Source organism: Gorilla gorilla, chromosome 8 (assembly GCF_029281585.2).
Source record: "Gorilla gorilla gorilla isolate KB3781 chromosome 8, NHGRI_mGorGor1-v2.1_pri, whole genome shotgun sequence".
Classification (NCBI taxonomy): domain Eukaryota; kingdom Metazoa; phylum Chordata; class Mammalia; order Primates; family Hominidae; genus Gorilla; species Gorilla gorilla.
In genome coordinates this window covers 74052050-74124138 of record NC_073232.2, presented here as the reverse complement: position 1 = coordinate 74124138, position 72089 = coordinate 74052050, and positions in this window count along the sequence as shown.

Below are 72089 nucleotides of genomic sequence, written 5' to 3'. Positions count from 1 at the left end.
AAGTAAGAATGCTCAGAAAATTCTTTGATATGCGTGTGTTCAACTAACAGCTTTGAACCTTCCTTTAGAAAGTGGAGATTGGAAACCCTCTTTTTGAGGAATTTGCATGTGGAGATTTCAAGCGTTTTCGGGCCAACGGTAGAAAAGGAAATGTCCTTGTATAAAAAATAGAGAGAATCATTCTCAGAAACCACTTTGGGATGTGTGCGTTCCACTCACAGAGTTTAACCTTTCTTTTCATAGAGCAGTTTGGAAACACTCTGTTTGTAAAGTCTGCAAGTGGATATTTGGACCTCTTAGAGGATTTCGTTGGAAGCGGCATTTCTTCATCTAATGCTACTCAGAAGATTTCTCAGTAACTTGGTTGATTTGTGAGTGTTCAGCTAAGAGAGTTTAACCTTCCTTTAGACATAGCAGATTGGAAACCCTCTTTTTGGGGAATTTTCAAGTGGAGATTTCAAGCGCTTTGGGGCCAACGGTAGAAAAGGAACTATCCTCATATAAAAACTAGAGAGAATCATTCTCAGAAACCACTTTGTGATGTGTGCGTTCCAGTCACAGAGTTTAACCTTTCTTTTCATAGAGCAGTTTGGAAACCCTCAGTTTGTAAAGTCTGCAGGTGGATATTTGGACCTCTTTGAGGATTTTGTTGGAAGCAGGATTTCTTCATCAAATGCTACACCAAAGAATTCTCAGAAAACTCTTTGATTTGTGAGTGTTCAACTAACAGCGTTGAACCTTCCTTTAGAAAGAGAAGATTGAAAACCCTCTTTTTGAGGAATTTGCATGAGGAGATTTCAAGCGTTTTCGGGCCAACGGTAGAAAAGGAAATGTCCATGTATAAAAACTAGAGAGAATCATTCTCAGAAACCACTTTGTGATGCGTGCATTCCACTCACAGAGTTTAACCTTTCCTTTCATAGAGTAGTTTGGAAACACTCTGTTTGTGAAGTCTGCAAGTGGATATTTGGACCTCTTTGAGGATTTCGTTGGAAGCGGGATTTCTTCATCTAATGCTACACCGAAGAATTCTCAGAAACTTCTTTGATTTGCGTGTGTTCAACTAACAGAGTACAACCTTCCTTTAGACAGATCAGATGGGAAACCCTCTTTTTTAGGAATTTGCATGTGGAGATTTCAAGCGTTTGGGAGCCAACAGTAGAAAAGGAAATATCCTCGTATAAAAACTAGAGAGAATCATTCTCAGAAACCACTTTGTGATGTGTGCGTTCCACATACAGAGTTAACCTTTCTTTTCATAGAGCAGTTTGGAAACACTCTGTTTGTAAAGTCTGCAAGTGGATATTTGGACCTCTTTGAGGATTTCGTTGGAAGCGGGATTTGTTCATCTAATGCTAGAAGGAAGACTTCTCAGAAACTTCTTTGATTTGTGTGTGTTCAACTAACAGCGTTGAACCTTCCTTTAGACAGAGCAGATTGGAAACCCTCTTTTTGAGGAATTTGCATGTGGAGATTTCAAGCGTTTTGGGGACAACGGCAGAAAAGGACATATCCTCGTATAAAAACTAGAGAGAATCATTCTCAGAAACCACTTTGTGATGTGTGCATTCCACTCACAGAGTTTAACCTTTCTTTTCATAGAGCAGTTTAGAAACACTCTGTTTGTAAAGTCTGCAAGTGGATATTTGGACCTCTTTGAGGATTTCATTGGAAGCCGGATTTATTAATCTAATGCAAGAAGGAAGAATTCTCAGAGAGTTCTTTGATTTGTGTGTGGCAACTAACAGAGTTGAACCTTCCTTTAGACAGAGCAGATTGGAAACCCTCTTTTTGAGGAATTTGCATGTGGAGATTTCAAGCGTTTTGGGGCGAACGGTAGAAAAGGAAATATCCTCGTATAAAAACTAGAGAGAATCATTCTCTGAAACGACTTTGTGATGTGTGCGTTCCACTCACAGAGTTTAACCTTTCTTTTCATAGAGCAGTTTGGAAACACTCTGTTTGTAAGGTCTGCAAGTGGATATTTGGACCTCTTTGAGGATTTCGTTGGAAGACGGATTTCTTCATCTAATGCTACACAGAAGATTTCTCAGTAACTTCGTTGATTTGTGTGTGTTCAACTAACATAATTGAACCTGCCTTAAGACAGAGCAGATTTGAAACCCTCCATTTGTGGAATTTGCAAGTGGAGATTTCAAGCGCATTGGGGCCAACTTTAGAATAGGAAATATCTTCATAAAAAAACAAGGGAGAATCATTCTCAGAAACCACTTTGTGATGTGTGCGTTCCACTCACAGAGTTTAACATTTCTTTTCATAGAGCAGTTTGGAAACACTCTGTTTGTGAAGTCTGCAAGTGGATATTTGGACCTCTTTGTGGATTTCATTGGAAGAGGGATTTCTTCATCTAATGATGCACAGAAGAATTCTCAGAAACTCCTTCGATTTGTGTGTGTTCAACTAACAGAGTTGAACGTTCCTTAAGACAGAGCAGATTTGAAACCCTCTTTTTGTGGAATTTGCAAGTGGAGATTTCAAGCGCTTTGGGGCCTACTGTAGAAAAGGAAATATCCTCGTATAAAAACTACAGAGAATCATTCTCAGAAACTAGTTTGTTATGTGTGCATTCCCCTCACAGAGTTTAACCTTTCCTTTCATAGAGCAGTTTGGAAACACTCTGTTTGTGAAGTCTGCAGGCGGATATTTGGACCTCTTTGAGGATTTTGTTGGAAGCGGGATTTCTTCATCTAATGCTACACCGAAGAATTCTCAGAAACTTCTTTGATTTGTATGTGTTCAACTAACAGAGTTGAACTTTCCTTTAGGCAGATCAGATTGGAAACCCTCTTTTTGTGGAATTTGCATGTGGAGATTTCAAGCGTTTTGGGTCCAAAGGTAGAAAAGGAAATATCCTCGTATAAAGAATAAGCGAATCATTCTCAGAAACCACTTTGTGATGTGTGAGTTCCACTCACAGAGTTTAACCTTTCTTTTCATAGAGCAGTTTGGAAACACTCTGTTTGTAAAGTCTACAAGTATATATTTTCACCTCTTTGAGGATTTCGTTTGAAGCGGGATTTCTTCACCTAATGCTGCTCAGAAGAATTCTCAGTAACTTCTTCGATTTGCTTGTGTTCAACTAACAGAGTTGAACCCTCCTTAAGACAGAGCAGATTTGAAACCCTCTTTTTGTGGAATTTGCAAGTGGAGATTTCAAGCGCTTTGGGGCCAACAGAAGAAAAGGAAATATCTTCGTATAAAAACTAGAGAGAATCATTCTCAGAAACCACTTTGTGATGCGTGCGTTTCGCTCACAGAGTTTAACTTTTCTTTTCGTAGAGCAGTTGGGAAACACTCTGTTTCAAAAGTCTGCTGGTGGATATTTGAACCTCCTTGAGGATTTGGATGGTAGCGGGATTTCTTCATCTAACGCTAGACAGAAGAATTCTCAGTAAATTCTTTGGGTTGCTTGTGTTCATCTCACACACTTGAACCTTACTTTAGACAGAGCAGATGGGAAACCCTCTTTTTGAGGAATTTCCATGTGGAGATTTCAAGCGTTTTGGGGCCAATGGTAGAAAAGGCAATATCCTCGTATAAAAACTAGAGAGAATCATTCTCAGAAACCACTTTGTGATGTGTGCGTTACACTCACAGAGTTTAACCTTTCTTTTCACAGAGCAGTTTGGAAACACTCTGTTTGTAAAGTCTGCAAGTGGATATTTGGACCTCTTTGAGGATTTCGTTGGAAGCAGCATTTCTTCATCTAATGCTACTCAGAAGATTTCTCAGTAACTTGGTTGATTTGTGAGTGTTCAGCTAACAGAGTTGAACCTTCCTTTAGATATAGCAGATTGGAAACCCTCTTTTTGTGGAATTTGCGAGTGGAGATTTCAAGGGTTTTGGGGCCAACGGTAGAAAATGAAATATCCTCGTATAAAAACTAGAGAGAAGCATTCTCAGAAACCACTTTGTGATGTGTGCGTTCCACTCACAGAGTTTAACCTTTCCTTTCATAGAGTAGTTTGGAAACACTCTGTTTGTGAAGTCTGCAAGTGGATATTTGGACCTCTTTGAGGATTTCGTTGGAAGCGGGATTTCTTCATCTAATGCTACACCGAAGAATTCTCAGAAACTTCTTTGATTTGCGTGTGTTCAACTAACAGAGTACAACCTTCCTTTAGACAGATCAGATGGGAAACCCTCTTTTTTAGGAATTTGCATGTGGAGATTTCAAGCGTTTGGGAGCCAACAGTAGAAAAGGAAATATCCTCGTATAAAAACTAGAGAGAATCATTCTCAGAAACCACTTTGTGATGTGTGCGTTCCACATACAGAGTTAACCTTTCTTTTCATAGAGCAGTTTGGAAACACTCTGTTTGTAAAGTCTGCAAGTGGATATTTGGACCTCTTTGAGGATTTCGTTGGAAGCGGGATTTGTTCATCTAATGCTAGAGGGAAGAATTCTCAGAAACTTCTTTGATTTGTGTGTGTTCAACTAACAGCGTTGAACCTTCCTTTAGACAGAGCAGATTGGAAACCCTCTTTTTGAGGAATTTGCATGTGGAGATTTCAAGCGTTTTGGGGCCAACGTCAGAAAAGGACATATCCTCGTATAAAAACTAGAGAGAATCATTCTCAGAAACCACTTTGTGATGTGTGCATTCCACTCACAGAGTTTAACCTTTCTTTTCATAGAGCAGTTTGGAAACACTCTGTTTGTAAAGTCTGCAAGTGGATATTTGGACCTCTTTGAGGATTTCATTGGAAGCCGGATTTATTAATCTAATGCAAGAAGGAAGAATTCTCAGAGAGTTCTTTGATTTGTGTGTTCAACTAACAGAGTTGAACCTTCCTTTAGACAGAGCAGATTGGAAACCCTCTTTTTGAGGAATTTGCATGTGGAGATTTCAAGCGTTTTGGGGCGAACGGTAGAAAAGGAAATATCCTCGTATAAAAACTAGAGAGAATCATTCTCTGAAACGACTTTGTGATGTGTGCGTTCCACTCACAGAGTTTAACCTTTCTTTTCATAGAGCAGTTTGGAAACACTCTGTTTGTAAGCTCTGCAAGTGGATATTTGGACCTCTTAGAGGATTTCGTTGGAAGACGGATTTCTTCATCTAATGCTAGAAGGAAGAATTTTCAGAAACTGCTTTGATTTGTGTGTGTTCAACTAACAGAGTTGAACCTTACTTTAGACAGAGCAGATTGGAAACCCTCTTTTTGAGGAATTTGCAAGAGGAGATTTCAAGCGTTTTCCGGCCAACGGTAGAAAAGGAAATATCCTTGTATAAAAACTAGAATCATTCTCAGAAACCACTTTGTGATGAGTGCGTTCCACTCACAGAGTTAACCTTTCTTTTCATAGAGGAGTTTGGAAACACTCTGTTTGTAAAGGGTGCAAGTGGATATTTGGACCTCTTTGAGGATTTCGTTGGAAGCAGGATTTCTTCATCTAATGCTACACAGAAGATTTCTCAGTAACTTCGTTGATTTGTGTGTGTTCAACTAACATAATTGAACCTGCCTTAAGACAGAGCAGATTTGAAACCCTCCATTTGTGGAATTTGCAAGTGGAGATTTCAAGCGCTTTGGTGCCAACTTTAGAATAGGAAATATCTTTATAAAAAAACAAGGGAGAATCATTCTCAGAAACCACTTTGTGATGTGTGCGTTCCACTCACAGACTTTAACATTTCTTTTCATAGAGCAGTTTGGAAACACTGTGTTTGTGAAGTCTGCAAGTGGATATTTGGACCTCTTTGTGGATTTCATTGGAAGAGGGATTTCTTCATCTAGTGATGCCCAGAAGAATTCTCAGAAACTCCTTCGATTTGTGTGTGTTCAACTAACAGAGTTGAACGTTCCTTAAGACAGAGCAGATTTGAAACCCTCTTTTTTTGGAATTTGCAAGTGGAGATTTCAAGCGCTTTGGGGCCAACGGTAGAAAAGGAAATATCCTCGTATAAAAACTACAGAGAATCATTCTCAGAAACTACTTTGTGATGTGTGCATTCCACTCACAGAGTTTAACCTTTCCTTTCATAGAGCAGTTTGGAAACACTCTGTTTGTAAAGTCTGCAGGCGGATATTTGGACCTCTTTGAGGATTTTGTTGGAAGAGGGATTTCTTCATCTGATGCTACACCGAAGAATTCTCAGAAACTTCTTTGATTTATATGTGTTCAACTAACAGAGTTGAACTTTCCTTTAGGCAGATCAGATTGGAAACCCTCTTTTTGTGGAATTTGCATGTGGAGATTTCAAGCATTTTGGGTCCAAAGGTAGAAAAGGAAATATCCTCGTATAAAACATAAGCGAATCATTCTCAGAAACCACTTTGTGATGTGTGAGTTCCACTCAGAGAGTTTAACCTTTCTTTTCATAAAGCAGTTTGGAAACACTCTGTTTGTAATGTCTACAAGTGGATATTTTCACCTCTTTGAGGATTTCGTTCAAAGCGGGATTTCTTCACCTAATGCTGCACAGAAGAATTCTCAGTAACTTCTTCGATTTGCTTGTGTTCAACTAACAGAGTTGAACCCTCCTTAAGACAGAGCAGATTTGAAACCATATTTGTGGAATTTGCATGTGGAGATTTCAAGCGCTTTGGGTCCAACAGAAGAAAAGGTAATATCTTCGTATAAAAACTAGAGAGAATCATTCTCAGAAACCACTTTGTGATGCATGCGTTCCGCTCACAGAGTTTAACTTTTCTTTTCATAGAGCAGTTGGGAAACACTCTGTTTCTAAAGTCTGCAGGTGGATATTTGAACCTCCTTGAGGATTTGGATGGTAGCGGGATTTCTTCATCTAACGCTAGACAGAAGAATTCTCTGTAAATTCTTTGTGTTGCTTGTGTTCATCTCACACATTTGAACCTTACTTTAGACAGAGCACATTTGAAACCCTCTTTTTGTGGAATTTGCAAGTGGAGATTTCAAGCGCTTTGGGGCCAACGGTAGAAAAGGAAATATCTTCATATAAAAACTAGAGACAATCATTCTCAGAAACCACTTTGGGATGTGTGCGTTCCACTCACAGAGTTTAACCTTTCCTTTCACAGAGCAGTTTGGAAAGACTCTTTTTGTGAAGTCTGCAAGCGGATATTTGGACCTCTTTGAGGATTTCGTTGGAAGCGCGATTTCTTCATCTAATGCTACACAGAAGAATTCTCAGTAACTTCGTTGATTTGTGTGTGTTCAACTAACAGAATTGAACCTTCCTTAAGACAGAGCAAATTTGAAACCCTCCATTTGTGGAATTTGCAAGTGGAGATTTCAAGCGCTTTGGGGCCAACGGTAGAATAGGAAATATCTTCATAAAAAAACAAGAGAGAATCATTCTCAGAAACCACTTTGAGATGTGTGCGTTCCACTCACAGAGTTTAACATTTCTTTTCATAGAGCAGTTAGGAAACACTCTGTTTGTAAAGTCTGCAAGTGGATATTTGGGCATCTTTGTGGATTTCATTGGAAGAGGGATTTCTTCATCTAATGATGCACAGAAGAATTCTCAGTAACTTCTTCGATTTGCGTGTGTTCAACTAACAGAGTTGAACGTTCCTTAAGACAGAGCAGATTTGAAACCCTCTTTTTGTGGAATTTGCAATTGGAGATTTCAAGCGCTTTGGGGCCAAAGGTAGAAAAGGAAATATCTTCATATAAAAACTAGAGAGAATCATTCTCAGAAACCACTTTGTGATGTGTGCATTCCACTCACAGAGTTTAACCTTTCTTTTCATAGAGCAGTTTGGAAACACTATGTTTGTAAAGTCTGAAAGTGGATATTTTGACCTCCTTGAAGATTTCGTTGGTAGCGGGGTTTCTTCATCTAATGCTACACAGAAGACGTCTCAATAAATTCTCTGTGTTGCGTGTGTTCAACTCACAGAGTTGAACCTTGCTTTAGACAGAACACATTTGAAAACCTCTTTTTGTGGAATTTGCAAGTGGAGATTTCAAGCGCTTTGGGGCCAACGGTAGAAAAGGAAATATCTTCATATAAAAACTAGAGAGAATCATTCTCAGAAACCACTTTGTGATGTGTGCATTCCACTCACAGAGTTTAATCTTTCCTTTCATAGAGCAGTTTGGAAATACTCTGTTTGTGAAGTCTGAGAGCGGATATTTGGACCTCTTTGAGGATTTCGTTGGAAGCGGGATTTCTTCATCTAATGCTACACTGAAGAACTCTCAGAAACTTCTTTGATTTGTGTGTGTTCATCTAACAGAGTTGAACCTTCCTTTAGACAGAGCAGATTGGAAACCCTCCTTTGAGGAATTTGCATGTGGAGATTTCAAGCGTTTTGGGGCCAACGGTAGAAAAGGAGTTATCCTCGAATAAAAACTAGAGAGAATCATTCTCAGAAACCACTTTGGGATGTGTGCATTCCACTCACAGAGTTTAACCTTTCTTTTCATAGAGCAGTTAGGAAACACTCTGTTTGTAAAGTCTGCAAGGCGACATTTGGACCTCTTTGAGGATTTCGTTGGAAGCGGGAGTTCTTCATCTAATGCTACACAGAAGATTTCTCAGTAACTTCGTTGATTTGTGTGTGTTCAACTAACAGAGTTCAGCCTTCCTTTAGACATAGCAGATTGGAACCCCTCTTTTTGTGGAATTTGCAAGTCGAGATTTCAAGCGCTTTGGGGCCAACGGTAGAAAAGGAAATATCCTCGTATAAAAACTACAGAGAATAATTCTCAGAAACTACTTTGCCATGTGTGCGTTCCACTCACAGAGATTAACCTTTCCTTTCATAGTGCAGTTTGGAAACACTCTGTTTGTGAAGTCTGCAAGCGGATATTTGGACCTCTTTGAGGATTTCGTTGGAAGTGGGATTTCTACAACTACTGCTAGAAGGAAGAATTCTCAGAAACTTCTTTGATTTGTGTGTGTTCAACTAACAGAGTTGAACCTTCCTTTAGACAGAGCAGATTGGAAACCCTCTTTTTGAGGAATTTTCATGTGGAGATTTCAAGCGTTTTTGGGCCAACGGTAGAAAAGGAAATATCCTCGTATAAAAACTAGAGAGAATCCTTCTCAGAAACCACTTTGTGATGTGTGCGTTCCGCTCACAGAGTTTAACCTTTCTTTTCATAGAGCAGTTTGGAAACACTCTGTTTGTAAAGTCTACAAGTGGATATTTGGACCTTTTTGAGGATTTCGTTGGAAGCGCGATTTCTTCATCTAATGCTACACAGAAGAATTCTCAGTAACTTCGTTAATTTGTGTGTGTTCATCTAACAGAACTGAACATTCCTTAAGACAGAGCAGATTTGAAACCCTCCATTTGTGGAATTTGCAAGTGGAGATTTCAAGGGCTTTGGGGCCAAAGGAAGAAAAGGAAATATCTTCATATAAAAACTAGAGAGAATCATTCTCAGAAACCACTTTGTGATGTGTGCGTTCCACTCACAGAGGTTAACCTTTCTTTTCATAGAGCAGTTTGGAAACACTCTGTTTGTAAAGTCTGCAAGTGGATATTTGGACCTCTTTGTGGATTTCACTGGAAGAGGATTTCTTCAGCTAATGATGCACAGAAGAATTCTCAGTAACTTCTTCGATTTGCGTGTGTTCAACTAACAGAGTTGAACGTTCCTTAGGACAGAGCAGATTGGAAACCCTCTTTTTGTGGAATTTGCAAGTGGAGATTTCAAGCGCTTTGGGGCCAAAGGAAGAAAAGGAAATATCTTCATATAAAAACTAGAGAGAATCATTCTCAGAAACCACTTTGAGATGTGTGCGTTCCACTCACAGAGGTTAACCTTTCTTTTTATAGAGCAGTTTGGAATCACTCTGTTTGTAAATTCTGCAAGTGGATATTTGGTCCTTTTTGAGGATTTCTTTGGAAGCGGGATTTCTTCATCTAATGCTACACAGAAGATTTCTCTGTAACTTCGTTGATTTGTGTGTGTTCAACTAACAGTGTTCAACTTTCCTTTAGACATAGCAGATTGGAAACCCTCTTTTTGTGGAATTTGCAAGTGGAGATTTCAAGCGCTTTGGGGCCAACGGTAGAAAAGGAAATATCCTCGTATAAAAACTACAGAGAATCATTCTCAGAAACTACTTTGCCATGTGTGCGTTCAACTCACAGAGTTTAACCTTTCCTTTCATAGAGCAGTTTGGAAACACTCTGTTTGTGAAGTCTGCAAGCGGATATTTGGACCTCTTTGAGGATTTCGTTGGAAGCGGGATTTCTTCATCTAATGCAAGAAGGAAGAATTCTCAGAAATTTCTTTGATTTGTGTGTGTTCAACTAACCGCGTTAAACCTTCCTTTAGAAAGAGCAGATTGGAAACCCTCTTTTTGAGGAATTTGCATGTGGAGATTTCAAGAGTTTTGGGGCCAACGGTAGAAAAGGAAATATCCTCGTATAAAAACTAAAGAGAATCATTCTCAGAAACCACTTTGTGATGTTTGCGATCCACTCAGAGAGTTTAACCTTTCTTTTCATAGAGCAGTTTGGAAACACTCTGTTTGTGAAGTCTGCAAGTGGATATTTGCACCTCTTTGTGGATTTCATTGGAATAGGGATTTCTTCAGCTAATGATGCACAGAAGAAATCTCAGTAACTTCTTCGATTTGCGTGTGTTCAACTAACAGATTTGAACGTTCCTTAGGACAGAGCAGATTTGAAACCCTCTTTTTGTGGAATTTGCAAGTGGAGATTTCAAGCGCTTTGGGGCCAAAGGAAGAAAAGGAAATATCCCCATATAAAAACTGGAGAGAATCATTCTCAGAAACCACTTTGTGATGTGCGCGTTCCAGTCACAGAGTTTAACCTTTCTTTTCATAGAACGGTTTGGAAACACTCTGTTTGTAAAGTCTGCAAGTGGATATTTGGACTTCTTTGAGGATTTCATTGGAAACCGGATTTCTACATCTAATACTAGAAGGAAGAATTTTCAGAAACTTCTTTGATTTGTGGGTGTTCAACTAACGGAGTACAACCTTCCTTTAGAAAGAGCAGATGGGAAACCCTCTTTTTGAGGAACTTGCATGTGGAGATTTCAAGCGCGTTGGGGGCAACGGTAGAAAAGTAAATATCCTCGTATAAAAACTAGAGAGAATCGTTCTCAGAAACCACTTTGTGATGTGTGCGTTCCACTCACAGAGTTAACCTTTCTTTTCATATTGCAGTTTGGAAACACTCTGTTTGTAAAGTCTGCAAGTGGATATTTTGACTTCTTTGAGGATATCGTTGGAAGCGAGATTTCTTCATCTAATGCTACACTGAAGATTTCTCAGTAACTCCGTTGATTTGTGTGTGTTCAACTAACATAGTTCAACCTTCCTTTAGACATAGCAGATTGGAAACCCTCTTTTTGGGGAATTTGCAAGTGGAGATTTCAAGCGCTTTGGGGCCAACGGTAGAAAAGGAAATATCCTCGTATAAAAACTAGAGAGAATCATTCTCGGAAACCACTTTGTGATGGGTGCGTTCCACTCACAGAGTTTAACTTTTCCTTTCATAGAGCAGTTTGGAAAAACTCTGTTTGTAAAGTCTGGAGTGCATATTTGGACCTCTTTGAGGATTTCGTTGGAAGCGGGATTTCTTCATCTAATGCTACACCGAAGAATTCTCAGAAACTTCCTTGATTTGTGTGTGTTCACGTAACAGAGTACAACTTTCCTTTAGACAGAGCAGATGGGAAACCCTCTGTTAGAGGAATTTCCATGTGGAGATTTCAAGCGTTTTGGGGCCAACTCTAGAAAAGGAAATATCCTCTTTTAAAAAGTAGAGAGAATCATTCTCAGAAACGACTTTGTGATGTGTGCTTTCCACTCACAGAGTTTAACCGTTCTTTTCATAGAGCAGTTTGGAAGCAATCTGTTTGTAAAGTCTGCAAGTGGATATTTGGACCTCTTTGAGGATTTCGTTGGAAGCGGGTTTTCTTCATCTAATGCTACACAGAAGATTTCTCAGTATCTTCGTTGATTTGTGTGTGTTCAACTAACAGAGTTCAACCTTCCTTTAGACATAGCAGATTGGAAACCCTCTTTTTGTGAAATTTGCAAGTGGAGATTTCAAGCGCTTTGGGGCCAACGGTAGAAAAGGAAATATCCTCGTATAAAAACTAGAGAGAATCATTCTCAGAAACCACATTGTGATGTGAGCGTTCCACTCACAGAGTTTAACCTTTCCTTTCATAGAGCATTTTGGAAACATTCTGTTTGTGAAGTCTGCAAGCGGATATTTGGACCTCCTTGAGGATTTCGTTGCAAGCGGGACTTCTTCATCTAATGCTAGAAGGAAGAATTCTCACAAACTTCTGTGATTTGTGTGTGTTCAACTAACAGATTTGAACCTTCCTTTAGACAGAGCGGATGGGAAACCCTCTGTTTGAGGAATTTACATGTGGAGATTTCAAGCGTTTTGGGGCCAAAGTTAGAAAAGGAAATATCCTCGTATAAAAAGAAGAGAGAATCATTCTCAGAAACCACTTTGTGATTTGTGAGTTACACTCACAGAGTTTAACCTTTCTTTTCATAGAGGGTTTTGGAAACACTCTGTTTGTAAAGTCTGCAATTGGATATTTGGACCTCTTTGAGGATTTCGTTGGAAGCGGCATTTCTTCATCTAATGCTACTCAGAAGATTTCTCAGTAACTTGGTTGATTTGTGAGTGTTCAGCTAACAGAGTTGAACCTTCCTTTAGATATAGCAGATTGGAAACCCTCTTTTTGTGGAATTTGCGAGTGGAGATTTCAAGGGTTTTGGGGCCAACGGTAGAAAATGAAATATCCTCGTATAAAAACTAGAGAGAAGCATTCTCAGAAACCACTTTGTGATGTGTGCGTTCCACTCACAGAGTTTAACCTTTCCTTTCATAGAGTAGTTTGGAAACACTCTGTTTGTGAAGTCTGCAAGTGGATATTTGGACCTCTTTGAGGATTTCGTTGGAAGCGGGATTTCTTCATCTAATGCTACACCGAAGAATTCTCAGAAACTTCTTTGATTTGCGTGTGTTCAACTAACAGAGTACAACCTTCCTTTAGACAGATCAGATGGGAAACCCTCTTTTTTAGGAATTTGCATGTGGAGATTTCAAGCGTTTGGGAGCCAACAGTAGAAAAGGAAATATCCTCGTATAAAAACTAGAGAGAATCATTCTCAGAAACCACTTTGTGATGTGTGCGTTCCACATACAGAGTTAACCTTTCTTTTCATAGAGCAGTTTGGAAACACTCTGTTTGTAAAGTCTGCAAGTGGATATTTGGACCTCTTTGAGGATTTCGTTGGAAGCGGGATTTGTTCATCTAATGCTAGAGGGAAGAATTCTCAGAAACTTCTTTGATTTGTGTGTGTTCAACTAACAGCGTTGAACCTTCCTTTAGACAGAGCAGATTGGAAACCCTCTTTTTGAGGAATTTGCATGTGGAGATTTCAAGCGTTTTGGGGCCAACGTCAGAAAAGGACATATCCTCGTATAAAAACTAGAGAGAATCATTCTCACAAACCACTTTGTGATGTGTGCATTCCACTCACAGAGTTTAACCTTTCTTTTCATAGAGCAGTTTGGAAACACTCTGTTTGTAAAGTCTGCAAGTGGATATTTGGACCTCTTTGAGGATTTCATTGGAAGCCGGATTTATTAATCTAATGCAAGAAGGAAGAATTCTCAGAGAGTTCTTTGATTTGTGTGTTCAACTAACAGAGTTGAACCTTCCTTTAGACAGAGCAGATTGGAAACCCTCTTTTTGAGGAATTTGCATGTGGAGATTTCAAGCGTTTTGGGGCGAACGGTAGAAAAGGAAATATCCTCGTATAAAAACTAGAGAGAATCATTCTCTGAAACGACTTTGTGATGTGTGCGTTCCACTCACAGAGTTTAACCTTTCTTTTCATAGAGCAGTTTGGAAACACTCTGTTTGTAAGCTCTGCAAGTGGATATTTGGACCTCTTAGAGGATTTCGTTGGAAGACGGATTTCTTCATCTAATGCTAGAAGGAAGAATTTTCAGAAACTGCTTTGATTTGTGTGTGTTCAACTAACAGAGTTGAACCTTACTTTAGACAGAGCAGATTGGAAACCCTCTTTTTGAGGAATTTGCAAGAGGAGATTTCAAGCGTTTTCCGGCCAACGGTAGAAAAGGAAATATCCTTGTATAAAAACTAGAATCATTCTCAGAAACCACTTTGTGATGAGTGCGTTCCACTCACAGAGTTAACCTTTCTTTTCATAGAGGAGTTTGGAAACACTCTGTTTGTAAAGGGTGCAAGTGGATATTTGGACCTCTTTGAGGATTTCGTTGGAAGCAGGATTTCTTCATCTAATGCTACACAGAAGATTTCTCAGTAACTTCGTTGATTTGTGTGTGTTCAACTAACATAATTGAACCTGCCTTAAGACAGAGCAGATTTGAAACCCTCCATTTGTGGAATTTGCAAGTGGAGATTTCAAGCGCTTTGGTGCCAACTTTAGAATAGGAAATATCTTTATAAAAAAACAAGGGAGAATCATTCTCAGAAACCACTTTGTGATGTGTGCGTTCCACTCACAGACTTTAACATTTCTTTTCATAGAGCAGTTTGGAAACACTGTGTTTGTGAAGTCTGCAAGTGGATATTTGGACCTCTTTGTGGATTTCATTGGAAGAGGGATTTCTTCATCTAGTGATGCACAGAAGAATTCTCAGAAACTCCTTCGATTTGCGTGTGTTCAACTAACAGAGTTGAACGTTCCTTAAGACAGAGCAGATTTGAAACACTCTTTTTTTGGAATTTGCAAGTGGAGATTTCAAGCGCTTTGGGGCCAACGGTAGAAAAGGAAATATCCTCGTATAAAAACTACAGAGAATCATTCTCAGAAACTACTTTGTGATGTGTGCATTCCACTCACAGAGTTTAACCTTTCCTTTCATAGAGCAGTTTGGAAACACTCTGTTTGTAAAGTCTGCAGGCGGATATTTGGACCTCTTTGAGGATTTTGTTGGAAGAGGGATTTCTTCATCTGATGCTACACCGAAGAATTCTCAGAAACTTCTTTGATTTATATGTGTTCAACTAACAGAGTTGAACTTTCCTTTAGGCAGATCAGATTGGAAACCCTCTTTTTGTGGAATTTGCATGTGGAGATTTCAAGCATTTTGGGTCCAAAGGTAGAAAAGGAAATATCCTCGTATAAAACATAAGCGAATCATTCTCAGAAACCACTTTGTGATGTGTGAGTTCCACTCAGAGAGTTTAACCTTTCTTTTCATAAAGCAGTTTGGAAACACTCTGTTTGTAATGTCTACAAGTGGATATTTTCACCTCTTTGAGGATTTCGTTCAAAGCGGGATTTCTTCACCTAATGCTGCACAGAAGAATTCTCAGTAACTTCTTCGATTTGCTTGTGTTCAACTAACAGAGTTGAACCCTCCTTAAGACAGAGCAGATTTGAAACCATATTTGTGGAATTTGCATGTGGAGATTTCAAGCGCTTTGGGTCCAACAGAAGAAAAGGTAATATCTTCGTATAAAAACTAGAGAGAATCATTCTCAGAAACCACTTTGTGATGCATGCGTTCCGCTCACAGAGTTTAACTTTTCTTTTCATAGAGCAGTTGGGAAACACTCTGTTTCTAAAGTCTGCAGGTGGATATTTGAACCTCCTTGAGGATTTGGATGGTAGCGGGATTTCTTCATCTAACGCTAGACAGAAGAATTCTCTGTAAATTCTTTGTGTTGCTTGTGTTCATCTCACACATTTGAACCTTACTTTAGACAGAGCACATTTGAAACCCTCTTTTTGTGGAATTTGCAAGTGGAGATTTCAAGCGCTTTGGGGCCAACGGTAGAAAAGGAAATATCTTCATATAAAAACTAGAGACAATCATTCTCAGAAACCACTTTGGGATGTGTGCGTTCCACTCACAGAGTTTAACCTTTCCTTTCACAGAGCAGTTTGGAAAGACTCTTTTTGTGAAGTCTGCAAGCGGATATTTGGACCTCTTTGAGGATTTCGTTGGAAGCGCGATTTCTTCATCTAATGCTACACAGAAGAATTCTCAGTAACTTCGTTGATTTGTGTGTGTTCAACTAACAGAATTGAACCTTCCTTAAGACAGAGCAAATTTGAAACCCTCCATTTGTGGAATTTGCAAGTGGAGATTTCAAGCGCTTTGGGGCCAACGGTAGAATAGGAAATATCTTCATAAAAAAACAAGAGAGAATCATTCTCAGAAACCACTTTGAGATGTGTGCGTTCCACTCACAGAGTTTAACATTTCTTTTCATAGAGCAGTTAGGAAACACTCTGTTTGTAAAGTCTGCAAGTGGATATTTGGGCATCTTTGTGGATTTCATTGGAAGAGGGATTTCTTCATCTAATGATGCACAGAAGAATTCTCAGTAACTTCTTCGATTTGCGTGTGTTCAACTAACAGAGTTGAACGTTCCTTAAGACAGAGCAGATTTGAAACCCTCTTTTTGTGGAATTTGCAATTGGAGATTTCAAGCGCTTTGGGGCCAAAGGTAGAAAAGGAAATATCTTCATATAAAAACTAGAGAGAATCATTCTCAGAAACCACTTTGTGATGTGTGCATTCCACTCACAGAGTTTAACCTTTCTTTTCATAGAGCAGTTTGGAAACACTATGTTTGTAAAGTCTGAAAGTGGATATTTTGACCTCCTTGAAGATTTCGTTGGTAGCGGGGTTTCTTCATCTAATGCTACACAGAAGACGTCTCAATAAATTCTCTGTGTTGCGTGTGTTCAACTCACAGAGTTGAACCTTGCTTTAGACAGAACACATTTGAAAACCTCTTTTTGTGGAATTTGCAAGTGGAGATTTCAAGCGCTTTGGGGCCAACGGTAGAAAAGGAAATATCTTCATATAAAAACTAGAGAGAATCATTCTCAGAAACCACTTTGTGATGTGTGCGTTCCACTCACAGAGTTTAATCTTTCCTTTCATAGAGCAGTTTGGAAATACTCTGTTTGTGAAGTCTGAGAGCGGATATTTGGACCTCTTTGAGGATTTCGTTGGAAGCGGGATTTCTTCATCTAATGCTACACTGAAGAACTCTCAGAAACTTCTTTGATTTGTGTGTGTTCATCTAACAGAGTTGAACCTTCCTTTAGACAGAGCAGATTGGAAACCCTCCTTTGAGGAATTTGCATGTGGAGATTTCAAGCGTTTTGGGGCCAACGGTAGAAAAGGAGTTATCCTCGAATAAAAACTAGAGAGAATCATTCTCAGAAACCACTTTGGGATGTGTGCATTCCACTCACAGAGTTTAACCTTTCTTTTCATAGAGCAGTTAGGAAACACTCTGTTTGTAAAGTCTGCAAGGCGACATTTGGACCTCTTTGAGGATTTCGTTGGAAGCGGGAGTTCTTCATCTAATGCTACACAGAAGATTTCTCAGTAACTTCGTTGATTTGTGTGTGTTCAACTAACAGAGTTCAGCCTTCCTTTAGACATAGCAGATTGGAACCCCTCTTTTTGTGGAATTTGCAAGTCGAGATTTCAAGCGCTTTGGGGCCAACGGTAGAAAAGGAAATATCCTCGTATAAAAACTACAGAGAATAATTCTCAGAAACTACTTTGCCATGTGTGCGTTCCACTCACAGAGATTAACCTTTCCTTTCATAGTGCAGTTTGGAAACACTCTGTTTGTGAAGTCTGCAAGCGGATATTTGGACCTCTTTGAGGATTTCGTTGGAAGTGGGATTTCTACAACTACTGCTAGAAGGAAGAATTCTCAGAAACTTCTTTGATTTGTGTGTGTTCAACTAACAGAGTTGAACCTTCCTTTAGACAGAGCAGATTGGAAACCCTCTTTTTGAGGAATTTTCATGTGGAGATTTCAAGCGTTTTTGGGCCAACGGTAGAAAAGGAAATATCCTCGTATAAAAACTAGAGAGAATCCTTCTCAGAAACCACTTTGTGATGTGTGCGTTCCGCTCACAGAGTTTAAACTTTCTTTTCATAGAGCAGTTTGGAAACACTCTGTTTGTAAAGTCTACAAGTGGATATTTGGACCTTTTTGAGGATTTCGTTGGAAGCGCGATTTCTTCATCTAATGCTACACAGAAGAATTCTCAGTAACTTCGTTAATTTGTGTGTGTTCATCTAACAGAACTGAACATTCCTTAAGACAGAGCAGATTTGAAACCCTCCATTTGTGGAATTTGCAAGTGGAGATTTCAAGGGCTTTGGGGCCAAAGGAAGAAAAGGAAATATCTTCATATAAAAACTAGAGAGAATCATTCTCAGAAACCACTTTGTGATGTGTGCGTTCCACTCACAGAGGTTAACCTTTCTTTTCATAGAGCAGTTTGGAAACACTCTGTTTGTAAAGTCTGCAAGTGGATATTTGGACCTCTTTGTGGATTTCACTGGAAGAGGATTTCTTCAGCTAATGATGCACAGAAGAATTCTCAGTAACTTCTTCGATTTGCGTGTGTTCAACTAACAGAGTTGAACGTTCCTTAGGACAGAGCAGATTGGAAACCCTCTTTTTGTGGAATTTGCAAGTGGAGATTTCAAGCGCTTTGGGGCCAAAGGAAGAAAAGGAAATATCTTCATATAAAAACTAGAGAGAATCATTCTCAGAAACCACTTTGAGATGTGTGCGTTCCACTCACAGAGGTTAACCTTTCTTTTTATAGAGCAGTTTGGAATCACTCTGTTTGTAAATTCTGCAAGTGGATATTTGGTCCTTTTTGAGGATTTCTTTGGAAGCGGGATTTCTTCATCTAATGCTACACAGAAGATTTCTCTGTAACTTCGTTGATTTGTGTGTGTTCAACTAACAGTGTTCAACTTTCCTTTAGACATAGCAGATTGGAAACCCTCTTTTTGTGGAATTTGCAAGTGGAGATTTCAAGCGCTTTGGGGCCAACGGTAGAAAAGGAAATATCCTCGTATAAAAACTACAGAGAATCATTCTCAGAAACTACTTTGCCATGTGTGCGTTCAACTCACAGAGTTTAACCTTTCCTTTCATAGAGCAGTTTGGAAACACTCTGTTTGTGAAGTCTGCAAGCGGATATTTGGACCTCTTTGAGGATTTCGTTGGAAGCGGGATTTCTTCATCTAATGCAAGAAGGAAGAATTCTCAGAAATTTCTTTGATTTGTGTGTGTTCAACTAACCGCGTTAAACCTTCCTTTAGAAAGAGCAGATTGGAAACCCTCTTTTTGAGGAATTTGCATGTGGAGATTTCAAGAGTTTTGGGGCCAACGGTAGAAAAGGAAATATCCTCGTATAAAAACTAAAGAGAATCATTCTCAGAAACCACTTTGTGATGTTTGCGATCCACTCAGAGAGTTTAACCTTTCTTTTCATAGAGCAGTTTGGAAACACTCTGTTTGTGAAGTCTGCAAGTGGATATTTGCACCTCTTTGTGGATTTCATTGGAATAGGGATTTCTTCAGCTAATGATGCACAGAAGAAATCTCAGTAACTTCTTCGATTTGCGTGTGTTCAACTAACAGATTTGAACGTTCCTTAGGACAGAGCAGATTTGAAACCCTCTTTTTGTGGAATTTGCAAGTGGAGATTTCAAGCGCTTTGGGGCCAAAGGAAGAAAAGGAAATATCCCCATATAAAAACTGGAGAGAATCATTCTCAGAAACCACTTTGTGATGTGCGCGTTCCAGTCACAGAGTTTAACCTTTCTTTTCATAGAACGGTTTGGAAACACTCTGTTTGTAAAGTCTGCAAGTGGATATTTGGACTTCTTTGAGGATTTCATTGGAAACCGGATTTCTACATCTAATAGTAGAAGGAAGAATTTTCAGAAACTTCTTTGATTTGTGGGTGTTCAACTAACGGAGTACAACCTTCCTTTAGAAAGAGCAGATGGGAAACCCTCTTTTTGAGGAACTTGCATGTGGAGATTTCAAGCGCGTTGGGGGCAACGGTAGAAAAGTAAATATCCTCGTATAAAAACTAGAGAGAATCGTTCTCAGAAACCACTTTGTGATGTGTGCGTTCCACTCACAGAGTTAACCTTTCTTTTCATATTGCAGTTTGGAAACACTCTGTTTGTAAAGTCTGCAAGTGGATATTTTGACTTCTTTGAGGATATCGTTGGAAGCGAGATTTCTTCATCTAATGCTACACTGAAGATTTCTCAGTAACTCCGTTGATTTGTGTGTGTTCAACTAACATAGTTCAACCTTCCTTTAGACATAGCAGATTGGAAACCCTCTTTTTGGGGAATTTGCAAGTGGAGATTTCAAGCGCTTTGGGGCCAACGGTAGAAAAGGAAATATCCTCGTATAAAAACTAGAGAGAATCATTCTCGGAAACCACTTTGTGATGGGTGCGTTCCACTCACAGAGTTTAACTTTTCCTTTCATAGAGCAGTTTGGAAAAACTCTGTTTGTAAAGTCTGGAGTGCATATTTGGACCTCTTTGAGGATTTCGTTGGAAGCGGGATTTCTTCATCTAATGCTACACCGAAGAATTCTCAGAAACTTCCTTGATTTGTGTGTGTTCACGTAACAGAGTACAACTTTCCTTTAGACAGAGCAGATGGGAAACCCTCTGTTAGAGGAATTTCCATGTGGAGATTTCAAGCGTTTTGGGGCCAACTCTAGAAAAGGAAATATCCTCTTTTAAAAAGTAGAGAGAATCATTCTCAGAAACGACTTTGTGATGTGTGCTTTCCACTCACAGAGTTTAACCGTTCTTTTCATAGAGCAGTTTGGAAGCAATCTGTTTGTAAAGTCTGCAAGTGGATATTTGGACCTCTTTGAGGATTTCGTTGGAAGCGGGTTTTCTTCATCTAATGCTACACAGAAGATTTCTCAGTATCTTCGTTGATTTGTGTGTGTTCAACTAACAGAGTTCAACCTTCCTTTAGACATAGCAGATTGGAAACCCTCTTTTTGTGAAATTTGCAAGTGGAGATTTCAAGCGCTTTGGGGCCAACGGTAGAAAAGGAAATATCCTCGTATAAAAACTAGAGAGAATCATTCTCAGAAACCACATTGTGATGTGAGCGTTCCACTCACAGAGTTTAACCTTTCCTTTCATAGAGCATTTTGGAAACATTCTGTTTGTGAAGTCTGCAAGCGGATATTTGGACCTCCTTGAGGATTTCGTTGCAAGCGGGACTTCTTCATCTAATGCTAGAAGGAAGAATTCTCACAAACTTCTGTGATTTGTGTGTGTTCAACTAACAGATTTGAACCTTCCTTTAGACAGAGCGGATGGGAAACCCTCTGTTTGAGGAATTTACATGTGGAGATTTCAAGCGTTTTGGGGCCAAAGTTAGAAAAGGAAATATCCTCGTATAAAAAGAAGAGAGAATCATTCTCAGAAACCACTTTGTGATTTGTGAGTTACACTCACAGAGTTTAACCTTTCTTTTCATAGAGGGGTTTGGAAACACTCTGTTTGTAAAGTCTGCAATTGGATATTTGGACCTCTTTGAGGATTTCGTTGGAAGCGGGATTTCTTCATCTAATGCTAGAAGGTAGAATTCTCAGAAACTTCTTTGATTTGTGTGTGTTCAACTAACAGAGTTGAAACTTCCTTTAGACAGAGCAGATTGGAAACCCTCTTTTTGAGGAATTGGCAAGTGGAGATTTCAAGCGTTTTGGGGCCAACGGTGGAAAAGGAAATATCCTCGAATAAAAACTAGAGAGAATCATTCTCAGAAACCACTTTGTGATGTGTGCATTCCAGTCACGGAGTTTAACCTTTCTTTTCATAGAGTAGTTTGGAATCACTCTGTTTGTAAAGTCTGCAAGTGGATATTTGGACCTCTTTGAGGATTTTCTTGGAAACAGGATTTCTTCATCTAATGCTAGAAGGAAGAATTCTCAGAAAATTCTCTGATATGTGTGTGTTCAACTAACAGCGTTGAACCTTCCTTTAGACAGAGCAGATTGGAAACCCTCTTTTTGAGGAATTTGCATTTGGAGATTTCAAGCGCATTGGGGCCAACGGTAGAACAGGAAATATCCTCGCATAAAAACTAGAGAGAATCATTCTCAGAAACCACTTAGTGATGTGTGAGTTACACTCACAGAGTTTATCCTTTCTTTTCATAGAGGAGTTTGGAAACACTCTGTTTGTAAAGTCTGCAATTGGATACTTGGACCTCTTTGAGGATTTCGTTGGAAGCGGGATTTCTTCATCTAATGCTGGAAGGTAGAATTCTCAGAAACTTCTTTGATTTGTGTGTGTTCAACTAACAGCGTTGAACCTTCCTTTAGAAAGTGGAGATTGGAAACCCTCTTTTTGAGGAATTTGCATGTGGAGATTTCAAGCGTTTTCGGGCCAACTGTAGAAAAGGAAATGTCCTTGTATAAAAACTAGAGAGAATCATTCTCAGAAACCATTTTGGGATGTGTGCGTCCCACTCACAGAGTTTAACCTTTCTTTTCATAGAGCAGTTTGGAAACACTCTGTTTGTGAAGTCTGCAAGTGGATATTTGGACCTCTTTGAGGATTTCGTTGGAAGCGGCATTTCTTCATCTAATGCTACTCAGAAGATTTCTCAGTAACTTCGTTGATTTGTGAGTGTTCAGCTAACAGAGTTGAACCTTCCTTTAGACATAGCAGATTGGAAACCCTCTTTTTGTGGAATTTGCGAGTGGAGATTTCAAGCGCTTTGGGGCCAACGGTAGAAAACGAAATATCCTCGTATAAAAACTAGAGAGAATCATTCTCAGAAACCACTTTGTGATGCGTGCGTTCCACTCACAGAGTTTAACCTTTCCTTTCATAGAGCAGTTTGGAAACACTCTGTTTGTGAAGTCTGCAAGTGGATATTTTGACCTCTTTGAGGATTTCGTTGGAAGCGGGATTTCTTCATCTAATGCTACACCGAAGAATTCTCAGAAACTTCTTTGATTTGCGTGTGTTCAACTAACAGAGTACAACCAACCTTTAGACAGATCAGATGGGAAACCCTCTTTTTGAGGAATTTGCATGTGGAGATTTCAAGCGTTTGGGGGCCAACAGTAGAAAAGGAAATATCCTCGTATGAAAACTAGAGAGAATCATTCTCAGAAACCACTTTGTGATGTGTGCGTTCCGCTTACAGGGTTAACCTTACTTTTCATACAGCAGTTTGGAAACACTCTGTTTGTAAAGTCTGCAAGTGGATATTTGGACCTCTTTGAGGATTTCTTTGGAAGCGGGATTTCTTCATCTAATGCTACACAGAAGATTTCTCAGTAACTTAGTTGATTTGTGTGTGTTCAACTAACAGTGTTCAACCTTCCTTTAGACATAGCAGATTGGAAACCCTCTTTTTGTGGAATTTGCAAGTGGAGATTTCAAGCGCTTTGGGGCCAACGGTAGAAAAGGAAATATCCTCGTATAAAAACTAGAGAGAATCATTCTCAGAAAACACTTTGTGATGCGTGCGTTCCACTCAACGAGTTTAACCTTTCCTTTCATAGAGCAGTTTGGAAACACTGTGTTTGTGAAGTCTGCAAGGGGATATTTGGACCTCTTTGAGGATTTTGTTGGAAATGGGATTTCTTCATCTAATGCAAGAAGGAAGAATTCTCAGAAACTTCTTTGATTTGTGTGTGTTCAGCTAACATAGTTCAACCTTCCTTTAGACAGAGCAGTCTGGAAACCCTTTTTTGAGGAATCTGCATGTGGAGATTTCAAGCGTTTTGGGGCCAACGGTAGAAAAGGAAATATCCTCGTAAAAAGAAGAGAGAATCGTTCTCAGAAACCACTTTGTGATTTGTGAGTTACACTCACAGAGTTTAACCATTCTTTTCATAGAGGAGTTTGGAAACACTGTGTTTGTAAAGTCTGCAAGTGGATATTTGGACCTCTTTGAGGATTTTGTTGGAAACGGGATTTCTTCATCTAATGCTAGAAGGAAGAATTCTCAGAAAATTCTTTGATATGTGTGTGTTCAACTAACAGCGTTGAACCTTCCTTTAGAAAGTGGAGATTGGAAACCCTCTTTTTGAGGAATTTGCATGTGGAGATTTCAAGCGTTTCCGGGCCAACGGTAGAAAAGGAAATGTGCTTGTATAAAAACTAGAGAGAATCATTCTCAGAAACCACTTTGGGATGTGTGCGTTCCACTCACAGAGTTTAACCTTTCTTTTCATAGAGCAGTTTGGAAACTCTCTGTTTGTAAAGTCTGCAATTGGTTATTTGGACCTCTTTGAGGATTTCGTTGGAAGCGGCATTTCTTCATCTAATGCTACTCAGAAGATTTCTCAGTAGCTTGGTTGATTTGTGAGTGTTCAGCTAACAGAGTTGAACCTTCCTTTAGACATAGCAGATTGGAAACCCTCTTTTTGTGGAATTTGCGAGTGGAGATTTCAAGCGCTTTGGGGCCAACGGTAGAAAACGAAATATCCCCGTATAAAAACTAGAGAGAATCATTCTCAGAAACCACTTTGTGATACGTGCGTTCCACTCACAGAGTTTAACCTTTCCTTTCATAGAGCAGTTTGGAAACACTCTGTTTTTGAAGTCTGCAAGTGGATATTTTGACCTCTTTGAGGATTTCGTTGGAATCGGGATTTCTTCATCTAATGCTACGCAGAAGATTTCTCAGTAACTTCGTTTATTAGTGTGTGTTCAACTAACAGTGTTCAACCTTCATTTAGACATAGCAGATAGGAAACCCTCTTTTTGTGGAATTTGCAAGTGGAGATTTCAAGTGCTTTGGGGTCAACTGTAGAAAGCGAAATATCCTCGTATAAAAACTAGAGAGAATCATTCTCAGAAACCACTTTGTGATTTGTGAGTTACACTCACAGAGTTTAACCTTTCTTTTCATAGAGGAGTTTGGAAACACTCTGTTTGTAAAGTCTGCAATTGGATATTTGGACCTCTTTGAGGATTTCGTTGGAAGCGGGATTTCTTCATCAAATGCTAGAAGGTAGAATTCTCAGAAACTTCTTTGATTTGTGTGTGTTCAACTAACAGCGTTGAAACTTCCTTTAGAAAGTGGAGATTGGAAACCCTCTTTTTGAGGAATTTGCATGTGGAGATTTCAAGCGTTTGGGGGCCAACAGTAGAAAAGGAAATATCCTCGTATAAAAACAAGAGAGAATCATTCTCAGAAACCACTTTGCGATGTGTGCGTTCCACTTACAGAGTTAACCTTTCTTTTCATAGAGCAGTTTGGAAACACTCTGTTGATAAAGTCTGCAAGTGGATATTTGGACCTCTTTGAGGATTTCTTTGGAAGCAGGATTTCTGCATCTAATGCTACACAGAAGATTTCTCAGTAACTTCGTTGATTTGTGTGTGTTCAACTAACGGTGTTCAACCTTCCTTTAGACATAGCAGATTGGAAACCCTCTTTTTGGGGAATATGCAAGTGGAGATTTCAAGCGCTTTGGGGCCAACGGTAGAAAAGGAACTATCCTCGTATAAAAACTAGAGAGAATCATTCTCAGAAACCACTTTGTGATGTGTGCGTTCCACTCACAGAGTTTAACCTTTCCTTTCATAGAGCAGTTTGGAAACACTCTGTTTGTGAAGTCTGCAAGCGGATATTTGGACCTCTTTGAGGATTTCGTAGGAAGCCGGATTTCTTCATCTAATGCTAGAAGGAAGAATTCTCAGAAACTTCTTTGATTTGTTTGTGTTCAACTAACAGCGTTGAACCTTCCTTTAGATGGAGCAGATTGGAAACCCACTTTTTGAGGAATTTGCATGTGGAGATTTCAAGCGCCTTGGGGCCAACGGTACAAAAGGAAATATCCTGGTATAAAAATTAGAGAGAATCATTCCCAGAAAACACTTTGCGATGCGTGCGTTCCACTCACAGAGTTTAACCTTTCCTTTCATAGAGCAGTTTGGAAACACTCTGATTGTGAAGTCTGCAAGGGGATATTTGGACCTCTTTGAGGATTTTTTTGGAAACGGGATTTCTTCATCTAATGCAATTAGGAAGAATTCTCAGAAACTTCTTTGATTTGTGTGTGTTCAACTAACAGAGTTCAGCCTTCCTTTAGACAGAGCAGTTTGGAAACCCTCTTTTTGAGGAATCTGCATGTGGAGATTTCAAGCGTTTTGGGGCCAACGGTAGAAAAGGAAATATCCTCGTATAAAAAGAAGAGAGAATCATTCTCAGAAACCACTTTGTGATTTCTGAGTTACACTCACAGAGTTTAACCTTTCTTTTCATAGAGGGGTTTGGAAACACTCTGTTTGTAAAGTCTGCAATTGGATATTTGGACCTCTTTGAGGATTTCGTTGGAAGCGGGATTTCTTCATCTAATGCTAGAAGGTAGAATTCTCAGAAACTTCTTTGATTTGTGTGTGTTCCACTAACAGAGTTGAACCTTCCTTTAGACAGAGCAGATTGGAAACCATCTTTTGGAGGAATTTGCAAGTGGAGATTTCAAGCGTTTTGGGGCCAACGGTAGAAAAGGAAATATCCTCGTATAAAAACTAGAGAGAATCATTCTCAGAAACCACTTTGTGATGTGTGCATTCCAGTCACGGAGTTTAACCTTTCTTTTCATAGAGTAGTTTGGAATCACTCTGTTTGTAAAGTCTGCAAGTGGATATTTGGACCTCTTTGAGGATTTAGTTGGAAACAGGATTTCTTCATCTAATCCTAGAAGGAAGAATTCTCAGAAAATTCTTTGATTTGTGTGTGTTCAACTAACAGCGTTGAACCTTCCTTTAGAAAGTGGAGATTGGAAACCCTCTTATTGAGGAATTTGCATGTGGAGATTTCAAGCGTTTTCGGGCCAACGGTAGAAAAGGAAATGTCCTTGTATAAAAACTAGAGAGAATCATTCTCAGAAACCACTTTGGGATGTGTGCGTTCCACTCACAGAGTTTAACCTTTCTTTTCATAGAGGAGTTTGGAAACACTCTGTTTGTAAGTCTGCCATTGGATATTTGGACCTCTTTGAGGATTTCGTTGGAAGCGGCATTTCTTCATCTAATGCTACTCAGAAGATTTCTCAGTAACTTGGTTGATTTGTGAGTGTTCAGCTAACAGAGTTGAACCTTCCTTTAGACATAGCAGATTGGAAACCCTCTTTTTGTGGAATTTGCGAGTGGAGATTTCAAGCGCTTTGGGGCCAACGGTAGAAAACGAAATATCCCCGTATAAAAACTAGAGAGAATCATTCTCAGAAACCACTTTGTGATGTGTGCGTTCCACTCACGGAGTTTAACCTTTTCTTTCATAGAGCAGTTTGGAAACACTTTGTTTGTGAAGTCTGCAAGTGGATATTTTGACCTCTTTGAGGATTTCGTTGGAAGCGGGATTTCTTCATCTAATGCTACACCGAAGAATTCTCAGAAACTTCTTTGATTTGCGTGTGTTCAACTAACAGAGTACAACCTTCCTTTAGACAGATCAGATGGGAAACCCTCTTTTTGAGGAATTTGCATGTGGAGATTTCAAGCGTTTGGGGGCCAACAGTAGAAAAGGAAATATCCTCGTATAAAAACTAGAGAGAATCATTCTCAGAAACCACTTTGTGATGTGTGCGTTCCACTTACAGGGTTAACCTTTCTTTTCATAGAGCAGTTTGGAAACACTCTGTTTGTAAAGTCTGCAAGTGGATATTTGGACCTCTTTGAGGATTTCGTTGGAAGCGGGATTTCTGCATCTAATGCTACACAGAAGATTTCTCAGTAACTTAGTTGATTTGTGTGTGTTCAAATAACGGTGTTCAACCTTCCTTTAGACATAGCAGATTGGAAACCCTCTTTTTGGGGAATTTGCAAGTGGAGATTTCAAGCGCTTTGGGGCCAACGGTAGAAAAGGAACTATCCCCGTATAAAAACTAGAGAGAATCATTCTCAGAAACCACTTTGTGATGAGTGCGTTCCACTCACAGAGTTTAACCTTTCCTTTCATAGAGCAGTTTGGAAACACTCTGTTTGTGAAGTCTGCAAGCGGATATTTGGACCTCTTTGAGGATTTCGTTGGAAGCCGGATTTCTACATCTAATGGTAGAAGGAAGAATTCTCAGAAACTTCTTTGATTTGTTTGTGTTCAACTAACAGCGATGAACCTTCCTTTAGACAGTGCAGATTGGAAACCCTCTTTTTGAGGAATCTGCATGTGGAGATTTCAAGCGTTTTGGGGCCAACGGTAGAAAAGGAAATATCCTCGTATAAAAAGAAGAGAGAATCATTCTCAGAAACCACTTTGTGATTTGTGAGTTACACTCACAGAGTTTAACCTTTCTTTTCATAGAGGGGTTTGGAAACACTCTGTTTGTAAAGTCTGCAATTGGATATTTGGACCTCTTTGGGGATTTCGTTGGAAGCGGGATTTCTTCATCTAATGCTAGAAGGTAGAATTCTCAGAAACTTCTTTGATTTGTGTGTGTTCAACTAACAGAGTTGAACCTTCCTTTAGACAGAGCAGATTGGAAACCCTCTTTTTGAGGAATTGGCAAGTGGAGATTTCAAGCGTTTTGGGGCCAACGGTGGAAAAGGAAATATCCTCGAATAAAAACTAGAGAGAATCATTCTCAGAAACCACTTTGTGATGTGTGCATTCCAGTCACGGAGTTTAACCTTTCTTTTCATAGAGTAGTTTGGAATCACTCTGTTTGTAAAGTCTGCAAGTGGATATTTGGACCTCTTTGAGGATTTTGTTGGAAACAGGATTTCTTCATCTAATGCTAGAAGGAAGAATTCTCAGAAAATTCTCTGATATGTGTGTGTTCAACTAACAGCGTTGAACCTTCCTTTAGACAGAGCAGATTGGAAACCCTCTTTTTGAGGAATTTGCATGTGGAGATTTCAAGCGCTTTGGGGCCAACGGTAGAAAAGGAAATATCCTCGTATAAAAACTAGAGAGAATCATTCTCAGAAAACACTTTGTGATGCGTGCGTTCCACTCACAGAGTTTAACCTTTCCTTTCATAGAGCAGTTTGGAAACACTCTGTTTGTGAAGTCTGCAAGGGGATATTTGGACCTCTTTGAGGATTTTGTTGGAAACGGGATTTCTTCATCTAATGCAAGAAGGAAGAATTCTCAGAAACTTCTTTGACTTCTGTGTGTTCAACTAACATAGTTCAACCTTCCTTTAGACAGAGCAGTTTGGAAACCCTCTTTTTGAGGAATCTGCATGTGGAGATTTCAAGCGTTTTGGGGCCAACGGTAGAAAAGGAAATATCCTCGTATAAAAAGAAGAGAGAATCATTCTCAGAAACCACTTTGCGATTTGTGAGTTACACTCACAGAGTTTAACCTTTCTTTTCATAGAGGAGTTTGGAAACACTCTGTTTGTAAAGTCTTCCATTGGATATTTGGACCTCTTTGAGGATTTCGTTGGAAGCGGCATTTCTTCATCTAATGCTACTCAGAAGATTTCTCAGTAACTTGGTTGATTTGTGAGTGTTCAGCTAACAGAGTTCAACCTTCCTTTAGACATAGCAGATTGGAAACCCTCTTTTTGTGGAATTTGCGAGTGGAGATTTCAAGCGCTTTGGGGCCAACGGTAGAAAACGAAATATCCTCGTATAAAAACTAGAGAGAATCATTCTCAGAAACCACTTTGTGATGCGTGCGTTCCACTCACAGAGTTTAACCTTTCCTTTCATAGAGCAGTTTGGAAACACTCTCTTTGTGAAGTCTGCAAGTGGATATTTTGACCTCTTTGAGGATTTCGTTGGAAGCGGGATTTCTTCATCTAATGCTACACCGAAGAATTCTCAGAAACTTCTTTGATTTGCGTGTGTTCAACTAACAGAGTACAACCTTCCTTTAGACAGATCAGATGGGAAACCCTCTTTTTGAGGAATTTGCATGTGGAGATTTCAAGCGTTTGGGGGCCAACAGTAGAAAAGGAAATATCCTCGTATAAAAACTAGAGAGAATCCTTCTCAGAAACCACTTTGTGATGTGTGCGTTCCACTTACAGAGTTAACCTTTCTTTTCATAGAGCAGTTTGGAAACACTCTGTTTGTAAAGTCTGCAAGTGGATATTTGGACCTTTTTGAGGATTTCGTTGGAAGCGGGATTTCTTAATCTAATGCTAGAAGGTAGAATTCTCAGAAACTTCTTTGATTTGTGTGTGTTCAACTAACATAATTGAACCTGCCTTAAGACAGAGCAGATTTGAAACCCTCCATTTGTGGAATTTGCAAGTGGAGATTTCAAGCGCATTGGGGCCAACTTTAGAATAGGAAATATCTTCATAAAAAAACAAGGGAGAATCATTCTCAGAAACCACTTTGTGATGTGTGCGTTCCACTCACAGAGTTTAACATTTCTTTTCATAGAGCAGTTTGGAAGCACTCTGTTTGTGAAGTCTGCAAGCAGATATTTGGACCTCTTTGAGGATTTCGTTGGAAGCGGGATTTCTTCATCTAATGCTAGAAGGAAGAATTTTCAGAAACTTCTTTGATTTGTGTGTTTTCAACTAACAGCGTTGAACCTTCCTTTAGACAGAGCAGATTGGAAACCCTCTTTTTGAGGAATTTGCATGTGGAGATTTCAAGCGTTTTTGGGCCAACGGTAGAAAAGGAAATATCCTTGTATAAAAACTAGAATCATTCTCAGAAACCACTTTGTGATGAGTGCGTTCCACTCACAGAGTTAACCTTTCTTTTCATAGAGCAGTTTGGAAACACTCTGTTTGTAAAGAGTGCAAGTGGATATTTGGACCTCTTTGAGGATTTCGTTGGAAGCAGGATTTCTTCATCTAATGCTACACAGCAGATTTCTCAGTAACTTCGTTGATTTGTGTGTGTTCAACTAACATAATTGAACCTGCCTTAAGACAGAGCAGATTTGAAACCCTCCATTTGTGGAATTTGCAAGTGGAGATTTCAAGCGCTTTGGGGCCAACGGTAGAAAAGGAAATATCCTCGTATAAAAACTACAGAGAATCATTCTCAGAAACTACTTTGCCATGTGTGTGTTCCACTCACAGAGTTTAACCTTTCCTTTCATAGAGCAGTTTGGAAACACTCTGTTTGTGAAGTCTGCAAGCGGATATTTGGACCTCTTTGAGGATTTCGTTGGAAGCCGGATTTCTACATCTAATGGTAGAAGGAAGAATTCTCAGAAACTTCTTTGATTTGTTTGTGTTCAACTAACAGCGATGAACCTTCCTTTAGACAGTGCAGATTGGAAACCCTCTTTTTGAGGAATCTGCATGTGGAGATTTCAAGCGTTTTGGGGCCAACGGTAGAAAAGGAAATATCCTCGTATAAAAAGAAGAGAGAATCATTCTCAGAAACCACTTTGTGATTTGTGAGTTACACTCACAGAGTTTAACCTTTCTTTTCATAGAGGGGTTTGGAAACACTCTGTTTGTAAAGTCTGCAATTGGATATTTGGACCTCTTTGGGGATTTCGTTGGAAGCGGGATTTCTTCATCTAATGCTAGAAGGTAGAATTCTCAGAAACTTCTTTGATTTGTGTGTGTTCAACTAACAGAGTTGAACCTTCCTTTAGACAGAGCAGATTGGAAACCCTCTTTTTGAGGAATTGGCAAGTGGAGATTTCAAGCGTTTTGGGGCCAACGGTGGAAAAGGAAATATCCTCGAATAAAAACTAGAGAGAATCATTCTCAGAAACCACTTTGTGATGTGTGCATTCCAGTCACGGAGTTTAACCTTTCTTTTCATAGAGTAGTTTGGAATCACTCTGTTTGTAAAGTCTGCAAGTGGATATTTGGACCTCTTTGAGGATTTTGTTGGAAACAGGATTTCTTCATCTAATGCTAGAAGGAAGAATTCTCAGAAAATTCTCTGATATGTGTGTGTTCAACTAACAGCGTTGAACCTTCCTTTAGACAGAGCAGATTGGAAACCCTCTTTTTGAGGAATTTGCATGTGGAGATTTCAAGCGCTTTGGGGCCAACGGTAGAAAAGGAAATATCCTCGTATAAAAACTAGAGAGAATCATTCTCAGAAAACACTTTGTGATGCGTGCGTTCCACTCACAGAGTTTAACCTTTCCTTTCATAGAGCAGTTTGGAAACACTCTGTTTGTGAAGTCTGCAAGGGGATATTTGGACCTCTTTGAGGATTTTGTTGGAAACGGGATTTCTTCATCTAATGCAAGAAGGAAGAATTCTCAGAAACTTCTTTGACTTCTGTGTGTTCAACTAACATAGTTCAACCTTCCTTTAGACAGAGCAGTTTGGAAACCCTCTTTTTGAGGAATCTGCATGTGGAGATTTCAAGCGTTTTGGGGCCAACGGTAGAAAAGGAAATATCCTCGTATAAAAAGAAGAGAGAATCATTCTCAGAAACCACTTTGCGATTTGTGAGTTACACTCACAGAGTTTAACCTTTCTTTTCATAGAGGAGTTTGGAAACACTCTGTTTGTAAAGTCTTCCATTGGATATTTGGACCTCTTTGAGGATTTCGTTGGAAGCGGCATTTCTTCATCTAATGCTACTCAGAAGATTTCTCAGTAACTTGGTTGATTTGTGAGTGTTCAGCTAACAGAGTTCAACCTTCCTTTAGACATAGCAGATTGGAAACCCTCTTTTTGTGGAATTTGCGAGTGGAGATTTCAAGCGCTTTGGGGCCAACGGTAGAAAACGAAATATCCTCGTATAAAAACTAGAGAGAATCATTCTCAGAAACCACTTTGTGATGCGTGCGTTCCACTCACAGAGTTTAACCTTTCCTTTCATAGAGCAGTTTGGAAACACTCTCTTTGTGAAGTCTGCAAGTGGATATTTTGACCTCTTTGAGGATTTCGTTGGAAGCGGGATTTCTTCATCTAATGCTACACCGAAGAATTCTCAGAAACTTCTTTGATTTGCGTGTGTTCAACTAACAGAGTACAACCTTCCTTTAGACAGATCAGATGGGAAACCCTCTTTTTGAGGAATTTGCATGTGGAGATTTCAAGCGTTTGGGGGCCAACAGTAGAAAAGGAAATATCCTCGTATAAAAACTAGAGAGAATCCTTCTCAGAAACCACTTTGTGATGTGTGCGTTCCACTTACAGAGTTAACCTTTCTTTTCATAGAGCAGTTTGGAAACACTCTGTTTGTAAAGTCTGCAAGTGGATATTTGGACCTTTTTGAGGATTTCGTTGGAAGCGGGATTTCTTAATCTAATGCTAGAAGGTAGAATTCTCAGAAACTTCTTTGATTTGTGTGTGTTCAACTAACATAATTGAACCTGCCTTAAGACAGAGCAGATTTGAAACCCTCCATTTGTGGAATTTGCAAGTGGAGATTTCAAGCGCATTGGGGCCAACTTTAGAATAGGAAATATCTTCATAAAAAAACAAGGGAGAATCATTCTCAGAAACCACTTTGTGATGTGTGCGTTCCACTCACAGAGTTTAACATTTCTTTTCATAGAGCAGTTTGGAAGCACTCTGTTTGTGAAGTCTGCAAGCAGATATTTGGACCTCTTTGAGGATTTCGTTGGAAGCGGGATTTCTTCATCTAATGCTAGAAGGAAGAATTTTCAGAAACTTCTTTGATTTGTGTGTTTTCAACTAACAGCGTTGAACCTTCCTTTAGACAGAGCAGATTGGAAACCCTCTTTTTGAGGAATTTGCATGTGGAGATTTCAAGCGTTTTTGGGCCAACGGTAGAAAAGGAAATATCCTTGTATAAAAACTAGAATCATTCTCAGAAACCACTTTGTGATGAGTGCGTTCCACTCACAGAGTTAACCTTTCTTTTCATAGAGCAGTTTGGAAACACTCTGTTTGTAAAGAGTGCAAGTGGATATTTGGACCTCTTTGAGGATTTCGTTGGAAGCAGGATTTCTTCATCTAATGCTACACAGCAGATTTCTCAGTAACTTCGTTGATTTGTGTGTGTTCAACTAACATAATTGAACCTGCCTTAAGACAGAGCAGATTTGAAACCCTCCATTTGTGGAATTTGCAAGTGGAGATTTCAAGCGCTTTGGGGCCAACGGTAGAAAAGGAAATATCCTCGTATAAAAACTACAGAGAATCATTCTCAGAAACTACTTTGCCATGTGTGTGTTCCACTCACAGAGTTTAACCTTTCCTTTCATAGAGCAGTTTGGAAACACTCTGTTTGTGAAGTCTGCAAGCGGATATTTGGACCTCTTTGAGGATTTCGTTGGAAGCGGGATTTCTTCATCTAATGCAAGAAGGAAGAATTCTCAGAAATTTTTTTGATTTGTGTGTCTTCAACTAACCGCGTTAAACCTTCCTTTAGAAAGAGCAGATTGGAAACCCTCTTTTTGAGGAATTTGCATGTGGAGATTTCAAGAGTTTTGGGGCCAACGGTAGAAAAGGAAATATCCTCGTATAAAAACTAAAGAGAATCATTCTCAGAAACCACTTTGTGATGTGTGCGTTCCACTCACAGAGTTTAACCTTTCTTTTCATAGAGCAGTTTGGAAACACTCTGTTTGTGAAGTCTGCAAGTGGATATTTGCACCTCTTTGTGGATTTCCTTGGAAGAGGGATTTCTTCAGCTAATGATGCACAGAAGAATTCTCAGTAACTTCTTCGATTTGCGTGTGTTCAACTAACAGAGTTGAACGTTCCTTAGGACAGAGCAGATTTGAAACCCTCTTTTTGTGGAATTTTCAAGTGGAGATTTCAGGCGCTTTGGGGCCAACGGTAGAAAACGAAATGTCCTCGTATAAAAACTAGAGAGAATCATTCTCAGAAACAACTTTGTGATGCGTGCATTCCACTCACAGAGTTTAACCTTTCCTTTCATAGAGCAGTTTGGAAACACTCTGTTTGTAAAGTCTGCAAGTGGATATTGGGACCTCTTTGAGGATTTCGTTGGAAGCGGCATTTCTTCATCTAATGCTACTCAGAAGATTTCTCAGTAACTTGGTTGATTTGTGAGTGTTCAGCTAACAGAGTTCAACCTTCCTTTAGACATAGCAGATTGGAAACCCTCTTTTTGTGGAATTTGCGAGTGGAGATTTCAAGCGCTTTGGGGCCAACGGTAGAAAACGAAATGTCCTCGTATAAAAACTAGAGAGAATCATTCTCAGAAACAACTTTGTGATGCGTGCGTTCCACTCACACAGTTTAACCTTTTCTTTCATAGAGCAGTTTGGAAACACTCTCTTTGTGAAGTCTGCAAGTGGATATTTTGACCTCTTTGATGATTTCGTTGGAAGCGGGATTTCTTCATCTAATGCTACACCGAAGAATTCTCAGAAACTTCTTTGATTTGCGTGTGTTCAACTAACAGAGTACAACCTTCCTTTAGACAGATCAGATGGGAAACCCCCTTTTTGAGGAATTTGCATGTGGAGATTTCAAGCGTTTGGGGGCCAACAGTAGAAAAGGAAATATCCTCGTATAAAAACTAGAGAGAATCCTTCTCAGAAACCACTTTGTGATGTGTGCGTTCCACTTACAGAGTAAACCTTTCTTTTCATAGAGCAGTTTGGGAACACTCTGTTTGTAAAGTCTGCAAGTGGATATTTGGACCTCTTTGAGGATTTCGTTGGAAGCGGGATTTCTTCATCTAATGCTACACAGAAGATTTCTCAGTAACTTCGTTGATTTATGTGTGTTCAACTAACGGTTTTCAACCTTCCTATAGACATAGCAGATTGGAAACCCTCTTTTTGGGGAATTTGCAAGTGGAGATTTCAAGCGCATTGGGGCCAATGGTAGAAAAGGAACAATCCTCGTATGAAATCTAGAGAGAATCATTCTCAGAAACCACTTTGTGATGTGTGCGTTCCACTCAACGAGTTTAACCTTTCCTTTCATAGAGCAGTTTGGAAACACTCTGTTTGTGAAGTCTGCAAGTGGATATTTGGACCTCTTTGAGGATTTCGTTGGAAGCCGGATTTCTTCATCTAATGCTAGAAGGAAGAATTCTCAGAAACTTCTTTGATTTGTTTGTGTTCAGCTAACAGCGTTGAACCTTCCTTTAGACTGAGCAGATTGGAAACCCTCTTTTTGAGGAATTTGCATGTGGAGATTTCAAGCGCTTTGGGGCCAACGGTAGAAAAGGAAATATCCTCGTATAAAAACTAGAGAGAATCATTCTCAGAAAACACTTTGTGATGCGTGCGTTCCACTCACAGAGTTTAACCTTTCCTTTCATAGAGCAGTGTGGAAACACTCTGTTTGTGAAGTCTGCAAGGGGATATTTGGACCTCTTTGAGGATTTTGTTGGAAACGGGATTTCTTCATCTAATACAAGAAGGAAGAATTCTCAGAAACTTCTTTGATTTGTGTGTGTTCAACTAACATAGTTCAACCTTCCTTTAGACAGAGCAGTTTGGAAACCCTCTATTTGAGGAATCTGCATGTTGAGATTTCAGGCGCTTTGGGGCCAACGGTAGAAAAGGAAATATCCTCGCATAAAAAGAAGAGAGAATCTTTCTCAGAAACCACTTTGTGATTTGTGAGTTACACTCACAGAGTTTAACGTTTCTTTTCATTGTGGAGTTTGGAAACACTCTGTTTGTAAAGTCTGCAATTGGATATTTGGACCTCTTTGAGGATTTCGTTGGAAGCGGGATTTCTTCGTCTAATTCTAGAAGGTAGAATTCTCAGAAACTTCTTTGATTTGTGTGTGTTCAACTAACAGAGTTGAACCTTCCTTTAGACAGAGCAGATTGGAAACCCTCTTTTTGAGGAATTTGCAAGTGGAGATTTCAAGCGTTTTGGGGCCAACGGTAGAAAAGGAAATATCCTCGTATAAAAACTAGAGAGAATCATTCTCAGAAACCACTTTGTGATGTGTGCATTCCAGTCACAGAGTTTAACCTTTCTTTTCATAGAGTAGTTCGGAATCACTCTGTTTGTAAAGTCTGCAAGTGGATATTTCGACCTCTTTGAGGATTTCGTTGGAAGCGGTATTCTTCATCTAATGCTACACCGAAGAATTCTCAGAAACTTGTTTGATCTGTGTGTGTTCAACTAACAGCGTTGAACCTTCCTTTGGACAGAGCAGATTGGAAACCCTCTTTTTGAGGAATTTGCATGTGGAGATTTCAAGCGTTTTGGGGCCAATGGTAGAAAAGGAAATATCCTCATATAAAAACTAGAGAGAATCATTCTCAGAAACCACTTTGTGATGTATGCGTTCCAGTCACAGAGTTTAACCTTTCTTTTCATAGAGCAGTTTGGAAACACTCTGTTTGTGAAGTCTGGAAGTGGATATTTGGACCTCTTTGAGGATTTTGTTGGAAACGGGATTTCCTCATCTAATGCTAGAAGGAAGAATTCTCAAAAACTTCTTTGATTTGAGTGTGTTCAACTAACAGAGTACAACCTTCCTTTAGACAGAGCAGATGGGAAACCCTCTTTTTGAGGAATTTGCATGTGGAGATTTCAAGCGTTTTGTGGCCAATGGTAGAAAAGGAAATATCCTCGTATAAAAATTAGACAGAATCATTCGGAGAAACCACTTTGTGATGTGTGCGTTCCACTCACAGAGTTAACCTTTCATTCCATAGTGCAGTTTGGAAACACTCTGTTTGTAAAGTCTGCAACTGAATATTTTGACCTCTTTGAGGATTTCTTTGGAAGCGGTATTTCTTCATCTAATGCTATACAGAAGATTTCTCAGTAACTTCGTTGATTTGTGTGTGTTCCACTAACAGTGTTCAACCTTCCTTTAGACAGAGCAGATTGGAAACCCTCTTTTTGTGCCATTTGCAAGAGGAGATTTCAAGCGCTTTGGGCCAACGGTAGAAAAGGAAATATCCTCGTATAAAAACTAGAGAGAATCATTCTCAGAAACCACTTTGTGATGTGCGCGTTCCTCTCACAGGGTTTAACCTTTCCTTTCATAAAACAGTTTCGAAAAACTCTGTTTGTGAAGTCTGCAAGCGGATATTTGGACCTCTTTGAGGATTTCGTTGGAAGCCGGATTTCTTCATCTAATGCAAGAAGGAAGAATTCTCAGAGACTTCTTTGATTTGTGTGTGTTCAACTAACACAGTTGAACCTTCCTTTAGACATAGCAGATTGGAAACCCTCTTTTTGTGGAATATGCGAGTGGAGATTTCAAGCGCTTTGAGGCCAACTGTAGAAAAGGAAATATCCTCTTTTAAAAACTAGAGAGAATCATTCTCAGAAACCACTTTGTGATGTGTGCGTTACACTCAGAGAGTTTAACCTTTCTTTTGATAGAGCAGTTTGGAAACACTCTGTTTGTAAAGTCTGCAAGTGGATATTTTGACCTCTTTGAGGATTTCGTTGGAAGCGGGATTTCTTCATCTAATGCTACACCGAAGAATTCTCAGAAACTTCTTTGATTTGTGTGTGTTCAGCTAACAGCGTTGAACTTTCCTTTAGACAGAGCAGATTGGAAACCCCCTTTTTGAGGAATTTGCATGTGGAGATTTCAAGCGCTTTGGGGCCAACGGTAGAAAAGGAAATATCCTCGTATAAAAACTAGAGAGAATCATTCTCTGAAACCACTTTGTGATGTGTGCGTTCCACTCACAGAGTTTAACCTTTCTTTTCACAGAGCAGTTTGGAAACACTCTGTTTGTAATGTCTGCAAGCGGATATTTGGACCTCTTAGAGGATTTCGTTGGAAGTGGGATTTCTTCATCTAATGCTACACCGAAGAATTCTCAGAAACTTCTTTGATCTGTGTGTGTTCAACTAACAGCGTTGAAACTTCCTTTAGACAGAGCAGATTGGAATCCCTCTTTTTGAGGAATTTGCATGTTGAGATTTCAAGTGTTTTGGGGCCAACGGTAGAATAGGAAATATCCTCGTATAAAAACTAGAGAGAATCATTCTCAGAAACCAATTTGTGATGTATGCGTTCCAGTCACAGAGTTTAACCTTTCTTTTCATAGAGCAGTTTGGAAACACTCTGTTTGTAAAGTCTGGAAGTGGATATTTGGACCTCTTTGAGGATTTTGTTGGATACGGGATTTCTTCATGTAATGCTAGAAGGAAGAATTCCCAGAAACTTCTTTGATTTGTGTGTGTTCAACTAACAGAGTACAACCTTCCTTTAGACAGAGCAGATGGGAAACCCTCTTTTTGAGGAATTTGCATGTGGAGATTTCAAGCGTTTTGTGGCCAATGGTAGAAAAGGAAATATCCTCGTATAAAAATTAGAGAGAATCATTCTGAGAAACCACTTTGTGATGTGTGCGTTCCACTCACAGAGTTAACCTCTCTTTTCATAGAGCAGTTTGGAAACACTCTGTTTGTAAAGTCTGCAAGTGAATATTTGGGCCTCTTTGAGGATTTCTTTGGAAGCGGTATTTCTTCATCTAATGCTACACAGAAGATTTCTCAGTATCTTCGTTGATTTGTGTGTGTTCAACTAACATTGTTCAACCTTCCTTTAGACATAGCAGAATGGAAACCCTCTTATTGTGGAATTTGCAAGTGGATATTTCAAGCGCTTTGGGGCCAACGGTAGAAAAGGAAATATCCTCGCATTAAAACTAGAGAGAATCATTCTCAGAAACCACTTTTTGATGTGTGCATTCCACTCACAGAGTTTAACCTTTCCTTTCATAGAGCAGTTTGGAAACACTCTGTTTGTGAAGTCTGCAAGTGGATATTTCGACCTCTTTGAGGATTTCGTTGGAAGCGGGATTTCTTCATCTAATGCTACACCGAAGAATTCTCAGAAACTTCTTTGATCTGCGTGTGTTGAACTAAGAGCGTTGAACCTTCCTTTATACAGGGCAGATTGGAAACCCTCTTTTTGAGGAATTTGCATGTGGAGATTTCAAGCGTTTTGGGGCCAACGGTAGAAAAGGAAATATCCTTCTATAAAAACTAGAGAGAATCATTCTCAGAAACCACTTTGTGATGTGTGCGTTCCACTCACAGAGTTTAACCTTTCCTTTCATAGAGCAGTTTGGAAACACTCTGTTTGTAAAGTCTGCAAGTGGATATTTGGACCTCTTTGAGGATTTCGTTGGAAGCGGGATTTCTTCATCTAATGCTACACAGAAGATTTCTCAGTAACTTCGTTGATTTCTGTGTTTTCAACTAACAGTGTTCAACCTTCCTTTAGACATAGCAGATTGGAAACCCTCTTTTTGTGGAATTTACAAGTGGAGATTTCAAGCGCTTTGGGGCCAACGGTAGAAAAGGAAATATCCTCGTATAAAAACTAGAGAGAATCATTCTCAGAAACCACTTTGTGATGTGTGCGTTCCACTCACAGATTTTAACCTTTCCTTTCATAGAGCAGTTTGGAAACACTCTGTTTGTGATGTCTGCAAGCGGATATTTGGACCACTTTGAGGATTTCGTTGGAAGTGGGATTTCTTCATCTAATGCTAGATTGAAGAATTCTCAGAAACTTCTTTGATTTGTGTGTGTTCAACTAACAGCGTTGAACCTTCCTTAGACAGAGCAGATAGGAAAGCCTCTTTTTGAGGAATTTGCATGTGGAGATTTCAAGCGTTTTGGGGCCAACGGTAGAAAAGGAAATATCCTCGTATAAAAACTAGAGAGAATCATTCTCAGAAACCACTTTGTGATGTATGCGTTCCAGTCACAGAGTTTAACCTTTCTTTTCATAGAGCAGTTTGGAAACACTCTGTTTGTAAAGTCTGGATGTGGATATTGGGACCTCTTTGAGGATTTTTTTGGAAACGGGATTTCTTCATCTAATGCTAGAAGGAAGAATTCTCAAAAACTTCTTTGATTTGTGTGTGTTCAACTAACAGAGTACAACCTTCCTTTAGATAGAGCAGATGGGAAACCCTCTTTTTGAGGAATTTGCGAGTGGAGATTTCAAGCGTTTTGTGGCCAATTGTAGAAAAGGAAATATCCTCGTATAAAAATTAGAGAGAATCATTCTGAGAAACCACTTTGTGATGAGTGCGTTCCTCTCACAGAGTTAACCTTTCTTTTCATAGAGCAGTTTGGAAACACTCTGTTTGTAAAATCTGCAACTGAATATTTGGACCTCTTTGAGGATTTCGTTGGAAGCGGTATTTCTTCATCTAATGCTACACAGAAGAATTCTCAGTAACTTCGTTGATTTGTGTGTGTTCAACTAACAGAGTTCAACCTTCCTTTAGACATAGCAGATTGGAAACCCTCTTTTTGTGGCATTTGCAAGTGGAGATTTCAAGCGTTTTGGGGCCAATGATAGAAAAGGAAATATCCTAGTATAAAAACGAGAGAATCATTCTCAGAAACAACTTTGTGATGTGTGCGTTACACTCACAGAGATTAACCATTCTTTTCATAGAGCAGTCTGGAAACACTCTGTTTGTAAAGTCTGCAATTGGATATTTGGACCTCTTAGAGGATTTCGTTGGAAGTGGGATTTCTTCATCTGATGCTACACAGAAGGTTTCTCAGTAACTTCGTTGATTTGCGTGTGTTCAACTAACTGAGTTCAAACTTCCTTTAGACATAGCAGATTGGAAACCCTCCTTTTGTGGAATTTGTGAGTGGAGATTTCAAGCGCTTTGGGGCCAACGGTAGAACAGGAAATATCCTCGTATAAAAACTAGAGATAACCATTCTCTAAAACCACTTTGTGATGCGTGCATTTCACTCACAGAGTTTAACCTTTCCTTTCATAGAGCAGTTTGGAAACACTTTGTTTGTGAATTCTGCAAGCAGATATTTGGACCTCTTTGAGGATTTCGTTGGAAGCGGCATTTCTTCATCTAATGGTAGAAGGAAGATTTCTCAGATACTTCTTTGATTTGTGTGTGTTCAACTAACAGAGTTGAACCTTCCATTAGACAGATCAGATGGGAAACCCTCTTTTTGAGTAATTTGCTTTTGGAGATTTCTAGAGTTTTGGGGCCAACAGTAGAAAGGGTAATATCCTCGTATAAAAACTAAAGAAAATCATTCTCTGAAACGACTTTGTGATGTGTGTTTTCCACTCACAGAGTTTAACCTTTCTTTTCATAGAGCAGTTTGGAAACACTCTGTTTGGAAAGTCTGCAAGTGGATATTTGGACCTCTTTGAGGATTTCGTTGGAAGCGGGATTTCTTCACCTAATGCTACACAGAAGATTTCTCAGTAACTTCGTTGATTTGTGTGTGTTCAACTAACAGAGTTCAACCTTCCTTTAGACATAGCAGATTGGAAACCCTCTTTTTGTGGAATTTGCGAGTGGAGATTTCAAGCGCTTTTGGGCCAACTGTAGAAAAGGTAATATCCTCGTATAAAAACTAGAGAGAATCATTCTCAGAAACCACTTTGTGATGTGTGCGTTCCACTCACAGAGTTTAACCTTTCCTTTCATAGAGGAGTTTGGAAACACTCTGTTTGTGAAGTCTGCAAGCGGATATTTGGACCTCTTTGAGGATTTCGTTGGAAGCGGGATTTCTTCATCTAATGCAAGAAGGAAGAATTCTCAGAAACTTCTTTGATTTGTGTGTGTTCAACTAACAGAGTTGAACATTCCTTTAGGCAGAGCAGATGGGGAACCCTCTTTTTGAGGAATTTGCATGTGGAGATTTCAAGCGTTTTGTGGCCAACGGTAGAAAAGCAAATATCCTCGTATAAAAACTAGAGAGAATCATTCTCAGAAACAACTTTGTGGTGTGTGCGTTACACTCACAGAGTGTAACCTTTCTTTTCATAGAGCAGTTTGGAAACACTCTGTTTGTAAAGTCTGCAATTGGATATTTGGACCTCTTAGAGGATTTCGTTGGAAGTGGGATTTCTTCATCTAATGCTACACAGAAGATTTCTCAGTAACTTCGATGATTAGTGTGTGTTCAACTAACAGAGTTCAAACTACCTTTAGACATAGCAGATTGGAAACCCTCTTTTTGTGGAATTTGAGAGTGGAGATTACTAGCGCTTTGGGGCGAATGGTAGAACAGGATATATCCTCGTATAAAAACTAGAGAGAATCATTCTCAGAAACCACTTTGTGATGTGTGCATTCCACTCACAGAGTTTAACCTTTCTTTTCATAGAGCAGTTTGGAAACACTCTGTTTGTGAAGTCTGCAAGTGGATATTTGGACCTCTTTGAGGATTTCGTTCGAAGCGGGATTTCTTCATCTAATGCAAGAAGGAAGAATTCTCAGAAACTACTTTGATTTGCATGTGTTCAACAAACAGAGTTGAACCATGCTTTAGACAGAGCAGATTGAAAACCCTCTTTTTGAGGTATTTGCATGTTGAGATTTCAAGCGTTTTGGGGCCAACGGTAGAAAAGGAAATATCCTTGTAGAAAAACTAGAGAGAATCATTCTCTGAAACGACTTTGTGATCTCTACATTCCACTAACAAAGTTTAAACTTTCTTTTCATAGAGCAGTTTGGAAACACTCTGTTTGTAAAGTCTGCAAGTGGATATTTGGACCTCTTTGAGGATTTCGTTGGAAGCGGGATTTCTTCATCTAATACTACACTGAAGATTTCACAGTAACTTCATTGGTTTGTGTGTGTTCAACTAACAGAGTTCAAACTTAATTTAGACATAGCAGATTGGAAACCCTCTTTTTGTGGAATTTGCGAGTGGAGATTTCAAGCGCTTTGGGGCCAACGGTTGAAAAGGAAATATCCTCGTATAAAAACTAGAGAGAATCATTCTCAGAAACCACTTTGTGATGTGTGTGTTCCACTCACAGAGTTTAACCTTTCCTTTCATAGAGGAGTTTGGAAACACTCTGTTTGTGAAGTCTGCAAGCGGATATTTGGACCTCTTTGAGGATTTCTTTGGAAGCTGGATTTCTTCATCTAATGCTAGAAGGAAGAATTCTCAGATACTTCTTTGATTTGCGTGTGTTCAACTAACAGAGTTGAACCTTCCTTTAGACAGAGAAGATGGGAAACCCTCTTTTTGAGGAATTTGCATGTGGAGATTTCAAGCGTGTTCGGGTCAGCGGTAGAAAAGGAAATATCCTCGTTCAAAAACTAGAGAGAATCATTCTCAGAAAGCACTTTGTGATGTGTACATTCCACTCACAGAGTTCAACCTTTCTTTTCATAGAGCAGTTTGGAAACACTCTGTTTGTAAAGTCTGCTAGTGGATATTAGGACCTCTTTGATTATTTCGTTGGAAGTGGGATTTCTTCATCTAATGCGACACAGAATATTTCTCAGTAACTTCGTTGATTTGTGTGTGTTCAACTAACAGAGTTCAACCTTCCTTTAGACATAGCAGATTGGAAACCCTCCTTTTGTGGAATTTGCGAGTGGAGATTTCAAGCGCTTTGGGGCCAACGGTAGAAAAGGAAATATCCTCGTATAAAAATTAGAGAGAATCATTCTCAGAAACCACTTTGTGATGTGTGCGTTCCAGGCACAGAGTTTAACCTTTCTTTTCATAGAGCAGTTTGGAAACACTCTGTTTGTAAAGTCTGCAAGTGGATATTTGGACCTCTTAGAGGATTTCGTTGGAAGTGGGATTTCTTCATCTAATGCTACACAGAAGATTTCTCAGTAACTTCGTTGATTTGTATGTGTTCAAATAACAGAGTTCAAACTTCCTTTAGACATAGCAGATAGGAAACCCTCTTTTTGTGGAATGTGCGAGTGGAGATTTCAAGCGCTTTGGGGCCAACGGTAGAAAAGGAAATATCCTCGTATAAAAACTAGTGATAATCATTCTCAGAAACCAATTTATTATGCATGCGTTCCACTCACAGAGTTTAACCTTTCCTTTCATAGAGCAGTTTGGAAACACTCTGTTTGTGAAGTCTGCAAGCGGATATTTGGACCTCTTTGAGGATTTCGTTCGAAGCGGGATTTCTTCATCTAATGCTAGAAGGAAGAATTACCAGAAACTTCTTTGGTTTCTGTGTGTTCAACTAACAGAGTACAACCTTCCTTTAGACAGAGAAGATTGGAAACCCGCTTTTTCAGGAATTTGCATGTGGAGATTTCAAGCGTTTTCGGGCCAACGGTAGAAAAGGTAATATCCTTCTATAAAAACTTGGGAGAATTATTCTCAGAAACCACTTTGGGATGTGTGCGTTCCACTCACAGAGTTTAACCTTTCCTTTCATAGAGCAGTTTGGAAACACTCTGTTTGTGAAGTCTGCAAGTGGATATTTGGACCTCTTTGAGGATTTTGTTGGAAACGGGATTTCTTCATCTAATGCAAGAAGGAAGAATTCTCAGAAACTACTTTGATTTGTGTGTGTTCAACAAACAGAGTTGAACCATCCTTTAGACAGAGCAGATTGGAAACCCTCTTTTTGAGGGATTTGCATGTTGAGATTTCAAGCGTTTTGGGGCCAACGGTAGAAAAGGAAATATCCTCGTAGAAAAACTAGAGAGAATCATTCTCTGAAACGACTTTGTGATCTGTACGTTCCAGTAACAGAGTTTAACCTTTCTTTTCATAGAGCAGTTTGGAAACACTCTGTTTGTAAAGTCTGCAAGTGGATATTTGGACCTCTTTGAGGATTTCGTTGGAAGCGGGATTTCTTCATCTAATGCTACTCAGAAGATTTCTCAGTAACTTCGTTGATTTGTGTGTGTTCAACTAACAGAGTTCAACCTTCCCTTACACATAGCAGATTGGAAACCCTCTTTTTGAGGAAGTTGCATGTGGAGATTTCAAGCGTTTTCGGGCCAACGGTAGAAAAGGATATATCCTCGTTCAAAAACTAGAGAGAATCATTCTCAGAAACCACTTTGTGATGTGTGCGTTCCACTCACAGAGTTTAACCTTTCCTTTCATAGAGGAGTTTGGAAAAACTCTGTTTGTGAAGTCTGCAAGCGGATATTTGGACCTCTTTGAGGATTTCGTTGGAAGCCGGATTTCTTCATCTAATGCTAGAAGGAAGAATTCTCAGAAACTTCTATGATTTGTGTGTGTTCAACTAACAGAGTTGAACCTTCCTTTAGACAGAGCAGATGGGAAACCCTCTTTTTGAGGAATTTGCATGTGGAGATTTCAAGCGCTTTGGGGCCAACGGTAGAAAAGGAAATATCCTCATATAAAAACTAGAGAGAACCATTCTCAGAAACCACTTTGTGATGTGTGCATTCCAGTCACAGAGTTTAACCTTTCTTTTCATAGAGCAGTTTGGAAACACTCTGTTTGTAAAGTCTGCAAGTGGATATTTGGACATCCTTGAGGATTTCGTTGGAAGCAGGATTTGTTCATCTAATGCTACACAGAAGATTTCTCAGTAACTTCGTTGATTTGTGTATGTTCATCTAACAGAGTACAACATTCCTTTAGACAGAGCCGATTGGAATCCCTCTTTCTGTGGAATTTGCAAGTGGAGATTTCAAGCGCTTTGGGGCCAACGGTAGAAAAGAAAATATCCTCGTATAAAAACTAGAGAGAATCATTCTCAGAAACCACTTTGTGATGTGTGCATTCCACTCACAGAGTTTAACTTTTCCTTTCATAGAGCAGTTTGGAAACACTCTGTTTGTGAAGTCTGCAAGCGGATATTTGGACCTCTTTGAGGATTTCGTTGGAAGCGGGATTTCTTCATCTAATGCTACACCGAAGAATTCTCAGAAACTTCTTTGATTTGTGTGTGTTCAATTGAAAGCGTTGAACCTTCCTTTAGACAGAGCAGATTGGAAACCCTCTTTTTGAGGAATTTGCATGTGGAGATTTCAAGCGTTTTAGGGCCAACGGTAGAAAAGGAAATATCCTCGTATAAAAACTAGAGAGAACTATTCTCAGAAACCACTTTGTGATGTGTGCATTCCAGTCACAGAGTTTAACCTTTCTTTTCATAGAGCAGTTTGGAAACACTCTGTTTGTAAAGTCTGCAAGTGGATATTTGGACCTCCTTGAGGATTTCATTGGAAGCGGGATTTGTTCATCTAATGCAACACAGAAGATTTCTCAGTAACTTCGTTGATTTGTGTGTGTTCATCTAACAGAGTACAACTTTCCATTAGACACAGCCGATTGGAAACCCTCTTTCTGTGGGATTTGCAAGTGGAGATTTCAAGCGCTTTGGGGCCAACGGTAGAAAAGGAAATAACCTCGTATAAAAACTAGAGAGAATCATTCTCAGAAACCACTTTGTGATGTGTGCATTCCACTCACAGAGTTTAACCTTTCCTTTCATAGAGCAGTTTGGAAACACTCTGTTTGTGAAGTCTGTAAGTGGATATTTGGACCTCTTTGAGGATTTTGTTGGAAACGGGATTTCTTCATCTAATGCAAGAAGGAAGAATTCTCAGAAACTATTTTGATCTGTGTGTGTTCAACAAACAGAGTTGAACCCTCCTTTAGACAGAGCAGAGTGGAAACCCTCTTTTTGAGGGATCTGCATGTTGAGATTTCAAGCGTTTTGGGGCTAACGGTAGAAAAGGAAATATCCTCGTAGAAAAACGAGAGAGAATCATTCTCTAAAATGACTTTGTGATCTGTACTTTCCACTAACAGAGTTTAACATTTCTTTTCATAGAGCAGTTTGGAAATACTCTGTTTGTAAAGTCTGCAAGTGGATATTTGGACATCCTTGAGGATTTCGTTGGAAGCGGGATTTGTTCATCTAATGCTACACAGAAGATTTCTCAGTAAGTTCGTTGATTTGTGTGTGTTCATCTAACAGAGTACAACATTCCTTTAGACAGAGCCGATTGGAAACCCTCTTTCTGTGGAATTTGCAAGTGGAGATTTCAAGCGCTTTGGGGCCAACGGTAGAAAAGGAAATATCCTCGTATAAAAACTAGAGAGAATCATTCTCAGAAACCACTTTGTGATGTGTGCATTCCACTCACAGAGTTTAACCTTTCCTTTCATAGAGCAGTTTGGAAACACTCTGTTTCTAAAGTCTGCAAGTGGATATTTGGACCTCTTTGAGGATTTTGTTGGAAACGGGATTTCTTCATCTAATGCAAGAAGGAAGAATTCTCAGAAACTACTTTGATCTGTGTGTGTTCAACAAACAGAGTTGAACCCTCCTTTAGACAGAGCAGATTGGAATCCCTCTTTTTGAGGGATTTGCATGTTGAGATTTCAAGCGTTTTGGGGCCAATGGTAGAAAAGGTAATATCCTCGTAGAAAAACTAGAGAGAATCATTCTCTGAAACGACTTTGTGATCTGTACGTTCCACTAACAGAGTTTAACATTTCTTTTCATAGAGCAGTTTGGAAACACTCTGTTTGTAAAGTCTGCAAGTGGATATTTGGACCTCTTTGAGGATTTTTTTGGAAGTGGGATTTCTTCATCCAATGCTATACAGAAGATTTCTCAGAAACTTCTTTGATTTGTGTGTGTTCAACTGAAAGCGTTGAACCTTCCTTTAGACAGAGCAGATTGGAAACCCTCTTTTTGAGGAATTTGCATGTGGAGATTTCAAGCGTTTTAGGGCCAACGGTAGAAAAGGAAATATCCTCTTATAAAAATTAGAGAGAATCATTCTCAGAAACCACTTTGTGATGTGTGTGTTCCAGGCACAGAGTTTAACCTTTCTTTTCATAGAGTAGTTTGGAAACACTCTGTTTGTAAAGTCTGCAAGTGGATATTTGGACCTCTTTGAGGATTTCATTGGAAGCGGTATTTCTTCATCTAATGCTACTCGGAAGACTTCTCAGTAACTTCGTTGATTTGTGTGTGTTCAACTAACAAAGTTGAACCTTCCTTTAGACAGAGCAGATGGGAAACCCTCTTTTTGAGGAATTTGCATGTGGAGATTTCAAGTGTTTTGGGGCCAATGATAGAAAAGGAAATATCCTCCTATAAAAACTAGAGAGAATCATTCTCAGAAACCACTTTGTGATGTATGCGTTACACTCACAGAGTTTAACATTTCTTTTCATAGAGCAGTTTGGAAACACTCTGTTTGTAAAGTCTGCAACTGAATATTTGGAACTCTTTGAGGATTTCGTTGGAAGCGGTATTTCTTCATCTAATGCTACACAGAAGAATTCTCAGTAACTTCGTTGATTTGTGTGTGTTCAACTAACAGAGTTCAACCTTCCTTTAGACATAGCAGATTGGAAACCCTCTTTTTGTGGCATTTGCAAGTGGAGATTTCAAGCGCTTTGGGGCCAACGGTAGGAAAGGAAATATCCTCGTATAAAAACTAGAGAGAATCATTCTCAGAAACCACCTTGTGATGTCTGCGTTCCACTCACAGAGTTTAACCTTTCCTTTCATAGAGCAGTTTGGAAACACTCTGTTTGTGAAGTCTGCAAGCGGATATTTTGACCTCTATGAGGATTTCATTGGAAGCGGTATTTCTTCATCTAATGCTACACCGAAGAATTCTCAGAAACTTCTTGGATCTGTGTGTGTTCAAGTAACAGCGTTGAACCTTCCTTTGGACAGAGCAGATTGGAAACCCTCTTTTTGAGGGATTTGCATGTGGAGATTTCAAGCGTTTTGGGGCCAACGGTAGAAAAAGAAATATCCTCGTATAAAAACTAGAGAGAATCATTCTCAGAAACCACTTTGTGATGTATGCGTTCCAGTCACAGAGTTTAACCTTTCTTTTCATAGAGCAGTTTGGAAACACTCTGTTTGTGAATTCTGCAAGGGGATATTTGGAAGTCTTTGAGGATTTCGTTGGAAACGGGATTTCTTCATCTAATGCTGGAAGAAAGAATTCTCAGAAACTTCTTTGATTTGTGTGTGTTCTACTAACAGAGCTGAACCATCCTTTAGACAGAGCAGATTGGAAACCCTCTTTTTGAGGCATTTGCTTGTGGAGATTTAAAGAGTTTTGGGGCCAACGGTAGAAAAGGAAATATCCTCGTATAAAAACTAGAGAGAATCATTCCCAGAAACCACATTGTGATGTGTGCGTTCCACTCACTGAGTTTAACTTTTCTTTTCATAGAGCAGTTTGGAAACACTCTGTTTCTAAGGTCTGCAAGTGGATATTTGGACCTCTTTGAGGATTTTGTTGGAAACGGGATTTCTTCATCTAATGCTAGAAGGAAGAATTCTCAGAAACTTCTTTGATTTGTGTGTTCAACTGACAGAGTTGATACTTCCTTTAGACAGAGCAGATTGGAAAACATGTCTTTGAGGAATTTGCATGTGGAGATTTCAAGCGTTTTGTGGCCAACGGTAGAAAAGGAAATATCCTCGTATAAAAATTAGAGAGAATCATTCTCAGAAACCACTTTGTGATGTGTGCATTGCACTTACAGAGTTTAACCTTTATATTCACAGAGCCGTTTGGAAACACTCTGTTTCTGAAGTCTGCAAGTGGATATTTGGATCTCTTTGAGGATTTCATTGGAAGCGGGATTTCTTCATCTAATGCTACACAGAAGATTTCTCAGTAAATTCGTTGATTTGTGTGTGTTCAACTACCAGAGTTCAACCTTCCCTTAGACATAGCAGATTGGAAACCCTCTTTTTGTGGAGTTTGCAACTGGAGATTTCATGCGCTTTGGGGCCAACGGTAGAAAAGGAAATATCCTCGTTTAAAAACTAGAGAGAATCATTCTCAGAAACCACTTTGTGATGTGTGCGTTCCACTCACAGAGTTTAACCTTTCCTTTCATAGGGCAGTTTGGAATCACTCTTTTTGTGAAGTCTGCAAGTGAATATTTGGACCTCTTTGAGGATTTCTTTGGAAACGGGACTTCTTCATCTAATGCTAGAGGGAAGAATTCTCAGAAACTTCTTTGATTTGTGTGTGTTCAACTAACAGAGCTGAACCATCCTTTAGACAGAGCAGATTGGAAACCCTCTTTTTGAGGCATTTGATTGTGGAGATTTCAAGAGTTTTGGGGACAACGGAAGAAAAGGAAATATCCTCGTATAAAAACTAGAGAGAATCATTCCCAGAAACCACATTGTGATATGTGCGTTCCACTCACCGAGTTTAACCTTTCTTTTCATAGAGCAGTTTGGAAACACTCTATTTGTAAAGTCTGCAAGTGGATATTTGGACCACTTTGAGGATTTCATTGGAAACGGGATTTCTTCATCTAACGCTAGAAGGAAGAATTCTCAGAAACTTCTTTGATTTGTGTGTGTTCAACTGACAGAGTTAAACCTTCCTTTAGACAGAGCAGATTGGAAACCCTCTTTTTGAGGAATTTGCATGTGGAGATTTCAAGCATTTTGTGGCCAACGGTAGAAAAGGAAATATACTCGTATAAAAACTAGAGAGAATCATTCTCAGAAACCACTTTGTGATGTGTGCGTTCCACTCACAGAGTTTAACCTTTCCTTTCATAGAGCAGTTTGGAAACACTCTGTTTGTTAAGTCTGCAAGTGGATATTTGGACTTCTTTGAGGATTTCGTTGGAAGCGGGATATCTTCATCTAATGCTAGAAGGAAGAATTCTCAGAAACTTCTTTGATTTGTGTGTGTTCAACTAACAGAGCTGAACCTTCCTTTAGACAGAGCAGATTGGATAACCTCTTTTTGAGGAATTTGCATGTGGAGATTTCAAGCGTTTTGGGGCCAATGGTAGAAAAGAAAATATCCTCGTATAAAAACTAGAGAGAATCATTCTCAGAAACCACTTACTGATGGGTGCTTTCCACTCACAGAGTTTAACCTTTCCTTTCATAGAGCAGTTTGGAAACACTCTGTTTGTTTAGTATGCAAGTGGATATTTGGACCTCTTTGAGGATTTCTTTGGAAGCGGGATATCTTCATCTAATTCTAGAAGGAAGAATTCTCAGAAACTGTTTTGATTTGTGTGTGTTCACCTAACGGAGCTGAACCTTCCTTTAGACAGAGCAGATTTGAAACCTTCTTTAGTGGAATTTGCAAGTGGAGATTTCAAACGATTTTGGGCCAACGTTAGAAAAGGAAATATCTTCGTATGAAAACTAGACGGAATCATTCTCAGAAACAACTTTGTGATGAGGGCGTTCAACTAACAGAGTTTAACCTCTCTTTTCATAGACCAGTTTGGAAACACTCTGTTTGTAATGTTTGCAAGTGGATATTTGGACCTCTTTGAGGATTTCGTTGGAAGCGGGATTTCTTCATCTAATGCTACACAGAAGACTTCTCAGTAACTTCGTTGATTTGTGTGTGTTCAACTAACAGAGTTCAACCTTCCCTTACACATAGCAGATTGGAAAACCTCTTTTTGAGGAGTTTGCAAGTGGAGATTTCAAGCGCTTTGGGGCCAACGGTAGAAATGTAAATATCCCCGTATAAAAACTAGAGAGAATCATTCTCAGAAACCACTTTGTGATGTGTGCGTTCCACTCACAGAGTTTAACCTTTCCTGTCATAGAGCAGTTTGGAAACACTCTGTTTGTGAAGTCTGCAGGTGGATATTTGGACCTCTTTGAGGATTTCCTTGGAAACGGGGTTTCTTCATCTAATGCAAGAAGTAAGAATTCTCAGAAACTTCTTTGATTTGTGTGTGTTCAACTAACAGAGCTGAACCATCCTTTAGACAGAGCAGATTGGAAACCCTCTTTTTGAGGAATTTGCTTGTGGAGATTTCAAGCGTTTTGGGGACAACGGTAGAAAAGGAAATATCCTCGTATAAAAACTAGACAGAATCATTCTCAGAAACCACTTTGTGATGTGTGCGTTCCACTCACAGAGTTTAACCTTTCCTTTCATAGAGCAGTTTGGAAACACTCTGTTTGTGAAGTCTGCAAGTGGATATTTGGACCTCTTTGAGGATTTCTTTGGAAGCGGAATTTCTTCAACTAATGCTAGAAGGAATAACTCTCAGAAACTTCTTTGATTTGTGTCTGTTCAAGTAACAGAGCTGAACCTTCTTTTAGACAGAGCAGATTTGAAACCTTCTTTTAGTGGAATTTGCAAGTGGAGATTTCAAACGATTTTGGGCCATCGTTAGAAAAGGAAATAACTTCGTATAAAAACTAGACGGAATCATTCTCAGAAACAACTTTGTGATGTGTGCATTCCACTCACAGAGTTTAACCTCTCTTTTCATAGACCAGTTTGGAAAAACTCTCTTTGTAAAGTCTGCAAGTGGATATTTGGACCTCTTTGAGCATTTTTTTGGAAACGGGATTTCTTCATCTAATGCTAGAGAGAAGAATTCTCAGTAACATCTTTCGGTTGCATGTGTTCAACTCACAGATATGAACCTTCCTTTAGACAGAGTAGATTTGAAACCCTCTTTTTGTGGAATTTGCAAGTGGAGATTTCAAGCGCTTTGGGGCCAATGGTAGAAAAGGAAATATCTTGGTATGAAAACTAGAGAGAATCATTCTCAGAAACCACTTCGTGATGTGTGCTCTCCACTCACAGAGTTTAACCTTTCTTTTCATAGAGCAACTTGAAAATACTCTGTTTGTAAAGACTGCATGTGGATATTTGGACCTCTTTGATGATTTCGATGGAAACGGGATTTCTTCATCAAATGTTAGACAGAACAATTCTCAATAACTTCTTTGGGATGCATGGGTTCAACTCACAAAGTTGAACCTTCCTTTAGACAGAGCAGATTTGAAACCCTCTTTTTGTGGAATTTGCTAGTGGAGATTTCAATCACTTCGGAGCCAACGGTAGAAAATGAAATATATTCATATAAAAACTAGACAGAATCATTCTCAGAAACCACTTTGTGATGTGTGCGTTCCACTCACAGAGTTTAGCCTTTCTTTTCATAGAGCAGTTTGGAAACACTCTGTTTGTAAAGTCTGCAAGTGGATATTTGGACCTCTTTGAGGATGTCGTTGGAAACGGGATTTCTTCATCTAATGCTACACAGAAGATTTCTCAGTAACTTCGTTGATTTGTGTGTGTTCAACTAACACAGTTCAACGTTCCCTTAGACATAGCAGATTGGAAACCCGCTTTTTGTGGAATTTGCAAGTGGAGATTTCAAGCGCTTTGGGGCCAATGGTTGAAAAGGAAATATCTTCGTATAAAAACTAGAGAGAATCATTCTCAGTAACCACTTTGTGATGTGTGCTCTCGACTCTCAGAGTTTAACCTTTCTTTTCAGAGAGCAACTTGAAAATACTCTGTTTGTAATGACTGCATGTGGATATTTGGACCTCTTTGATGATTTCGATGGAAACGGGATTTCTTCATCAAATGTTAGACAGAATAATTCTCATTAACTTCTTTGGGATGCATGGATTCAACTCACAAAGTTGAACCTTCCTTTAGACAGAGCAGATTTGAAACCCTCTTTTTGTGGAATTTGCAAGTGGAGATTTCAAGCACTTCGGAGCCAACGGTAGAAAAGGAAATATATTCGTATAAGAACTAGAGAGCATCATTCTCAGGAACCACTTTGTGATGTGTGCGTTCCACTCACAGAGTTTAGCCTTTCTTTTCATAGAGCAGTTTGGAAACACCCTGTTTGCAAAGTCTGCAAGTGGAGATTTGGACCTCTTTGAGGATTTCGTTGGAAACGGGATTTCTTCATCTAATGCTTGACAGAAGAATTCTCCGTAACTTCTTTGGGATGCGTAAGTTTCACTCACAGAGTTGAACTTTCCTTTAGACAGAGCAGATTTGAAACCCTCTTTTTGTGGAATTTGCAAGAGGAGATTTCAAGCGCTTTGGGGCCAACGGTATAAAAGGAAATATCTTCGTATAAAAACTAGACAGAATCATTCTCAGAAACCACTTTGTGATGTGTGCGTTCCACTCAGGGAGTTTAAGGTTTCCTTCCATACAGCAGTTTGGAAACACTCTGCTTGTAAAGTCTGCAAGTGGAGATTTGGACCTCTTTGAGGATGTCGTTGGAAACGGGATTTCTTCATCTAATGCTACACAGAAGATTTCTCAGTAACTTCGTTGATTTGTGTGTGTTCAACTAACAGAGTTCAACCTTCCCTTAGACATAGCAGATTGGAAACCCTCTTTTTGTGGAATTTCCAAGTGGAGATTTCAAGTGCTTTGGGGCCTTCGGTAGAAAAGGAAATATCCTCGTATAAAAACTAGAGAGAATCATTGTCAGGAACCACTTTGTGATGTGTGCGTTCCACTCACAGAGTTTAACCTTTCCTTTCATATAGCAGCTTGGAAACACTCTGTTTGTGAAGTCTGCAAGTGGATAATTGGACTTCTTTGAGGATTTCGTTGGAAACGGGATTTCTTCATCTAATGCTAGAAGGAAGAATTCTCAGAAACTTCTTTGATTTGTGTGTGTTCAGCTAACAGAGCTGAACCTTCCTTTAGACAGAGCAGATTGGGAACCCTCTTTTTGAGGAATTTGCATGTGTAGATTTCAAGCGTTTTGGGGACAACAGTAGAAAAGGAAATATCCTCGTATAAAAACTAGAGAGAATCATTCTCAGAAACCACTTTGTGATGTGTGCGTTCCACTCACAGAGTTTAACCTTTCCTTTCATAGAGCAGTTTGGAAACAGTCTGTTTATGAAGTCTGCAAGTGGATATTTGGACCTCTTTGAGGATTTCACTGGAAGCGGGATTTCTTCATCTAATGCTAGAAGGAAAAATTCTCAGAAACTTCTTTGATTTGTGTCAGTTCAAGTAACAGAGCTGAACCTTCTTTTAGACAGAGCAGATTTGAAACCTTCTTCTAGTGGAATTTGCAAGTGGAGATTTCAAACGATTTTGGGCCAACGTTAGAAAAGGAAATATCTTCGTATAAAAACTAGACGGAATCATTCTCAGAAACAACTTTGTGATGAGTGCTTTCCACTCACAGAGTTTAACCTGTCTTTTCATTGAGCAGTTTGGAAACACTCTGTTTGTAAAGTCTGCAAGTGGATATTTGGGCTTCTTTGAGGATTTCGATGGAAACGGGATTTCTACATCTAATGCTAGACAGAAGAATTCTCAGTAACTTCTTTGGGATGGGTGTGTTCAAATAACAGAGTTGAAACTTCCTCCAGACAGAGCAGATTTTAAACCGTCTTTTTCTGGAATTTGCAAGTGGGGATTCCTAGCGCTTTGGGGCCAAATGTAGACAAGGAATGATCTTGGTATAAAAAGTAGAGAGAATCATTCTCAGAAACCACTTTGGGATGTGTGCGTCCCACTCACGGAGTTTAACCTTTCTTTTCATAGAGCAGTTTGGAAACACTCTGTTTGTAAAGTATGCAAGCGGATGTTTGGACCTCTTTGAGCATTTTGTTGGAAACGGGATTTCTTCATCTAATGCTAGAGAGAAGAATTCTCAGTAACTTCTTTGGGTTGCGTGTGTTCAACTCACAGAGTTGAACCTTCCTTTAGACAGAGTAGATTTGAAACCCTCTTTTTGTGGAATTTGCAAGTGGAGATTTCAAGCGCTTTGGGGCCAACGGTATAAAAGGAAATATCTTCCTATAAAAACTAGACAGAATCATTCTCAGAAACCACTTTGTGATGTGTGCGTTCCACTCACAGAGCTTAACCTTTCCTTTCATAGAACAGTTTGGAAACACTCTGTTTGTGAAGTCTGCAAGTGGAGATTTGGACCTCTTTGAGGATGTCGTTGGAAACGGGATTTCTTCATCTAATGCTACACAGAAGATTTCTCAGTAACTTCTTTGATCTGTGTGTGTTCAACTAACAGAGCTCAACGTTCCCTTAGACATAGCAGATTGGAAACCCTCTTTTTGTGAAATTTGCATGTGGAGATTTCAAGCGCTTTGGGGCCAATGGTAGAAAAGGAAATATCCTCGTATAAAAACTAGAGAGAATCATTCTCAGTAACCACTTTGTGATGTGTGCTCTCCGCTCACAGAGTTTAACCTTTCTTTTCATAGAGCAACTTGAAAATACTCTGTTTGTAAAGACTGCATGTGGATATTTGGACCTCTTTGATGATTTCGATGGAAACGGGATTTCTTCATCAAATGTTAGACAGAAGATTTCTCATTAACTTCTTTCGGATGCATGGGTTCAACTCACAAAGTTGAACCTTCCTTTAGACACAGCAGATTTGAAACCCTCTTTTTTGGAATTTGCAAGTGGAGATTTCAAGCACTTCGGACCCAACGGTAGAAAAGGAAATATATTCGTATAAGAACTAGAGAGAATCATTCTCAGGAACCACTTTGTGATGTGTGCGTTCCACTCACAGAGTTTAGCCTTTCTTTTCATAGAGCAGTTTGGAAACACTCTGTTTGTAAAGTCTGCAAGTGGAGAATTGGACTTCTTTGATGATTTCGATGGAAACGGGATTTCTTCATCTAATGCTAGAAGGAAGAATTCTCAGAAACTTCTTTGGGATCCATGGGTTCAACTCACAGAGTTGAACCTTAGTTTAGACAGAGCAGATTTGAAACCCTCTTTTTGTGGAATTTGCAAGTGGAGATTTCAAGCACTTCGGAGCCAACGGTAGAAAAGGAAATATATTCGTATAAGAACTAGAGAGAATCATTCTCAGGAACCACTTTGTGATGTGTGCGTTCCACTCACAGAGTTTAGCCTTTCTTTTCATAGAGCAGTTTGGAAACACTCTGTTTGTAAAGTCTGCAAGTGGAGATTTGGACCTCTTTGAGGATTTCGTTGGAAACGGGAATTCTTCATCTAATGCTTGACAGAAGAATTCTCCGTAACTTCTTTGGGATGCGTGTGTTTAACTCACAGAGTTGAACTTTCCTTTAGACAGAGCAGATTTGAAACACTTTTTTTGTGGAATTTGCAAGTGGAGATTTCAAGCGCTTTGGGGCCAACGGTATAAAAGGAAATATCTTCGTATAAAAACTAGACAGAATCATTCTCAGAAACCACTTTGTGATGTGTGCATTCCACTCAGAGAGTTTAAGGTTTCTTTTCATAGAGCAGTTTGGAAACACTCTGCTTGTAAAGTCTGCAAATGGAGATTTGGACCTCTTTGAGGATGTCGCTGGAAACGGGATTTCTACATCTAATGCAAGACAGAAGAATTCTCAGTAACTTCTTTGGGATGGGTCTGTTCAAATCACAGAGTTGAAACTTCCTCTACACAGAGCAGATTTTAAACCCTCTTTTTCTGGAATTTGCAAGTGGGGATTCCTAGCGCTTTGGGGCCAATGGTAGACAAGGAATTATCTTGGTATAAAAAGTAGAGAGAATCATTCTCAGAAACCACTTTGTGATGTGTGCGTCCCACTCACGGAGTTTAACCTTTCTTTTCATAGTGCAGTTTGGAAACACTCTGTTTGTAAAGTATGCAAGTGGATATTTGGACCTCTTTGAGCATTTTGTTGGAAACGGGATTTCTTCATCTAATGCTAGAGAGAAGAATTCTCTGTAACTTGTTTGGGTTGCGTGAGTTCAACTCACAGAGTTGAACCTTTCTTTAGACAGAGTAGATTTGAAACCCTCTTTTTGTGGAATTTGCAAGTGGAGAATTCAAGCGCTTTGGGGCCAATGGTAGAATAGGAAATATCTTGGTTTAAAAACTAGAGAGAATCATTCTCAGAAACCACTTCGTGATGTGTGCTCTCCACTCACAGAGTTTAACCTTTCTTTTCATAGAGCAAGTTGAAAATACTCTGTTTGTAAAGACTGCATGTGGATATTTGGACCTCTTTGATGATTTCGATGGAAACGGGATTCCTTCATCAAATGTTAGAGAGAACAATTCTCATTAACTTCTTTGGAATGCATGGGTTCAACTCACAAAGTTGAACCTTCCTTTAGACAGAGCAGATTTGAAACCCTCTTTTTGTGAAATTTGCAAGTGGAGATTTCAAGCGCTTTGGGGCCAACGGTAGAAAAGGAAATATCCTCGTATAAAAACTAGAGAGAATCATTCTCAGTAACCACTTTGTGATGTGTGCTCTCCACTCACAGAGTTTAAACTTTCTTTTCATAGAGCAGTTTGGAAACACTCTGCTTGTAATGTCTGCAAGTGGAGATTTAGACCTCTTTGGGGATGTCGTTGGAAACGGGATTTCTTCATCTGATGGTACACAGAAGATTTCTCAGTAACTTCGTTGATTTGTGTGTGTTCAACTAACAGAGTTCAACCTTCCCTTAGACATAGCAGATTGGAAACACTCTTTTGTGGAATTTGCAAGTGGAGATTTCAAGCGCTTTGGGGCCAACGGTAGAAAAGGAAATATCCTCGTATAAAAACTAGAGAGAATCATTCTCAGTAACCACTTTGTGATGTGTGCGTTCCACTCACAGAATTTAACCTTTCCTTTCATAGAGCAGCTTGGAAACACTCTGTTTGTGAAGTCTGCAAGTGGATATTTGGACCTCTTTGAGGATTTCGTTGGAAACGGGGTTTCTTCATCTAATGCTAGAAGGAAAAATTCTCAGAAACTTCTTTGATTTGTGTGTGTTCAACTAAAAGAGCTGAAACTTCTTTTAGACAGAGCAGATTTGAAACCTTCCTTTAGTGGAATTTGCAAGTGGAGATTTCAAACGATTTTGGGCCAACGTTAGAAAAGGAAATATCTTCGTATAAAAACTAGACGGAATCATTCTCAGAAACAACTTTGTGATGAGTGCGTTCCACTCACAGAGATTAACCTCTGTTTTCATAGACCAGTTTAGAAACACTCTCTTTGTAAAGTCTGCAAGTGGATATTTGGACCTCTTTGAGGATTACGATGGAAACGGGATTTCTCCATCTAATGCTAGACAGAAGAATTCTCAGTAACTTCTTTTTGATGGGTCTGTTCAAATCACAGAGTTGAAACTTCCTCTAGACAGAGCAGATTTGAAACCCTCTTTTTCTGGAATTTGCAAGTGGGGATTCCTAGCGCTTTGGGGCCAAAGGTAGACAAGGAATTATCTTGGTAGAAAAAGTAGAGAGAATCATTCTCAGAAACCACTTTGTGATGTGTGCGTACCAGTCACGGACTTTAACCTTTCTTCTCATGGAGCAGTTTGGAAACACTCTGTTTGTGAAGTATGCAAGTGGATATTTGGACCTCTTTGAGCATTTTGTTGGAAACGGGATTTCTTCATCTAATGCTACAGAGAAGAATTCTCAGTAACTTCTTTGGGTTGCGTGTGTTCAACTAACAGACTTGAACCTTCCTTTAGACAGAGTAGATTTGAAACCCTCTTTTTGTGGAATTTGCAAGTGGAGATTTCAAGCGCTTTGGGGCCAATGGTTGAAAAGGAAATATCTTGGTATAAAAACTAGAGAGAATCATTCTCAGAAACCACTCCGTGATGTGTGCTCTCCACTCACAGAGTTTAACCTTTCTTTTCATAGAGCAAGTTGAAAATACTCTGTTTGTAAAGACTGCATGTGGATATTTGGACCTCTTTGATGATTTCGATGGAAACGGGATTTCTTCATCAAATGTTAGACAGAACAATTCTCATTAACTTCTTTGGGATGCATGGGTTCAACTCACAAAGTTGAACAATCCTTTAGACAGAGCAGATTTGAATCCCTCTTTTTCTGAAATTTGCAAGTGGAGATTTCAAGCGCTTTGGGGCCAACGGTAGAAAAGGAAATATCCTCGTATAAAAACTAGAGGCAATCATTCTCAGAAACCACTTTGTGATGTGTGCGTTCCACTCACAGAGTTTAACATTTCTTTTCACAGAGCCGTTTGGAAACACTCTGTTTCTGAAGTCTGCAAGTGGATATTTGGACCTCTTTGAGGATGTCGTTGGAAACGGGATTTCTTCATCTAATGCTACACAGAAGATTTCTCAGTAACTTCGTTGATTTGTGTGTGTTCAACTAACAGAGTTCAACCTTCCCTTAGACATAGCAGATTGGAAACACTCTTTTGTGGAATTTGCAAGTGGAGATTTCAAGCGCTTTGGGGCCAACATTAGAAAAGGAAATATCCTCGTATAAAAACTAGAGAGAATCATTCTCAGTAACCACTTTGTGATGTGTGCGTTCCACTCACAGAGTTTAACCTTTCCATTCATAGAGCAGCTTGGAAACACTCTGTTTGTGAAGTCTGCAAGTGGATATTTGTACCTCTTTGAGGATTTCGTTGGAAACGGGATTTCTTCATCTAATGCTAGAAGGAATAATTCTCAGAAACTTCTTTGATTTGTGTGTGTTCACCTAACAGAGCTGAACCTTCTTTTAGACAGAGCAGATTTGAAACCTTCTTTTAGTGGAATTTGCAAGTGGAGATTTCAAACGATTTTGGGCCAACGTTAGAAAGGAAATATCTTCGTATAAAAACTAGACGGAATCATTCTCAGAATCAACTTTGTGATGAGTGCGTTCCACTCACAGAGTTTAACCTCTCTTTTCATAGACCAGTTTGGAAACACTCTCTTTGTAAAGTCTGCAAGTGGATATTTGGACCTCTTTGAGGATTTCGATGGAAACGGGATTTCTCCGTCTAATGCTAGACAGAAGAATTCTCAGTAACTTCTTTTTGATGGGTCTGTTCAAATCACAGAGTTGAAACTTCCACTAGACAGAGCAGATTTGAAACCCTCTTTTTGTGAAACTTGCAAGTGGAGATTTCAAGCGCTTTGGGGCCAACGGAAGAAAAGGAAATATCCTCGTATTAAAACTAGAGAGAATCATTCTCAGTAACCACTTTGTGATGTGTGCGTTCCACTCACAGAGTTTAACCTTTCTTTTCACAGAGCCGTTTGGAAACACTCTGTTTCTGAAGTCTGCAAGTGGATGTTTGGACCTCTTTGAGGATTTCGTTTGAAGCGGGATTTCTTCATCTAATGCTACACAGAAGATTTCTCAGTAACTTCGTTGATTTGTGTGTGTTCAACACACAGAGTTCAACCTTCCCTTAGACACAGCAGATTGGAAACCTCTTTTTGTGGAATTTACAAGTGGAGATTTGAAGCGCTTTGGGGACAACGGTAGAAATGGAAATATCCTCGTATAAAAACTAGAGAGAATCATTCTCAGAAACCACTTTGTGATGTGTGCGTTCCACTCACTGAGTTTAACCTTTCCTTTCATAGAGCAGTTTGGAAACTCTCTGTTTGTGAAGTCTGCAAGGGGATATTTGGACCTCTTTGAGGATTTCGTTGGAAGCGGGATTTCTTCATCTAATGGTAGAAGGAAGAATTCTCAGAAACTTCTTTGATTTGTGTGTGTTCAACTCACAGAGTTGAACCTTCCTTTAGACAGAGCAGATTGGAAAACCTGTCTTTGAGGGATTTGCATGTGGAGATTTCAATCGTTTTGTGGCCAACGGTCGAAAAGGAAATATCCTCGTATAAAAACTAGAGAGAATCATTCTCAGAAACCACTTTGTGATGTGTGCGTTCCACTCAGAGAGTTTAAGGTTTCTTTTCATAGAGCAGTTTGGAAACACTCTGCATGTAAAGTCTGCAAGTGGATATTTGGACCTCTTTGAGGATTTTGTTGGAAGCGGGATTTCTTCAACTAATGCTACACAGAAGATTTCTCAGTAACTTCGTTGATTTGTGTGTGTTCAACTAACAGAGTTCAACGTTCCCTTAGACATAGCAGATTGGAAAACCTCTTTTTGTGAAATTTGCACGTGGAGATTTCAAGCGCTTTGCGGCCAATGGAAGAAAAGGAAATATCCTCGTATAAAAACTGGAGAGAATCATTCTGAGTAACCACTTTGTGATGTGTGCTCTCCACTCACAGAGTTTAACCTTTCTTTTCATAGAGCAACTTGAAAATACTCTGTTTGTAAAGACTGCATGTGGATATTTGGACCTCTTTGATGATTTCGTTGGAAACGGGATTTCTTCATCAAATGTTAGACAGAACAATTCTCATTAACTTCTTTGGGATGCATGGGTTCAACTCACAAAGTTGAACCTGCCTTTAGACAGAGCAGATTTGAAACCCTCTTTTTGTGGAATTTGCAAGTGGAGATTTCAAGCACTTCGGAGCCAACGGTAGAAAAGGAAATATATTCGTATAAGAACTAGAGAGAATCATTCTCAGGAACCACTTTGTGATGAGTGCGTTCCACTCACAGAGTTTAGCCTTTCTTTTCATAGAGCAGTTTGGAAACACTCTGTTTGTAAAGTCTGCAAGTGGAGATTTGGACTTCTTTGAGGATTTCATTGGAAACGGGATTTCTTTATCTAATGCTTGACAGAAGAATTCTCCGTAACTTCTTTGGGATGCGTGTGTTTAACTCACAGAGTTGAACTTTCCTTTAGACAGAGCAGATTTTAAACCCTCTTTTTCTGGAATTTGCAAGTGGGGATTCGTAGCGCTTTGGGGCCAACTGTATAAAAGGAAATATCTTCGTATAAAAACTAGACAGAATCATTCTCAGAAACCACTTTGTGATGTGTGCGTTCCACTCAGAGAATTTAAGGTTTCTTTTCATAGAGCAGTTTGGAAACACTCTGTTTGTGAAGTCTGCAAGTGGATATTTGGACCTCTTTGAGCATTTTGTTGGAAACGGGATTTCTTCATCTAATGCTAGAGAGAAGAATTCTCAGTAACTTCTTTGGTTTGCATGTGTTCAACTCACAGACTTGAATCTTCCTTTAGACAGAGTAGATTTGAAACCCTCTTTTTGTGGAATTTGCAAGTGGAGATTTCAAGCGCTTTGGGGCCAATGGTAGAAATGGAAATATCTTGGTATAAAAACTAGAGAGAATCATTCTCAGAAACCACTTCGTGATGTGTGCTCTCCACTCACAGAGTTTAACCTTTCTTTTCATAGAGCAACTTGAAAATACTCTGTTTATAAAGACTGCATGTGGATATTTGGAACTCTTTGAAGATTTCGATGGAAACGGGATTTCTTCATCAAATGTTAGACAGAACAATTCTCATTAACTTCTTTGGGATGCATGGGTTCAACTCACAAAGTTGAACCTTCCTTTAGACAGAGCAGATTTGAAATCCTCTTCTTGTGGAATTTGCAAGTGGAGTTTTCAAGCACTTCGGAGCCAACGGTAGAAAAGGAAATAAATTCGTATAAGAACTAGAGTGAATCATTCTCAGGAACCACTTTGTGATGTGTGCATTGCACTCACAGAGTTTAGCCTTTCTTTTCATAGAGCAGTTTGGAAACACTCTGTTTGTAAAGTCTGCAAGTGGATATTTGGACCTCTTTGAGGATTTCGTTGGAAACGGGATTTCTTCATCTAATGCTAGAAGGAATAATTCTCAGAAACTTCTTTGATTTGTGTGTGTTCACCTAACAGAGCTGAACCTTCTTTTAGACAGAGCAGATTTGAAACCTTCTTTTAGTGGAATTTGCAAGTGGAGATTTCAAACGATTTTGGGCCAACGTTAGAAAGGAAATATCTTCGTATAAAAACTAGACGGAATCATTCTCAGAATCAACTTTGTGATGAGTGCGTTCCACTCACAGAGTTTAACCTCTCTTTTCATAGACCAGTTTGGAAACACTCTCTTTGTAAAGTCTGCAAGTGGATATTTGGACCTCTTTGAGGATTTCGATGGAAACGGGATTTCTCCGTCTAATGCTAGACAGAAGAATTCTCAGTAACTTCTTTTTGATGGGTCTGTTCAAATCACAGAGTTGAAACTTCCACTAGACAGAGCAGATTTGAAACCCTCTTTTTGTGAAACTTGCAAGTGGAGATTTCAAGCGCTTTGGGGCCAACGGAAGAAAAGGAAATATCCTCGTATTAAAACTAGAGAGAATCATTCTCAGTAACCACTTTGTGATGTGTGCGTTCCACTCACAGAGTTTAACCTTTCTTTTCACAGAGCCGTTTGGAAACACTCTGTTTCTGAAGTCTGCAAGTGGATGTTTGGACCTCTTTGAGGATTTCGTTTGAAGCGGGATTTCTTCATCTAATGCTACACAGAAGATTTCTCAGTAACTTCGTTGATTTGTGTGTGTTCAACACACAGAGTTCAACCTTCCCTTAGACACAGCAGATTGGAAACCTCTTTTTGTGGAATTTACAAGTGGAGATTTGAAGCGCTTTGGGGACAACGGTAGAAATGGAAATATCCTCGTATAAAAACTAGAGAGAATCATTCTCAGAAACCACTTTGTGATGTGTGCGTTCCACTCACTGAGTTTAACCTTTCCTTTCATAGAGCAGTTTGGAAACTCTCTGTTTGTGAAGTCTGCAAGGGGATATTTGGACCTCTTTGAGGATTTCGTTGGAAGCGGGATTTCTTCATCTAATGGTAGAAGGAAGAATTCTCAGAAACTTCTTTGATTTGTGTGTGTTCAACTCACAGAGTTGAACCTTCCTTTAGACAGAGCAGATTGGAAAACCTGTCTTTGAGGGATTTGCATGTGGAGATTTCAATCGTTTTGTGGCCAACGGTCGAAAAGGAAATATCCTCGTATAAAAACTAGAGAGAATCATTCTCAGAAACCACTTTGTGATGTGTGCGTTCCACTCAGAGAGTTTAAGGTTTCTTTTCATAGAGCAGTTTGGAAACACTCTGCATGTAAAGTCTGCAAGTGGATATTTGGACCTCTTTGAGGATTTTGTTGGAAGCGGGATTTCTTCAACTAATGCTACACAGAAGATTTCTCAGTAACTTCGTTGATTTGTGTGTGTTCAACTAACAGAGTTCAACGTTCCCTTAGACATAGCAGATTGGAAAACCTCTTTTTGTGAAATTTGCACGTGGAGATTTCAAGCGCTTTGGGGCCAATGGAAGAAAAGGAAATATCCTCGTATAAAAACTGGAGAGAATCATTCTGAGTAACCACTTTGTGATGTGTGCTCTCCACTCACAGAGTTTAACCTTTCTTTTCATAGAGCAACTTGAAAATATTCTGTTTGTAAAGACTGCATGTGGATATTTGGACCTCTTTGATGATTTCGTTGGAAACGGGATTTCTTCATCAAATGTTAGACAGAACAATTCTCATTAACTTCTTTGGGATGCATGGGTTCAACTCACAAAGTTGAACCTGCCTTTAGACAGAGCAGATTTGAAACCCTCTTTTTGTGGAATTTGCAAGTGGAGATTTCAAGCACTTCGGAGCCAACGGTAGAAAAGGAAATATATTCGTATAAGAACTAGAGAGAATCATTCTCAGGAACCACTTTGTGATGAGTGCGTTCCACTCACAGAGTTTAGCCTTTCTTTTCATAGAGCAGTTTGGAAACACTCTGTTTGTAAAGTCTGCAAGTGGAGATTTGGACTTCTTTGAGGATTTCATTGGAAACGGGATTTCTTTATCTAATGCTTGACAGAAGAATTCTCCGTAACTTCTTTGGGATGCGTGTGTTTAACTCACAGAGTTGAACTTTCCTTTAGACAGAGCAGATTTTAAACCCTCTTTTTCTGGAATTTGCAAGTGGGGATTCGTAGCGCTTTGGGGCCAAATGTATAAAAGGAAATATCTTCGTATAAAAACTAGACAGAATCATTCTCAGAAACCACTTTGTGATGTGTGCGTTCCACTCAGAGAATTTAAGGTTTCTTTTCATAGAGCAGTTTGGAAACACTCTGTTTGTGAAGTCTGCAAGTGGATATTTGGACCTCTTTGAGCATTTTGTTGGAAACGGGATTTCTTCATCTAATGCTAGAGAGAAGAATTCTCAGTAACTTCTTTGGTTTGCATGTGTTCAACTCACAGACTTGAACCTTCCTTTAGACAGAGTAGATTTGAAACCCTCTTTTTGTGGAATTTGCAAGTGGAGATTTCAAGCGCTTTGGGGCCAATGGTAGAAATGGAAATATCTTGGTATAAAAACTAGAGAGAATCATTCTCAGAAACCACTTCGTGATGTGTGCTCTCCACTCACAGAGTTTAACCTTTCTTTTCATAGAGCAACTTGAAAATACTCTGTTTATAAACACTGCATGTGGATATTTGGAACTCTTTGAAGATTTCGATGGAAACGGGATTTCTTCATCAAATGTTAGACAGAACAATTCTCATTAACTTCTTTGGGATGCATGGGTTCAACTCACAAAGTTGAACCTTCCTTTAGACAGAGCAGATTTGAAATCCTCTTCTTGTGGAATTTGCAAGTGGAGTTTTCAAGCACTTCGGAGCCAACGGTAGAAAAGGAAATAAATTCGTATAAGAACTAGAGTGAATCATTCTCAGGAACCACTTTGTGATATGTGCATTGCACTCACAGAGTTTAGCCTTTCTTTTCATAGAGCAGTTTGGAAACACTCTGTTTGTAAAGTCTGCAAGTGGAGATTTGGACCTCTTTGAGGATTTCGTTGGAAACGGGATTTCTTCATCTAATGCTTGACAGAAGAATTCTCCGTAACTTCGTTGATTTGTGTGTGTTCAACTAACAGAGTTCAACCTTCCCTTAGACATAGGAGATTGGAAACCCTCTTTTTGGGGAATTTGCAAGTGGAGATTTCAAGCGCTTTGGGGCCAACAGTAGAAAAGGAAATATCCTCGTATAAAAACTAGAGAGAATCATTCTCAGTAACCACTTTGTGATGTGTGCGTTCCACTCCCAGAGTTTAACCTTTCCTTTCATAGAGCAGCTTGGAAACACTCTGTTTGCGAAGTCTGCAAGTGGATATTTGGACCTCTTTGAGGATTTCGTTGGAAACGGGATTTCTCCATCTAATGCTAGAAGGAAGAATTCTCAGAAACTTCTTTGATTTGTGTGTGTTCAACTAACAGAGCTGAACCTTCCTTTAGACAGAGCAGATTGGAAAACCTCTTTTTGAGGAATTTGCATGTGGAGATTTCATGCGTTTTGGGAACAACGGTAGAAAAGGAAATATCTTCGTATAAAAACTGGAGAGAATCATTCTCAGAAACCACTTTGTGATGTGTGCGTTCCACTCAGAGAGGTTAAGGTTTCTTTTCATAGAGCAGTTTGGAAACACTCTGCTTGTAAAGTCTGCAAGTGGAGATTTGGACCTCTTTGAGGATGTTGATGGAAACGGGATTTCTTCATCTAATGCTACACAGAAGATTTCTCAGTAACTTCGTTGATTTGTGTGTGTTCAACTAACAGAGTTCAACCTTCCCTTAGACATAGCAGATTGGAAACCCTCTTTTTGTGAAATTTGCAAGTGGAGATTTCAAGCGCTTTGGGGCCAACGGAAAAAAAGGAAATATCCTCGTATAAAAACTAGAGAGAATCATTCTGAGTAACCACATTGTGATGTGTGCTCTCCACTCACAGAGTTTAACCTTTCTTTTCATAGAGCAACTTGAAAATTCTCTGTTTGTAAAGACTGCATGTGGATATTTGGACCTCTTTGATGATTTCGATGGAAACGGGATTTCTTCATCAAATGTTAGACAAAACAATTCTCATTAACTTCTTTGGGATGCATGGGTTCAACTCACAAAGTTGAACCTTCCTTTAGACAAAGGAGATTTGAAACCCACTTTTTGTGGAATTTGCAAGTGGAGATTTCAAGCACTTCGGAGCCAACGGTAGAAAAGGAAATATATTCGTATAAGAACTAGAGAGAATCATTCTCAGGAACCACTTTGTGATGTGTGCGTTCCACTCACAGAGTTTAGCCTTTCTTTTCATAGAGTAGTTTGGAAATACTCCATTTGTAAAGTCTGCAAGTGGAGATTTGGACCTCTTTGAGGATTTTAATGGAAACAGGATTTCTGCATCTAATGCTAGAAGGAAGAATTCTCAGAAACTTCTTTGGGATGCATGGGTTCAACTCACAAAGTTGAACCTTCCTTTAGACAGAGCAGATTTGAAACCCTCTTTTTGTGGAATTTGCAAGTGGAGATTTCAAGCACTTCAGAGCCAACGGTAGAAAAGGAAATATATTCGTATAAAAACTAGACAGAATCATTCTCAGAAAACACTTTGTGATGTGTGCGTTCCACTCAGAGAGGTTAAGGTTTCTTTTCATAGAGCAGTTTGGAAACACTCTGCTTGTAAAGTCTGCAAGTGGAGATTTGGACCTCTTTGAGGATGTCGACGGAAACGTGTTTTCTTCATCTAATGCTCCACAGAAGATTTCTCAGTAACTTCGTTGATTTGTGTGTGTTCAACTAACAGAGTTCAACCTTCCCTTAGACATAGCAGATTGGAGACCCTCTTTTTGTGGAATTTGCAAGTAGAGATTTCAAGCGCTTTGGGGCCATCGGTAGACAAGGAAATATCCTCGTATAAAAACTAGAGAGAATCATTCTCAGAAACCACTTTGTGATGTGTGCGTTCCACTCACAGAGTTCAACCTTTCTTTTCATAGAGCAGCTTGGAAACACTCTGTTTGTGAAGTCTGCAAATGGATATTTGGACCTCTTTGAGGATTTCGTTGGAAACGGGATTTCTTAATCTAATGCAAGTAGGAAGAATTCTCAGAAACTTCTTTGATTTCTGTGTGTTCAACTAACAGAGCTGAACCTTCCTTTAGACAGAGCAGATTTGAAACCTTCTTTTAGTGGAATTTACAAGTGGAGATTTCAAACTATTTTGGGCCAACGTTAGAAAAGGTAATATCTTCGTATAAAAACTAGAGAGAATCATTCTCAGAAACAACTTTGTGATGAGTGCGTTCCACTCACAGAGTTTAACCTCTCTTTTCATAGACCAGTTTGGAAACACTCTGTTTGTAAAGTCTGCAAGTGGATATTTGGAACTCTTTGTGGATTTCAATGGAAAAGGGATTTCTCCATCTAATGCTAGACAGAAGAATTCTCAGTAACTTCCTTTTGATGGGTCTGTTCAAATCACAGAGTTGAAACTTCCTCTAGACAGAGCTGATTTGAAACCCTCTTTTTCTGGAATTTGCAAGTGGGGATTCCTAGCGCTTTGGGGCCAAAGGTAGACAAGGAATTATCTTGGTATAAAAAGTAGAGAGAATCATTCTCAGAAACCACTTTGTTATGTGTGCATACCAGTCACGGAGTTTAACCTTTCTTTTCATAGAGCAGTTTGGAAACACTCTGTTTGAAAGTATGCAAGTGGATATTTGGACCTCTTTGAGCATTTTGTTGGAAACGGGATTTCTTCATCTAATGCTAGAGAGAAGAATTCTCAGTAACTTATTTGGGTTGCTTGTGTTCAACTCACAGACTTGAACCTTCCTTTAGACAGTAGATTTGAAACCCTCTTTTTGTGGAATTTGCAAGTGGAGATTTCAAGCGCTTTGGGGCCAATGGTAGAAAAGGAAATATCTTGGTATAAAAACTAGAGAGAATCATTCTCAGAAACCACTTCGTGATGTGTGCTCTCCACTCACACAGTTTAACCTTTCTTTTCATAGAGCAACTTGAAAATACTCTGTTTATAAAGACTGCATGTGGATATTTGGACCTCTTTGATGATTTCGATGGAAACGGGATTCTTCATCAAATGTTAGACAGAACAATTCTCATTAACTTCTTTGGGATGCATGGGTTCAACTCACAAAGTTGAACCTTCCTTTAGACAGAGCAGATTTGAAACCCTCTTTTTGTGGAATTTGCAAGTGGAGATTTCAAGCACTTCGGAGCCAACGGTAGAAAAGGAAATAAATTCGTATAAGAACTAGAGAGAATCATTCTCAGGAACCACTTTGTGATGTGTGCGTTCCACTCACAGAGTTTAGCCTTTCTTTTCATAGAGCAGATTGGAAACACTCTGTTTGTAAAGTCTGCAAGTGGAGATTTGGACCTCTTTGAGGATTTCGTTGGAAACGGGATTTCTTAATCTATTGCAAGAAGGAAGAATTCTCACAAACTTCTTTGATTTGTGTGTGTTCAACTAACAGAGCTGAACCATCCTTTAGACAGAGCAGATTGCAAACCCTCTTTTTGAGGAATTTGCTTGTGGAGATTTCAAGCGTTTTGGGGACAACGGTAGAAAAGGAAATATCCTCGTATAAAAACCAAAGAGAATCATTCTCAGAAACCACTTTGTGATGTGTGTGTTCCACTCACAGAGTTCAACCTTTCTTTTCATAGAGCAGTTTGGAAACACTCTGTTTTTGAAGTCTGCAAGTGGATATTTGGACCTCTTTGAGGATTTCATTGGAAGCGGGATTTCTTCATCTAATGCTAGTAGGAATAATTCTCAGAAACTTCTTTGATTTCTGTGTGTTCAACTAACAGAGCTGAACCTTCCTTTAGACAGAGCAGATTTGAAACCTTCTTTTAGTGGAATTTGCAAGTGGAGATTTCAAACGATTTTGGGCCAACGTTAGAAAAGGAAATATCTTCGTATAAAAACTAGACGGAATCATTCTCAGAAACAACTTTGTGATGAGTGCGTTCCACTCACAGAGTTTAACCTCTCTTTTCATAGACCAGTTTGGAAACACTCTGTTTGTAAAGTCTGCAAGTGGATATTTGGAACTCTTTGAGGATTTCAATGGAAACGGGATTTCTCCATCTAATGCTACACAGAAGAATTCTCAGTAACTTGTTTTTGATGGGTCTGTTCAAATCATAGAGTTGAAACTTCCTCTAGACAGAGCTGATTTGAAACCCTCTTTTTCTGGAATTTGCAAGTGGGGATTCCTAGCGCTTTGGGGCCAAAGGTAGACAAGGAATTATCTTGGTATAAAAAGTAGAGAGAATCATTCTCAGAAACCACTTTGTTATGTGTGCATACCATCCACGGAGTTTAACCTTTCTTTTCACAGTGCAGTTTGGAAACACTCTGTTTGTAAAGTATGCAAGTGGAGATTTGGACCTCTTTGAGCATTTTGTTGGAAACGGGATTTCTTCATCTAATGCTAGAGAGAAGAATTCTCAGTAACTTATTTGGGTTGCGTGTGTTCAACTCACAGACTTGAACCTTCCTTTAGACAGTAGATTTGAAACCCTCTTTTTGTGGAATTTGCAAGTGGAGATTTCAAGCGCTTTGGGGCCAATGGTAGAAAAGGAAATATCTTGGTATGAAAACTAGAGAGAATCATTCTCAGAAACCACTTCGTGATGTGTGCTCTCCACTCACAGAGTTTAACCTTTCTTTTCATAGAGCAACTTGAAAATACTCTGTTTGTAAAGACTGCATGTGGATATTTGGACCTCTTTAATGATTTCGATGGAAACGGGATTTCTTCATCAAATGTTAGACAGAACAATTCTCATTAACTTCTTTGGGATGCAGGGGTTCAACTCACAAAGTTGAACATTCCTTTAGACAGAGCAGATTTGAAACCCTCTTTTTGTGGAATTTGCAAATGGAGATTTCAAGCACTTCGGAGCCAACGGTAGAAAAGGAAATAAATTCGTATAAGAACTAGAGAGAATCATTCTCAGGAACCACTTTGTGATGTGTGCGTTCCACTCACAGAGTTTAGCCTTTCTTTTCATAGAGCAGATTGGAAACACTATGTTTGTAAAGTCTGCAAGTGGAGATTTGGACCTCTTTGAGGATTTCGTTGGAAACGGTATTTCTTCATCTAATGCGAGAGGGAATAATTCTCAGTAACTTCTTTGGTTTGCATGTGTTCAACTAACAGAGCTGAACCATCCTTTAGACAGAGCAGATTGGAAACCCTCTTTTTGAGGAATTTGCTTGTGGAGATTTCAAGCGTTTTGGGGCCATCGGTAGAAAAGGAAATATCCTCGTATAAATACTAGAGAGAATCATTCTCAGAAACCACTTTGTGATGTGTGCGTTCCACTCACAGCGTTTAACCTTTCTTTTCATAAAGCAGTTTGGAAACACTCTGTTTGTGAAGTCTGCAAGTGGATATTTGGACCTCTTTGAGGATGTCGTTGGAAGCGGGATTTCTTCATCTAATGCTACACAGAAGATTTCTCAGTAACTTCGTTGATTTGTGTGTGTTCAACTAACAGAGTTCAACTTTGCCTTAGACATAGCAGATTGGAAAC